Source organism: Symphalangus syndactylus, chromosome 20 (assembly GCF_028878055.3).
Source record: "Symphalangus syndactylus isolate Jambi chromosome 20, NHGRI_mSymSyn1-v2.1_pri, whole genome shotgun sequence".
NCBI lineage: Eukaryota > Metazoa > Chordata > Mammalia > Primates > Hylobatidae > Symphalangus > Symphalangus syndactylus.
The window spans coordinates 59,929,867-59,991,032 of NC_072442.2; the positions used below are offsets into that span (position 1 = coordinate 59,929,867).

Consider the following 61,166-nt stretch of genomic DNA (forward strand, 5'->3'; position numbering starts at 1 on the left):
CCTGTCTCTACTAAAAACACAAAAATTAGCCAGGTGTGGTGGTGCATGCCTATAATCCCAGCTACTCAGGAGGCTAAAGCAGGGAGAATTGCTTGAACCCAGAAGGTGGAGGTTGCAGTGAGCTGAGATGGTGCCACTGCACTCCAGCCTGGGCAACAGAGCGAAAACCTGTTTCAAAAAACAAAAAAGATGTAGAGGAGATGCCAGGAGAGCTGTAGTGAGGTAGAAAGGCATTCCAGCCAGGAAACAACCCCAAAAAAAGCATGCAAAAAAAGATCACAGAGGCCCACAAGCCCAGGGCCTTCAAGGGACCTGAGCTGGAAGCCAGAGCTGTGGCCATGCCGTGTAGCAAAAGATAGCCCAGGGGAGGGGCTGGCTGGAGCCAGTCTCCAGAAAGCAGTGAGGGCTTCATGGGCTCCCTGAGTATGGGCTGTGCCTCAGAGCAATGGGGAGCTGAGGAAGTCTTCAGGGGGAGGGGACAGGATGGGGTGAGACCTGTGGCCACTACATATTGTTGGGCCGGGGAGTTTGGGAACCAAGGCAAGTGAATTGGGAATGAAAATCAGTTCCTATTCTGCCTGCCAAGCCATGTGCCCTGACACAGCCTGAGAAGAAAGAAGGCCTTTTTCCAATTTACTTCCTAGAGGGAGGGGCCTCTCTGTGTTCTGTTCAGAGGTCCAAGGTGTCCCCGGTGCTACCAGCAGCCCTGGGCTATGTAATAATGGGGCAGAGCCCAGGCGGGTGAAACAACAGGGAAGCTTGGGGCAAAGCAAACCCTTCAGCTGGCTGGAGCAAGCCAGGCCAGAGCCGACAGCTGCAAACGGGTGGGCAGACCGTCAGGGCTGCACCAACCCAGGGTTCTTCCCTGGTCTCACTGTGGAAACTGCAGCTTCACCTGGGACACCCCAGCGGCATCCTGTGGGGTCACACAGATCTCGTCCCCTGGCCTCTATGTAGGCTTCCCTAGGGACACAGCCATACTTCACTCCATACTTTTGGGGTCCTTTGCCCTCTCTGGTGAGGCCTTCCCATCTGCCCACAGTCACCAGGTCAAGCAGGATGCTGAGAAGCGGAGGTGCGGTGGGAGGAGGGTCAAGGGTCATGTGCACACACACACTCATGGCTGGGAGGTGCCCCCACCTCTTGCCCTTGTGCATCGCCTCACTGCCTTCATGCTGAGCACACGTGGGGCAGCCAGCTTACCTCGCCCTGCCTCCGTTGCAAGAGCCCACCCTCACCTGGAGCCAGGACTGGAGATGGCCCCACCTGGCCAATCATGTGCACTCAGGTCAACAGGGCTGTCTCCAAACAGCACACAACCTTCAGTGTCCCCTATCCGGGCCCTGGTCGGAAATCTAGGCCTACCCACAACAGCATGGCAAAGATCATTGCCAGGTGTCTTTTCATGGACAGCAGTGATGTAAACAGACCAAGAGTCTCTGCCCTGTCAAAGGTTGGCCTTAACTGTGAACTCGCATTCTCCCTCTCTGCTATCCCCTTCCCCACCTCTCTTCTCTCCACTGCTTCTGGGTCGGGCCTGCAGTTCCTGGCCCCATGTTTGCTCCCCAGCCTCCAACCCCTCTGCCTTAGATATTTGGGGTGACTCACACTTACGGTTCCAAATGGCCTGAGGCAGGGGCAACCCCATCCCATCAGGGTTGCCCCTGCCTGCTGCATCCACCCTGTCCCCACAAGGAGTGTCAGGAAGGTGGTGCAGAGAGCTGTGGAATGCCCCTGCGCCTGGATACCCAGTGTCCCTCCAGGGGAGCAGGAAAGCCAGGAGCTTCAGGGATCCCAATTCCCTGGAGATGCTGTGCAGGGAAAGCTGGGGACAGTGAAGATGGTGGGGACAGAAAGCAGGTTACTCTGGAGGCTCCTGGGGCCCTTTGGGCCTCCATCTGAGCTGAGCCACCTCAGCTTCCAGTCCTTCTCCCCTAACCTGGAGGAAGGAGTACCTCTCCAAGCTACCCAGGACCCCAGTGATCTCTGAAGCCAGAGGTTCCCACACAGGCTGCCCCTTAACGTCACCTGGGGAAGCTGCTAAAAACTCAGATTCAACAACTCAAACTGTGCATGCGCCTAAGGGAGAAAGCTCCAAGCTGTGCTGTCCAGTAAAACGAGGAAGATGCATCAGCGTGCGTGTGGGGAAGGGCCGGGCGCGGTGGTTCACACCTGTAATCCCAGCACTTTGGGAGGCCAAGGCGGGTGGATCACTTGAGGGCAGGAGTTCGAGACCAGCCTGACCAAGCTGGTGAAACCCTGTCTCTACTAAAACTACAAAAATGCGCCAGGCGTGGTGGCAGGCAACTGTAATCCCAACTACTTGGGAATCTGAGGCAGGAGAATTGCTTGAACCTGGGAGACGGAGGTTGCGGTGAGCTGGCACTATGCCACTGCACTCCAGCCTGGGCAACAGAATGAGACTTCATCTCAAAAACAAAACAAAACAAAACAAAAAACACAGGGGGAAGGATGGGCGGCACAGTGACTCATGTCTATAATCCTAGTACTTTGGGAGGCTGAGGCAGGAGGATTGCTTGAGCCTGGGAGTTCAAGACCAGCCTGGGCAACACAACGAGACCTTTCTCTACTGAAAACTAAAAAATTATCCATGTGTGGTGGCGTGCCTGTGGTCCCAGCTATTCAGGAGGCTGAGGTGGGAGGATCACTTGAGAATGGGAAGTCGAGGTTGCAGTGAGCTGCAATTGCAACACTGCACTCCAGCCTGGGTGACAGAGTGAGACCCTATCTCTCAAAAGAAAAAAAAAAGGGAATACGAATCCCTATTTATATTTGTTTATATATATATAAATATAAATAACATGCACAAAACTAACTGCTAATAACAGCAGTTACCTTTTTTATTGTGGTAAAATACATATAACAAAATTTACCATCTTAACCTTTTTTTTTTTTTTTTTTTTTTGAGGCAAGGTCTCACTCTGTCATCCAGACTGGAGTGCAGAGGTGTGATCTCAGCTCACTGCAGCCTCTGCCTCCCAGGTTCAAGCAATTCTCCTGACTCAGCCCCCCAAGTAGCTGGGATTATAGGTGCGCACTGCCACACCCGGCTAATTTTTGTATTTTTAGTAGACACGGGGTTTCACCATGTTGGCCAGGCTGGTCTTGAACTCCTGACCTCAAATGATCCACCCACCTTGGCCTCCCAAAGTGCTGGGATTACAGGCGTGAGCCACCACACCCGGCCCATCTTAACCATTTTAAGTGTACAGTTCCACAGTATTAAGTACACTCATATTGTGAGCAACCATCACCACCATCCATCCAGAGCGCTCGTCTTCCCAAATGGAAACTCTGTCCCTGTTAAACACTCACTCCCCGTTGTCCCCTCATCCCCCAACCGGCCCCTGGAAACCACCATTCCACATTCTGTCTCTATGATTTTGACTGCTCTAGGAACCTCATGTAAGTGAAATCATACAGTATTTGTCCTTTTGTATCTGGCTTATTTCACTTAATGTCCTCAAGTTTCATCCATGTTGTAGCAGGTGGTAAAGTTTCCTTCCTTTTAAGGCTGAATAAATATTCCGTTGTGTGGATGGATCACATTGTGTTTATCCACTTATGTGTTGATGGACATTTGGGTTGCTTCCACCTTTTAGCTATTGTGACTAACACTGCTATGAACATGGGTACACAAAGATCTACTTGAGTCCGTGCTTAAATTATTTGGGGTATATATCCAGAAGTGGAATTGATGGATCATACAGTAATTCTATATTTAAGTTTTTGAACCACCGTACTGTTTTCCAAAGAAGGTACACTATTTTACGTTCTCACCGGCAGGGTACAAGGGTTCCAATTTCTTCATATCCTCACCAACTCCTGTTATTTTCTGGTGGGGTTTTTTTGTTTTGTTTTTTGTTTTTTTGGGGGGGGTCTTGTTTTTGTTTATCCTTTTGAAGGGATGGTTACCTTCTGAAGGGATGCACAGGAAATGGGCAGATGAGGGACAGGGAGGGAGATTAATATTCACTGCAGGTCATTTAACACTTTCTCATTTTTTTTTTTTTTTTGAGACAAATCTTGCTCCGTTGCCCAGCCTGGAGTGCAGTGGTGTCATCTTGGCTCACTGCCACCTCTGCCTCCTGGGTTCAAGTGATTCTCCTGCCTCAGCCTCCCAAGTAGCTGGGATTACAGGCACCCAGCTAATTTTTTGAATTTTTAGTAGAGACGGGGTTTCACCATTTTGGCCAGGGTGGTCTCGAACTCCTGACTTCAGGTGATCCGCCCACCTCGGCCTCCCAAAGTGCTGGGATTACAGGCATCAGCCACCGCGCCCGGCCACTTTCTAACTTTTGAATCATCTGAATATATTACTTATTCAAGAAGGTACTTTGTTTTTCCAACACGTGTTATGAAAATTTCCAAACATACAGCAAAGACGAAAGAATTTTACAAGAATCCATATATCCACCACCTAGATTCCACCATTAGCATGCACTATTCTTACATTATCATATATCTATCCATCCATCTATCCAATTATTAAAAAATAAGTAGAGTGTACTTTCCTGGGCCTCTCCCAAGACCTGCAAGTCATGAGTGAAGCCTGGAAATCAGTTTCTGTAATCTGTTCTCCAGGTGATTCTGGCATTAGGAACTTCTGTCCTGGTCCAGCTACTCATCCCTTGCAGAAACCACACCTGCAGTTTGTCAGTGGTCAGCGAGGGTGAGATTCTTCCCTTGTCTAACAGCCCCTTAGCCTCACAAAAATGTCTCTCTAAGGAAGATCTTATCTCACTGGGCCAAAATGGTCTCCAGACTCATCTCCATCCTGGCCAACCTCTTCCCCAGGATACGCTTCAGTGCCTCATCAACACCACTTCCAATGTGGCCCCAAAACTAGACAAAACTCTACAGCATGACCTGCCCAGGGAAGGGACCCCTGGTCTCATCCCTCCCTGAGCTGGAACTATTCTTCCATGGTTCAGCGTGCATTTGTCCTTTCTGCTGAGAAGCGAAGAACACTCCAAAATGACATGGCAGTATTTGCAACAGACACCTTATTCACTAAATCAGGACGAGATTGGCCAGGCCCCTTGAGTCAGAAAGTGTTTGCGTCTCCTTACCCACCTTTAGCCCTCTCTTCTTGCCATAGTAATAATAAGGATGATTTCGATGATAATCGATAATAGAGAGAGATAAATGAAGAAATATATATATATTAGATAGACAAAGAGATTGGATAAATGATAGATAGATAGATAGATAGATAGATAGATAGATAGATCGATCGATCTATGGAGAGATTGGAGAGAGAGATTAGATGGATGGATGGATAGATTGATAGAGAGATAGATCCATGGAGAGATAGGTAGATACATAGATACACAGAGATGGATCAGTGGAGAGATTAGGTAGAGAAATAGATCAATGGAGAGAATAGATTGATTGAAAGATAGATGATTGATTGATGGAGAGATTACATAGATGGATGGATCAATGGAGAGATAGATAGAGATTAGAGAGATGGATAGATGGACAGATAGAGGGATGGATGGATCAATGGATAGGTTGATTGATGGATAGATGGAGAGGATAGAGAGAAAGAGATTAGATAGATCAATAGATACACAGATCAATTGAGATAGATGGATCAATGGAGAGACTAGATAGACAGATGAATTGATCGATTGATAGATAGACAGACATATAGATAGATAAACACTGACAGAGCCCCTCCTGTGTAGCAGGTGTTGTTCCAGGCACATTACTTGCATTCACTCATTTTATTGTCACAATAACCCTATAGAGTAGGTACTATTATCCCCATTTTCTACAGATGAAGCAACTGAGGTGCAGTTTCTACAGATGAAGCAACTGAGGCACAGAAGGATTAAGTAAGCTACCCAAAGTCACATGGCATTTTCTCTTTAGTCACCAACACACATAAACACACATAGAGCACTCGTGAATGCTCATGCACTGGTCTTTAATTTCCCAGAGCTCCCTACCATCAATCCTATAGCGTAGTTCCTCCTGGCTAGTATACCTGTGCTCTTAACCTTTCCTGATAACTAATTCCTTCCTCCTGCCAAAATCCAACAGTCCACTTTCCCAGAAACTTGCTAGATGGCTAGAGCCAACCTGAAAAATAAATTCAAGTTAGTGTCTCTGGCTGATGCATTTACCTCCTCAAGTAAATGTGTGTGTCCGTGCCAACATATATAAGTATATGCAATTTTTTAAGTGGAATTCTTTTTCTTTTTCTTTTTCTTTTTTTTTTTTTTTTTTTTTGGAGACAGAGTTTTACTCTGTCACCCAGGCTGGAGTGCAGTGGTGCCATCTCAGCTCACCGCAACCTCCGCCTCCCGAGTTCAAGCGATTCTCCTGCCCCAGCCTCCCGAGTAGCTGGGACTACAGGCGCATGCCACCCACCGTGCCCGGCTAATTTTTTGTATTTTTAGTAGAGGCGGGGTTTCACCGTGTTACCCAGGATGGTCTTGATCTCCTCACCTCATTATCCAACCGCCTCAGCCTCCGGAAGTGCTGGGATTACAGGCATGAGCCACTGCGCCAGGCCGGAATTCTTTTTTTAGAACACAAAACCAAGACAGACAATGATAATAAATATTTACATATTAAAGGTAATCTTCATAGACAAGCTTCATGACAGGGCCAGTGGAAAAGATATTGGCACCTTAGGAACTTTATATCACCCCATAAATCACATCACAAAAGTCTAAGGATGGCTGGGCCTGGCTCCATCTCCTCTCTGGGGGACATACAAGGGGTTGATACTGAGGTATTTGGGGCACCTTTCCAGGAATCCCCAGAAAGCCCTAAGCGGAGTTATGAGCCACACTGTTAAAGGGGCTTAGAACTTTGCAATGAGCCCCTTGGAGGTGCCAGTGGAAGGAGAGAAATTTGGAGAGCCCTCTGGGATTAGACTTGCTGGAAGAAAATACAGAATGCCCACTTAAATTTGAGTCTCAGGTAGAAAAGGAATACTCTGTAGTATAAATATGTCCCAGAGGGCCGGGCACAGTGATTCATGCCTGTAATCCCAGCACTTTGGGAGGCCGAGGCAGGTGGATCACTTAAGGTCAGGAATTCAAAACCAGCCTTGCCAACATGGCGAAACCCCATCTCTACTAAAAATACAAAAAATTACCGGGGTGTGGTGGTGCACGCCTATAATCCCAACTACTTGAGAGGCTGAGGCAGGAGAATCGCTCGAACCCAGGAGGTGGAGGTTTCAGTGAGCCGAGATTGCGGCCCCTGCACTCCAGCCTAGGTGACAGATCGAGACTCTGTCTAAAAAAAAAAAAAAAATCCCAGATATTGTACTGTATTATACTGGACATATTTATACTAAAAAGCATTTGTTGTTTGTCTGAAATTCTAATTTACCTGGGCATACTGCATTTTCATTTGCTAATCTAGGACCACCTGGGACTCCCAGGGAAAGAACAAGAGAGACTGTGATGACGGCTTGCACTCACCGATCTCTGTCCACGGTGAAGTGGCCGAGTGCACTGCCCTGACTGTCCTCCCTACCAGCTTCAAGATGTCCACTGAGCCAGGGCCATGATTGATCGGGCAGAAGGGGGTCATCCTGTGTCATCCTACGGGGTCACACACATGCTGGGCTGTGCCTTGGACCCAGTAACTTACTTTTTTCAGAAGAAAACTGGTTTCTTGGGGACTTCCTGAGAGGACTGGGAGGAAATCCTCCAAAATGATTTCCAGTTCCCCGAACTTCATTCCTCCATTATTCTTGATGACTTTTTTCTTTTTCTTTGAGACAGTCTCACTCTGTCGCCCAGGCTGGAGTGCAGTGGTACAATCTTGGCTCACTCACTGCAACCTCCGCCCTCTGGATTCAAGCAATTCTTGTGCCTCAGCCTCCTGAGTAGCTGAGACTACAGGCTCGCACCACCATGCCCAGCTAATTTTTGTATTTTTAGTAGCAACAGGGTTTCACCATGTTGGCAAGGCTGGTCTTGAACTCCTGGCCTCAAGCAGTCTGCCCGCCTCCATCTCCCAAAGTGTTGGGATTACAGGCATGAGCCACCGCACCCAGCAGATGATTTTTTTTCTAATCACAAAAGAAACATACATTCAGGGTGAAAATGCAAACATCACAGAAATATAAAACTTAGAAAATCTCTCCAGAGATAACTGCTATTAACAGTCTGATGTGTTTTCTTCCAGATTTTCCTCTATGAATATGATCAGGTATTATTATCTTCATAAATAGAATTGTATTACACAGGCTGTTCTGAAACTTGCTTCCATTTATCATGATGTCGGGGACTTCTTTCCATATGTGTGTGCATTCGTGCTTCACTGGTCTTACTCCGCCTCATTCTTTATGCCAGTGGTGCTGGGTCTTTGGAGCTCTAAGCCCCTTTGGGTGTTCCATGAATGACAAATGCACACAGGCAGATCCCACAAATATATGACTCTAAGTGTCATAGACTTCCCGAGGCTGATCTACTACCGACCCTACTACTGTGGGGATGGGGGTGTGGGGGGAAGATGGGGATCACAGAAATGGGTCCAGGAGGGTGGGAAGGACAGTGTGGGTGACTTTCCTATTGATAGGGAGACCCATGCCTGGGGAGCCTCAGTCAAACAGGTCCTGGGTCACTGCCTCCACTGTGAGACCCTCTGACTCTCCTGAGCACCCACCCTGGGCTCCTCCTCAGGCTGGGGGTTCCTCTCTGGCATCCTCAGCAAGATCACCTGACTTCAGCAGCTGCCAACCCCCTGGGCAACGCCAAAGCCTCCTGGCCTCAAACGGGTTGGGTGACATTCACTTCCTCGCGCTGTCCTCCCGACCTGCTCTGTCATTAGGAATTGCCTCGGCGGCGGCGGTCACACTAACAGCAACAGAAGGAGATCGTGCTGCTGCTCAGCACCGCAGAGTGGCTCAGATCTGCTGGAGGCCCCAGGAGGGAAGGTGGATGCTGCTCTCTCTGGTCCCAGCCAAAGTGAGTCTAGGGGCCTGGCTGGGCGTGGGGAAGGAGCTTGGCAATGTTGGAAGGTTGCCAACATTGGACGGATGCAGGAGAATGAGGGAGAGAGAAATTGAAAGAGAGAGAGAAGAGATACCTGTGGGTGAGCAACTAGTCACAGCTAAAGCTGTAGGACCTTGCACTGGGGCTCCAAGAGGGAATCCCAGGTGCCTGGAAGTGTCATTCTGTCCCACTGGCTCCTGTGCTGAGGTGGGGATGGGGGGTGTTTTCTCTGGGGTGGGGACACCTGCCCCCCTCACTCTGTCCTGGAGATGGGCTACTGCTTGGGGGAGGCTCAGTACTGGGGCTTCCCAAAGTCAGCTCCCTTGGGCCAGCCATTGCCTTACCCCCACCTCCCAGGTGGCCAGAAAGGCATCCTTGTTGAGGGTCACTCTGAGGAAGGAAGTTTGGGTAGTCACTTTTCTAACAGGGCTATTTCTTCTATTCCTTTGACCAAAGTCTGAAGACAAAGTCTTAAGCTCTGAGCCTCAGTTCCCTTATCTGTGAAATGAAGATAATCCCTACCCCCTAGCCTTGTTGTCAGGATCAGATGAGGAAGGGATGCAAAATGCCAAGCACATAATTAGGATTCAATAAATGGTGGCTGTTGTAATTACTTATTATTAGCTCAATACTGGTCCCACTTCACCTAGGAATACTTTCCAGCCCTCCTCTCCCCTCAATTTCCTAAGGCATCAATAGGGATGCTTTGGCACTTACTGCATTGTTCTTGAACTTGTTTGTGCTCAAACTAGAGTATGTTCCTTGCATTTCTTCTGTTGCCCTCTCCCTCACCCCAGCACCCAAACAGAATCAGGCCATAAGAGGAACTCAAGGATGGAGAATGGAATGGGATTCAGAAAGTGAGACAGGCAAAGAGGGAGGGGTCAGGGAAAGACTGAGAAAGGGAGGCAAGAAGGTGGGGAAGGAAGTAGCATTGTCCAGGTGTTGACGGCGTGGCTCTCCGGAAGCACGGGAAGGGGAAGGATTGCCCAGAGAGGCCATCTTTGGAAGGGGGAAGGATTGCCCAGAGAGGCCATCGTTGGAAGGGAGGATTGCCCAGAGAGGCCATCGTTGGAAGGGGGAAGGATTGCCCAGAGAGGCCATCGTTGGAAGGGAGGATTGCCCAGAGAGGCCATCGTTGGAAGGGGGAAGGATTGCCCAGAGAAGCCATCATTGGAAGGGAGGATTGCCCAGAGAGGCCATCGTTGGAAGGGAGAAGGATTGCCCAGAGAGGCCATCGTTGGAAGGGAGAAGGATTGCCCAGAGAGGCCATCGTTGGAAGGGGGAAGGATTGCCCAGAGACGCCATCGTTGGAAGGGAGAAGGATTGCCCAGAGAGGCCATCACTGGGGCCTGGGATGTCTTCTGCACTCCCTGGGTCCTTTTTACTTTTCCTCTAACTCGGATGAAAAGTAGAGGCTCTCCTTCTCCTTCCCTGCTCGTCTCAAGGAGGACGGTGCTTCCTAACTTGGCTAATACCTACTCACCCAATCTATCAGCTGATTCTAACAATGTTCTACCATCTACGGAATCTTCTCTGTCTCTGTTAACTCCCTCTCCGTCACCTTCACCAGTCACCTCAGGTGACTCACTTCCCTCTCTCTAGACATGGATCTGCTCATCTCTGAAACTAGGAGCTTCAACTAAGTGATCTCTAAAGTCCTTTTTCCCTCTAGTATTCCTTATTTGCTCTTCTTGTCAGCCTTAATCTCTACTTCTCTGTTATCCAAACAACTTAAACCATTGATCATCAATCCTCCTTTCAAAAAAAATATCTTTTTTGAGAGAACTTATAAATGTCCACTAGGCTCTAAAGTTTTATAAGAACTTCCTTGACCGCTACTTATCCCCAATATGTAAGCTCAGTACCTAGCACATAACAGGTGCTCAATAAATATGTGTTGAATAATTAGATGGATGGATGGATAGAAGGATGGAACTCTTGCCATCATACGCTTTGGGGAGTTATGAAATGCAGGGAAACATATTAATAGTTGACTGGCTTAAGAAAATCATGGCCATCCTGATTATAATGGCTGTTTGGTATAAACATTTGCAAATGTGTTATGAAATAACTACTAAGAAATATTGGAATAACCATTTAAATTACTATCCATCGCCCATCACTTATCTTATCCATGGTCATCTTGTTCAGTTATTCTAATTTGAGGTGAGCTGCCCTCTGTCAAGTGGGTGCAATTTTTTAATCATCCACATACTAAGGAACATTTGGGGATGAGAGGGAAGGAAAGGAAGGCAAATGCTGTGGCTGCCTCAAGAGCTGTGACAGGGGTCTCCAAGTCCCCTTTGGGAGAAGAGGGGACAGGACGTGGTCTTTCTTAATAATGACAACTGCCATTTACTGAGCACTTCCTCTGAGCCAGACTCTTCACTCACATTAGCTCACTTAATTCCCCCAACAACTCTCCGAGGAAGATGGTACCATTATTATCAATTTCATCTTATGGGCAGGAAACTGAGACTCAGAGAGGTTAAACAACTTGGCTAAGCTTATACAGACAGTAATGGGTAGATCAAAGATTTGAACCCCCATCCCCCATCCTGGGGGCCACATTGACCACTTCAAAGACCAAAGCTGGAAACTTCCGAAGAGGTCTGGGGGCCGCCTCCAGGATCCCAGATTCCTTATCCCACCTCCAAATATTTTTGCTCTTTGACTGTGAGACATTTTCAACTTAGCAAAATAGATTTGGAGCCAAGCCAAGAGAGGGGGGGGATTCTGAAAGATTTGTGATCTTAACAGTTGTCCTTCCTACACATTGATTTTGTTCCCATTATGTCATCTCTCAGGTCTGGGGGCTGCCATGCAGCTCTATTTTATCAGTGTGTCCAGCGGTCTTTTGTCTCTGTCATGGATGGAAGAAAGCAGCAATAACAAGGAATCATGGTTCTTTTTAAAGAAGCTGTTCTAGATAAGTTTAGGCTACACAGTTGTGACACTGGGAACTTTTCAATGAGGACACTTGGACCTCACCACACACCCCAGTGGATGTTTCCCTTCAAAGCCATCGACTTGGGAAGCCATGTACTTAATCAAACAAATCTGCTCTCAGATTCTGTTTAAAACCCATCTTGTGGCCACCGCGGTGGCTCGCATCTGTAATCCCAACACTTTGGGAGGCCAAGGCGGGCGGATCACCAGAGGTCAGGAGTTCAAGACCAGCCTGGCCAACATGGTAAAACCCTGTCTTTACTAAAATTACAAAAATTAGCCAGGGGTGGTGGCACGCACCTGTAATGTCAGCTATTTGGGAGGCTGGGACAGGAGAATCACTTGAACCCAGGAGGTGGAGGTTGCAGTGAGCTGAGGGCGCGCCACTGCACTCCTGCCTGGGCGACAGAGCAAAACTCCCTCTCAAAAAAAAAAAAAAAAAATCTTGTTACTTTACAGTGACTCCATAGATTTGATTTCAAACAATATCATGCCACTTGATCACTCATTTACTTTCCTATCAGACTTGGCTCCCAGTGACTTCTGGGCATTTCCAAAATATCAGACGTATTCTCAAAGGATGAAATTCTGTCTCCATCACGGTTAATCAGATGCTTCTCTCACTGCCTCAGGCAGCCCCATAGGAAGAATTTGGAGAATGACTGAGCTGTGGCAGGTGAGGGAATGAACCTAAAGCTACCTGACGTGACTATGTGGAGGGCCAGCAGGCATTTGAATGTGTAAGTTCTAAGCTTTGTTTTTTTAAACAGTCATTGCTTTATAGCCACACTTAGCACGGAGGAATGCAATCCAATGGCTGGAGGAAATCCAATGGACCCGCCAACCCCAGGTGAGGGCAGAGGTTGAGACTAGCACGGGCTTTTCTGGAAAATGGCCACTCTGGGTGCAGGCCCAAATTGGAGGCTGGGCTGGGGCTGTGCATGCATTTTCTTAGCCACCTGCTTCCCCTGGTAACAGGGACTTCCTTTCTTCACTTCCGTCACTGAAGGAGGAAGAGATGAGGCAGTGACCTCACCATGTGTGTACATGGTGATTGAGGTGAGACATCAGGAACTCCACACACCTCCTCCTGGGGTCCAGTGTGACTGGGTTCTCTGGTTCTCTGTCTCCCGATTCTCCCTTCCAGAAGCATCTGCTCCTCTCCTCCTAAGGGTCTTGGGCTCTAGGTTTGAGTCAGGTGGGCCATAGAGGAGGAGCAGCAGAAGAGCCAAGAGTAGGAGGAAGAGAGAGGAGGCGGAAGACAGGGAGAGGGGATAAGAGGCAGTGGAGGCAGAGGTGTAGGTGGGAGTTAGGACGGGGGAGGGAAAGAGGAAATGCCCCAATATTCACAACCCTTCCCGCCCACAGCTGAGCGTGCCATCTCCCAGCGGCCATGTCAGAAGGGGAGAGCAAGGACAGCTCGGGCAGCGAGTGCCCCGTGTGCTACGAGAAGTTCCGGGACCTGGAGGGCGCCAGCCGGACGCTGAGCTGTGGCCATGTGTTCTGCCATGACTGCCTGGTCAAGTACCTGCTGTCCACCCGGGTGGATGGGCAGGTCCAGAGGACCCTGGTCTGCCCCATCTGCCGCTACGTCACGTTCCTCAGCAAGAAGAGCTCCCGCTGGCCCTCCATGCTGGACAAGAGCTCCCAGACGCTGGCTGTGCCCGTGGGCCTGCCCTCCGTGCCCCCACTGGACAGCCTGGGCCACACAAACCCCCTGGCCGCCTCCTCGTCCGCCTGGAGGCCACCTCTGGGCCAGGCCAGGCCACCAGGCAGCCCGGGCCAAAGCGCCCAGCTCTCCCTGGACCTGCTGCCCAGCCTGCCCCGGGAGTCGCAGGTCTTCGTCATCAGCCGCCACGGGATGCCCCTGGGGGAGCATGACAGCGTGCTGCCCCGCCGCAGCCTGGCAGAGCTCTCGGAGGCCTCCCCGGCGCCCCGCTCCGCCCGCGCCTTCTGCTGCCGATCACGGGCCCTGCTGCTCATCACGCTCATCGCCGTGGTGGCCGTGGTGGCCGCCATCCTGCCCTGGGTGCTGCTGGTGAGGAAGCAGGCGTGAGCCGCACCGCAGGGAGGCCGCCGGGCTAGCCGTGGCCTGGGGTGGGACAGGAGGCCCCACGGCAGCCCTGGTGCTACCAAGCTCCGAGGGGCACGTGGGCAGGCAGAGGGGAGGACCTGGGCACAGAGAGGGCCTTGGGCTTCCCCGACCCCCGCAGGGGCTTCCGCTCGACAGAGAGGCTGGAGCTGACTCCAGGCGCGCAGCGCATGTTCCCCACGTGAATCCTCAGCAGATGCCTTCCCCTTCCGCTAGGCTGGGAAGATGGGTGGTCACTGCCCTCCTGCAGGCTCACCAGCCCTGAGCGGCAGACCTTACCTGCCAGGTGACCTGCCCAAAGCCAGGTGGGCCCCTTCCCCGGGACAAGGAAACCCTGCCGGCAGACGTACTGCTGGGCTGGCCGATGGCAGGATCCTCCAGGCCAGAATTCCCACCCAGGATTTATGGCTTGCCCTCGGGAACAGACAGAAGGGGGCGCCCAGAATCTCAGCACTCAACCTGGACCTCCACCACAGCACCCACCCCCTAACTCTCCCTGTCCCCAACCTGCCAGCTTAAAAGGGCTTCCCTGAAGAAGCTGATCTCAGAGGCTGCCCCAGAATTTCTGGGAGAATGAACAGAAACTGTTCTTCCTGGAAAGCTGAGGCCAGATCCAGAGACAGGGGTTTGTTGATAGAGGCCACCCCAGCAGAGTGCCCCACGAACGGAGCCAGAGGTCTCCCTGAGCCCTCCAGGCCCAAGGAGGGATCCAAACTTTGAGTCCTGGGTTCTCAAGGGTGGCGGGGAGTGGAGGGGAAGCCTGACAGGCGAGCCTTGAGTCAGCTGAGAACTATGTGGGCAAACGAAACCCTGGGGGCTACCGCCTCCCTCCCAGCTAGTCCTCCTCCTCATGACCCAGCCACTCATTTAGACGCCACACCAGCTGGGCCAGTTTCCCAGGTGGATTGCCAGGCTGGGCTGGGTGAGGAAGGGTGGGGAGGAAAACAGCTGTGCTTGTCAGGGACGCCGCCATCTCAACCGAGGAATGCTGAGGCCCAGGTGCCGTCAGCTGCTCCTCGAGGTCTCTTTCCCTGGGGCCCCCACGTTGGACTGTGAAGAGCGTCAGGTTGGGTCTAGCCTGAGTCATTCGGGGATGGCTATTGGCTGTTTATTGAAGTCCGTAAGTCAACCAACACCTTTCAACGGAAAACAACAAAAACCTCCAGCAATTATCTCAAATAAGTGGTGATCTGCCCACAGCTGAGCCCCAACCTCCCTCAACCTATACCCCTCTGGGCAATTTGCTGTCTGTGGGGGAAGAAATAGCAGTCTACGTTTTATCTAGTTCCTAAATGCCTGCAGTGGTGGTGGTCATTTGGGGACTGCTGGGGAATTGGGCCCCACTACAGGGGATATTTGGGACATAGAGAGGGCTGCTTTAAAAGCACTTGTGGGCTTCTCTGTGCTCATTTCAAGATTACAGAAGTGGCCAGGCGCAGTGGCTCACGCCTGTAATCCCAGCACTTTGGGAGGCCGAGGCGGGTGGATCACAAGGTCAGGAGTTCGAGACCAGCCTGGCCAATATATGGTGAAACCCGTCTCTACTAAAAATACAAAAATTAGCCAGGCGTGGTGGCACATGCCTGTAGTCCCAGCTACTCAGGAGAGGCAGAAGATTCGCTTGAACCCGGGAGGCGGAGGTTGCAGTGAGCCGAGATCGTGCCACCGCACTCCAGCCTGGGTGACAGAGGGAGACTCCGTCTAAAAAAAAAAAAAATTTACAGAAGAGCACAGGTGCTATTGGAGGGAAGGGATATAGATGGATTCCATGGGGAAAATATTCATTATAGGAATAAAAATAATGTTTAATTTGCAAAGACTCCAATGAGTCTCTTTTAACCTCAGCCAGGCTGTTTTAAACAGTGTCATGAATTTCTGGGAACCTGGTTCTAGTCTTTTCAGATTCTGCCATATTTGCCAAAAGTTTCTTTCAAAATACCCTCAGTGTTTTCGTATGTTCAATGGTGACCTGTAGCTGCAAATCCTTTTATTTTCAGAGAATGCCAAAAGCTATTTTAAAAATAAAGGTATATATTTTCTCAAAGATTCCAGAGACTTTGCAATTTATGTGGGAAGCTCCGAGCCTGGACGTGAAGGACAATTCACTTTAGATGAAAAAGTTTGATGCGGTGTCTCACTCCTGTAATCCCAGCACTTTAGGAGGCTGAGGCAGGTGGATCACGAGGTCAGGAGTTCGAGACCAGACTGGCCAGTATGGTGAAACCCCGTCTCTACTAAAAATACAAAAAATTAGGCCGAGTGTGGTGGCACACACCTGTAATCCCAGCTACTCGGGAGGCTGAGGCAGGAGAATCGCTTGAACCTGGGAAGTGCTTGAACCTGGAAGAATTGCTTGAACCTGGGATGTTGCAGTGAGCCGAGATCATGTCACTGCACTCCAGCTGGGTGACACAGTGAGACTCTGTCTCAAAAAAAAAAAAAAAAAAAAAGGAAAGGAAAATAAAAAGTTTGAAATGCAAACACAAATGGCTTTTACACATCTATTCAACCACACTTGCAAAAGAAATTAAAATTAAAATTCTGCTGGCATGCCATTAAATTAAAATTAAAATTCTGCTGCCATGCCATTTTTCACCTATGAGCTTGTCAAAACCTGGAAGCCTCATAACCCACTCTGCTACTGAAGCTGAGGGAGGCAGGGGAATGGTTAGTGGGAATGCATATTATTAAAATCCCTATCAAGGGCAATGTGACATTATCTACCAAAATTTCTGCTTTGCTCCAGCAATTCCTGTTCTAGAAACATCCTACAGATATACTTGCATGTATGGGCAGCAGCATACATATGATGCTATATAATTGCAGCATTGTTTATAAAAACAAAGGATTGGAAAAACCCTACATGCTAATCAATAGGGTACTGGTTATCTATCTTAAGGTCCAGGGAATATCATGCAGCTGTAAAAGAAAAAAAAAAAAGAACAAGAAAGGACTCAATTAACTTATATGGAATGTCTCCAAGGTACAATGGAAAATGAGGAAAAGCAAGGTGTGGAACACTGGATACTGGATACTACAATTTGTATAGAAAGAGCAGGAAATGGGCCAGGCACAATGTCTCACGCCTGTAATCCCAACACTTTGGGAGGCCGAGGCGGGCGGATCACCTGAGGTCAGGAGTTCAAGACCAGCCTGGCCAACATGGTGAAACCCTGTCTCTACTGAAAATACAAAAATTAGCCAGGCGTGGTGGTACATGCCTGTAATCCCAGCTAATAGGGAGGCTGAGGCAGGAGAATTGCTTGAACCCAGGAGGCGGAAGTAGCAGTGAGCTGAGATCGCACCATTGCACTCCAGCCTGAGCGACAGAGCGAGACTCTGTCTTAAAAAAAAGAAAAAGAAAGCGGGGGAATAACAATTTACATTCCTATTTGCTTACTTATGCATCAAAAAAGTGGGAATGCAGGGCGTGGTGGTTCACGCCCAGCACTTTGGGTGGCCAAGGTGGGAGGATTGCTTGAGGCCAGGAGTTCAAGACTAGCCTGGGCAATATAGTGAGACCCTATCTCTATTAAAAAAAAAATTGCAATTACCTGGGTGTGGTGGCGCACCTCTGTAGCCCCAGCTACTCAGGGGGTTGAGGTGGGAGGGTCCCTTGAGCCCAGGAGGCTGCAGTGGGCTATGATTGCACCAATGTACTCCAGCCTGAGCAACAGAGTAAGACCTTGATGACAGAAAGACAAGAAAGACAAGAAGGGCAGAAGGGAGGGAGGGAGGGAGGGAGGGAGGAAGGAAGGAAGGAAGGAAGGAAGGAAGGAAGGAAGGAAGGAAGGAAGGAGGGAAGGAAAGATGTACAAAACACTAAAAATTCTGACTAGCCATGGAAAGGAATGAGAAAATGATGGAGTGGGAAGGGGAGTTTTCACTTTACCTTTTTTTTTTTTTTTTTTTTTTGAGATGGAGTCTTTCTCTATCGCCCAGGCTGGAGTGCAGTGGTGCAATCTCGGCTCACTGCAATCTCCGCCTTCAGGGTTCACGCCATTCTACTGCCTCAGCCTCCCGAGTGGCTGGGACTACAGGCACCCGCCACCAGGCCTAGCTAATTTTTTTGTATTTTTAGTAGAGACAGGATTTCACCGTGTTAGCCAGGATGGTCTCGATCGCCTCACCTTTTGATCCGCCTTGACCTCCCAAAGTGCTGGGATTACAGGTGTGAGCCACTGCACCCAGACTCACTTTACCTTTTATACCTTTTGATGTTTGAACCAAGTAAATGTATCAATCAAAAACTGAATTGAAAAATTATTAGAAGCTAAAGATATCTTCAGTGTACACACCTGTTGCCAGGTAAGACTGCCCCAAGAACAGTCAAGAGCTGCCAAACCACCTGTCCTGTGGTTCAGAGTGTCAGCTACTGGCTCAGTGGGGCTGGTTTGTCTGGTTGGAGGTGTGACATCTTATGCTAACAGGCGCCCAAGGAGTAAGGGTTAAAAGTTTAATGTTCTCAGCGTTCCTGAGGTCCTGAGCATTTCTCTGGCCCTGTCACTGAATGTGCTTATTTTGATTCCCCCTTCTCTTCTTTTCCTCTTTGTTTTCAAATAAAATCTTTTGTTTTAAGCAACCATCATGTGGTCAGGGCACTACAGGACAATACCATTACACAGACAGAGATAGATAGATAGATAGATAGATAGATAGATAGATAGATAGATAGATAGATAGATAGATAGACAGACAGACAGATAGATAGACAGAGGGCCGGGCGCGGTGGCTCACGCTTGTAATCCCAGCACTTTGGGAGGCCGAGGCGGGCGGATCACGAGGTCAGGAGATCGAGACCACGGTGAAACCCCGTCTCTACTAAAAATACAAAAAAATTAGCCGGGCGTGGTGGCGGGCGCCTGTAGTCCCAGCTACTCGGAGAGGCTGAGGCAGGAGAATGGCGTGAACCCGGGAGGCGGAGCTTGCAGCGAGCCGAGATCGCGCCACTGCACTCCAGCCTGGGCGACAGAGCCAGACTCCGTCTCCAAAAAAAAAAAAAAAGATACATAGATAGTAGATAGATATATAGATAGATAGAGGGATGGATGCCTAGGGTTAAACTTATTTGCTCTTCTCTTCCTCCCCTTGTCCAGAGGCACCCCAACCCCTGCCACACACACACACAGCCACTTCCCATCCTCATAATAACCTTTAACTGTAATACACACTTACACAGTCTGAGCCTACCAGTCAAGCTTAAGGATCCATAGCATTGCCAGCAGGGCCCTGATGAGGGTTGCCAGGATCCTGGGCAGGCATATTAGAGACCTCTGTGCCCCTCAGAAACAGTTCCATAACCTCTCCCCTCACTGAACCCTGTGTGACTCACAAGACCACTCAGCTGCTATCTCCTTTTGACCTCCTCGTCAGTATAAATGTCCTTTTTGGGTCCAGGTGCAGTGGCTCATGCCTGTAACCCCAACACTTCAGGAGGCTGAGGCAAGCGGATCATGAGGTCAGGAGTTCGAAACTAGCCTGGCCAACATGGTGAAACCCCGTCTCTACTACAAATACAAAAATTAGCCAGGCGTGGTGGCGTGCACCTGTAATCCCAGCTACTCGGGAGGCAGAGGCAGGAGGATCGCTTGAACCCAGGAGGTAGAGGTTACAATGAGCCGAGATTGTGCCACTACACTTCAACCTGGGTGACAGAGCGAGACCCCATCTCAAAAAAAAAAACTCCTTTTTCAGGGACACACAATAAACAACTTTGCCTCACCCTTACAACTCCTCCTACCGGGATAAATTAACTCCACAGCTCATTCTCAGCACAAACCACTTGCAGTTCCCAATACGCAGTGGGGTGCAGGCCTGGGCCTTTGCTTATGAGCCTCACTCCGCCTGAAACACACTCCCCCCACCCCCAACCCCAACTCCCACTCCATCCCATCTACCCGGAAAACTCCTACCTAGCTTTTCATAAACAGTATAATTCCAGGGTTACCTCTGAAGACTTCCTTGCTCAAGGGAACTGCCGGCTCCTAAGCCGCCCCCCCATCCCCCACAAAGCATCCATCGGTGACACTTGATTATGCTTATGTGGTCACATCTGTCTCCTCCTCAACGAAGTGCTCCTTCAGGGGAGGCTAGATCTTATAGATCTTGGTATCTCCAGTGCCTGACACAGAATTCAGTAAACAGTAAGAGCTGGAGAAATATTTGGAGAATGAGTGAATGAATGAACCTGACAGCTTGGTGTTTAGAAAAAAGTTGAGTCTAATCAACTCGGGGTGTGGAATCTAGCTATAATCCCTGCTTTGCTATGTCTGAAGGCTTCAAAATGATCCTAAAGGGACCTTTTTCAAATCCAGGAAGAGGAATGTGGGCAGCAAGCGAGAGAGAGAGCAGTCAGACTAGGCTGCAGGGTGAAGGCAAGGCACCCAACAGACACGTTAAGACAAAGGGGGCCGGGCACAGTGGCTCACGCCTGTAATCCCAGTACTTTGGGAGGCCGAGGTGGGCAGAACACGAGGTCCAGAGATTGAGACCATCCTGGCTAACACGGTGAAACCCCGTCTCTACTAAAAATACAAAAGGAAATTAGCCGGGCATGGTGGCAGGAGCCTGTAGTCCCAGCTACTCAGGAGGCTGAGGCAGGAGAATGGCATGAACCCGGGAGGCGGAGCTTGCAGTGAGCCGAGATGGCGCCACTGCACTCCAGCCTGGGTGACAGAGCGAGACTCCGTCTCAAAAAAAAAAGAGAGAGAGAAAGGGATGACCAGGCTTGGTGGCTCACACCTGTAATCCCAGCACTTTGGGAGGCCGAGGTGGGCAGATCACTTGAGGTCTGGAGTTCGAGACCATCCTGGCCAACGTGGTGAAACCCCATCTCTACCAAAAATAAAAAAATCAGCCAGCCGGGAGTAATGGCTCATGCCTGTAATCTCAGCTACTCAGAAGGCTGAGGCAGGAGAATTGCTTGAACCCGGGAGGCAGAGGTTGCAGTGAGCCAATATTGTGCCACTGTACTCCAGCTTGGGTGACAGAACGAGACTCTGCGTCAAAAAAAAAACAGATAGGGATGTTTCTAACTAGGCTACTGGCCATTTGCATCTGTATGGACAATTTGTACCCTGCAAATTTTCACACTGTATCAAGTGTTATGCTGTATGGAGAGTGGGCTGAAGGTTTAATTTTTTTTTTTTTTTTTGAGACAGAGTCTTGCTCTGTCTCCCAGGCTGAAGTGCAGTGGCACGATCTCCGCTCACTGCAAGCTCCGCCTCCCAGGTTCATGCGATTCTCCTGCCTCAGCCTCCCAAGTAGCTGGGATTACAGGTGCACACCACCACGCCCGGCTAATTTTTGTTTTCTTAGTAGAGTTGGGGTTTCGCCATGCTGGCCAGGCTGGTCTTAAACTTCTGGCCTTAACTTCTGACCTCAAGTCTGCCTGCCTCGGCCTCCCAAAGTGCTAGGATTACAGGCGTGAGCCACCACGCCCAGCCTGAAAGTTTCATTTTGAGACTAGATATTGAACAGAGGGAGAAAGGAAGGAAGGCCTGGGAGGGTAGGGTGTCAGCAGAGGATTCGAGGGCTGAGGAAACAGAGAGGGCCTTGGTGGGAAGAGAGGAAGACGATGGGGACACCCGAACAGGAAGGGAGTTGGGAAACTAGTAAGGACAGTAGGAAGAAAGAGGAGTGACAATGTGAAGGCCAGAAAGGCAGGCAAGGTAGGAAGGCAGGCACCTTCGGCAGCTCCCTAGGACTTCCAGACCCGAATCACATTCAGCTCAGCCCTAGAGCCCCTGGGCTCCCCTCTGAATGCCTCTCTTCAGCAGCAAGGACCTGGTTCCTGGAAAACGCCAGTCACGCTGCTTCACACCTCCAAGCCTTCCTTCAAGCAATTCCCACTGCCTTGTGGAGCCAATGTTAACATTCTTCCAATTCCAGTCAATGCTGACCTCACCCCAGAAGTCTTCCCTGACCCCAGAGCTCCCTTCTGCTCCTGAATCACAGAGGCAGCAAGGGCAGCTGGCTCAGCCAGCACTTTTCCTGTGGTCTCGCGGCTGTTGATTTCCTTGTCTATCTCTCCTTGTAGACAGTAAACTTCCTGCAGGCACAAACTTTGACCTATTTTGCATCGCCAGTGTCTAGTTTCAGGGCCGGCCCAGGAAAGATGCCTCGTAAATATTTGTTGAAAAGAGTCGCAGCAGAGGAATTCTTGCTGAATTTTTCAGTTATGAGGGCTACTTCCTTCACAGCATATTTAAGAACACAACTATTTTTAAATCATATAAACGTATGTTCCTTGCTGACCATCCTCTGGGCAGTCCTGACTATGAGGTTCCCACAAATTGGGGCCATATACAGTTCCCAGAAGAGGCCGGGGAGCAGCTTGCACGGGTTCTGCTGTGACTTATGGGTCTTGTATAACCTTGCACCAAGTTCCTCTCATTTCTCTGTGGCTGAGTTGCCCAATCTGTAAAATGGGGACAATAATACCAGCAACAACAGGGCCATTTTGTGGATTAAAAGAATTCATGATGTAAAGTGTAGAGAAGAGCGTCCCCACATTCAGAAGGCTCACTACGTCTTCGGTATTCTTGTGAAACGCATGTCCTCTGTCACTGTGACACCCGTGTCATTCATTCAGCAGAAGCCGTTCAGCGCCGGTGCCTGCTGCACTGCCGCTGCCTCAGAAACCATTTGCAGGGGCCACGCGCGGTGGCTCACGCCTGTAATCCCAGCACTTTGGGAGGCTGAGGCGGGAGGATTGCCTGAGGTCGAGAGTTCGAGACCAGCCTGGCCAACATGGTGAAACCTCGTCTCTACTAAAAATGCAAAAATTAGCCGGGCGTGGTGGCGGGCGCCTGTAATCCCAGCTACTCAGCAGGCTGAGGCAGAATCGTTTGAACCCGGAAGGCGGAGGTTGCAGTGAGTGGAGATCGTGCCAGTGCGCTGCAGCCTGAGCAACAAGAGCGAAACTGTCTCAAAAAGAAGAAAAAGGCACAAAAAAAGAAGAAGAAGAAGAAGAAAAGAAAGAAACCATTTGCAGGGAGCGCACGGCTTCCGTCTGGTCCTGAACTGGACGCAAACAGGCCGAGCATTTAGAAACCCGCGCAGCTCCCCGTACGGAGAGGCTTCCTCTCGCCCGGCTCCTTCGAAGCGTGGTCTGGACCAGCACCTCCCACAGCACTGGGGGCGCCTTAGAAACGCGGCCTTGGACCTATTTCCGCGGGGATAGGGGGTGATCGGTGGCCTCCGTCCTCGCAAGAAATCTCTGGCGGGCCCCGCGGTGCGGTCAGCAGACGCCGAGGTGCAGGGGCGGTGGCCGGCGTCGCAATGGAGCTTGTTAAAGGACCGGCACTCTGGCCGCGCCCACGCCACGGGCGGGCGGGGACGGTGAGTGCAGGGACCCAGGCGACCGGCCGGCCGGCGTCCCCGCGCCTCCTGGCGGCCAGAAGCAGGGCCTGCCCTTCCCCGGCTAAGGGGTGCCGGCCCCCGCCCCGGCACCTGGGAGTGAAGGTACCAGGGGGGGTCTCCTGGGCGGTCTCCTGGGGCCGCTCGTTCCTTCATCACCCCCAGGGGCAGTTGGACCCTGAGCAGCCGTAGCCAATCGCCCGGGGACTACCCTACCCAGAGGATTCAGCGGCAGCACCCGGGTCTCGGAAGGGAGACACTAGGACCTGGAAGAGGGGAGTTTTGCAATCCCTCGCAGTTCCCCTCCTAGCCAGTAGGTGACACTAGCCATAAATTTATTTCCCAGTTTACTCCTCTCGCTCAAACTCCGCGCCCCTCTCGCTCCGAGGGACATAGGTCTCGCGAGATCTTTCGTAAACTTACAGAACCGGAAGCAGCCTGTAGTTCTCTTCCCTTTTGCGGCCATCACCGAAGCCGGAGCGGGTAAGGATTCGGCGGGTAAGCGGGTGTAATCCGCAGCCATCCGTTCTTGGGCATGGTGGCTTCCGACCGCGGGGACCCCGAGAGTCTCTTGTCGACCGAGTAGCAGCCAGGAAGGAGAGGCTGGGTGGTTTTTTACCTGTTGCTCCCTTAAATCAAGGGCCGCCGGGCCGGAGAGGGACGGAGGGACCGGGGATTTGGGGACTCGAAAACGAGCTGAGGGAAGGGAGCCTGTGGAAATAGACTGGAGTCTGGGTAGTGTCGTTTCCTAGAGAATGGTCTCGAAGTAACCTCTCGGTAAAGCCTTCACGGAACTTCCAGACTACAGTTGCCCACTGGGAGGCTTTTAGGACCTGAGACGTGTGCAGGCTTTCCCAGGTTCGGGATGGTGGGCCTTATTCATTTTGGAGGGGCTATATGTATTCACTCTTAAGCCCGTAGAAGATGAACGTTGATTGTACCTTCTAAAACGTGAGGTTATAGTTAATTGCGTTGTCGGTCTGCTCAGCAGAGATGTGAGTCCAGTCTTGATTCCCTCAGGCACTACTTGAGGAGTTGGGAGAGTGTAACTAAAAGGTCTTGTAACTAGGACAAGTGTTTTTGATGCAAAAGTCTTTAGTCCGTAAACATATACGGAAAACACCCGAATAAAGCAAAAAATAAAAAGTTTCGAGCTTCGATTGATAGGCCCTTCTGATCAAGCAGTTTTTGTTGAAGTTGCACAACACGACAGTACCTATGATCATTCTGGACTATCAAGATAAAATCATTGCGGTTATTTGTTTCGAAGCTGGATGAGATTTTGGTCATCTAAGTCTTTTTAACTTTTTATTTAGCCAAAATGAAGTTTAATCCCTTTGTGACTTCCGACCGAAGCAAGAATCGCAAAAGGCATTTCAATGCACCTTCCCACATTCGAAGGAAGATTATGTCTTCCCCTCTTTCCAAGGAGCTGAGACAGAAGTACAACGTGCGATCCATGCCCATCCGAAAGGATGATGAAGTTCAGGTGTGTATCCCTACTTGTTTTCATTGTCTTGATGGATATTTTACGCACTTAGCTTAGAAGAGGGATTGCATTCCTGAGAAAGATGCTTCTGAGACTCTTGCTCCCAAAGAGTGGCAAGATGAGTTGAGCCAGGGACCAAAAAACAATAAGTAAGCTGCTTTTCAGTTTTTAATTGTATTATTTGGTGAAAATCAATTTTTTTTTTTGAGAGAGAAAGTCTCGCTCTTGTCCCCCAGGCTGGAGTGCAATGGTGCGATCTCAGCTCACTGCAACCTTCACCTCCTGGGTTTAAGTGATTCTCCTGCCTCAGCCTCCCAAGTAGCTGGGATTACAGGCACCCGCCACCATGCTTGGCTAATTTTTGTGTTTTTAGTAGAGACGGGGTTTCACCATGTTGGGCAGGCTGGTCTCGAACTCCTGACATCAGGTGATCCACCCGCCTCAGCCTCCCAAAGTGTTGGGATTACGGGCGTGAGCCACCGCGCCCAGCTGAGACAGGGTCTCACTCTTACCCAGACTGGAGTGCAGTTGCGTGGTCGTGGCTCTTCTGGGCTCAAGTGATGCTCCTATGTGGGACCTTTTTTTGTTTTTGTACAGAGGGGTCTCCAACTCCTGGGGATCCTGCTGGAAAATCAGTTTTCTCAAACGTCAGATGATGTGACCATAATGAGGTGACATAATCAGAACATTGCTTTGGGATTATCCTTTTATCAATATATTGTGACTACCCAACAGGCTCATTTTGCCTGCTGTCCAGATAGAGCCGATTTATCTAGACAGGAATTGTAATAGAGAAAGAGTTTAATTCATGCAGAGCCAGAATGGGAGACCAGAGTTTATTACTCAAATCAGTCTCCCAGAAAATTTAGGGACTGGAGTTTTTTTAAGGATAATTTGGCGGGTAGGGGGCCAGGGAGTGGGGCGTGTTGATAGGTCGCATCAGAGGTGAAGGCATAAGGAGTTGAAGCTGTCTTCTTGCTCTGAGTTGGTTCCTGGATGGGGGCCACAAGATCAGATGAGCCAGTTTATTGATCTGGATGGCACCAGCGGATCCATCAGTGCAGGGTCTGAAAAAAAAAATCAGGCAAATCTTAGGCTTTACAGTGTGTTATCCCTAGGAGCAATTGGGGAAGCCTCTAGCTGCCTAAACTGTAATTTCTAGTCTTGCGCTAATTTGTTAGTCCTACAAAGGCAGTCTGGTACCCAGGCTAGAAGGGGGTTTGTTTCAGGAAAGGACTGTTAGCGTCTTTGTTTCAAAGTTAAACTGTAGACTGTGTTCTTCCCAAAGTTAGTTTGGTCTGCACCCAGGAATGAACAAGGACATATTTGGTCATTGAAGAGGCAGTTGAGGACCAGTAAACAGAATTGCTCCAAATCTAGATTCAGGAACTGTAACTGAAGCATAGTCATATTATCGTTTGCGCTTACAGGTAAATAATTTGTTGGATCTATTTAGGTGAAGGTTTCTATAAATGACCCTTAGGTGTAATCTGTAGTGCAGCTAGTGATTAAAGAATTCAGGCAGTCTCTAAAGCCATTTACATACACATCATCAATATTTTTTCATGCCTATTTCAAAAAGATGAAATGGGTTCCCAGATAAGCAGTGTGGGTTGAGAACAGCCGTTGGTCCCTGCTGCAGTAGTGCTAAACTTGCCAGTAGACCTTGAAAACAGTCATCTCTGTTTTCAATACATATCAATGCAAGAAAGTCACAAACTGGGAAGAAGAATCTTCTGTTCAGAAACACTTGTCCTCACAAACTGAGAACCACTAGGATTCCTGTCCGTTAACCTTTGGGAAAGAATTGGTTTGTTCCCTTAAGCATTTGTTGCTGCCCTCTGACTAGCACTAGGTTGGACACATTAATGGGTTCAGATTTAAATACTCTTGGTCTGTTGCTGCTTTTGAGATGGAGTAACAAATTCCTTGTTGTCAACTTCTTACAGGTGGCTGAAGTGGGCTCTTTTTTTTAACCTTTTAATATAATGATAGGGTGAATGGTGTATGCGTGAGTTTGTTTACTTGATTTACAAGGTTAATCTTTTATTCAAATATTTGTTACTTTTGAATTTGCACTTAGGTTGTACGAGGACACTATAAAGGTCAGCAAATTGGCAAAGTAGTCCAGGTTTACAGGAAGAAATATGTTATCTACATCGAACGGGTGCAGCGGGAAAAGGCTAATGGCACAACTGTCCACGTTGGCATTCACCCCAGCAAGGTAGGTGTTTTTGAGAATACTTGAGAGAAGAGGATTATGGCAATCATTGTTGACATGCGATTATTTACAGAACAAGCCCATAGAAATAGTCCTTGATTTTACATGGGCTAGAAAAGAAACATTTTAAAGTAAATACTACTGCATTTGTATTGAAAATTCTAATACCATTTAAAATGTTTCTGACATCAGAGTGTCTTTAACGGTCATTGTGTTTAGTTTGTTTGTTTTTGAGACTTGCTCTGTCACCCAGGCCACAGTGCAGTGGCACAATCTCGGCTCACCACAGCCTCCGCCTCCTGAGTGTAGCTGTGACTACAGTCGTGCACCACTACACCCGGCTAATTTTTGTACTTTTTAGTACAAAATTTCACCATGTTGACCAAAAGGTTTCACCATGTTGGCCAGGCTGGTCTTGAACTCCTGACCTCAGGTGATCTGCCTGACTCAGCCTCCCAAAGTGCTGGGATTAGAGGCATGAGCCACTATGCCCGTCCCATTATGTATATTAAAAAATGTGCTTTTTCTTCAAAAGCTATCAGTAAGCTGATTAACAATCAATAATTCATAGCTCTTAAAATTTGGGAAGTAGGTTTTTGTAAGATGAAACGGCACTTTGGCCCTGGTTTTTCTTTTCTTTTTTTTTGTGACGGGGTCTTGCTCTGTTGCCCAGGCTGGAGTGCAGTGGCGCAATCTCGGCTCACTGCAAGCTCCGCCTCCCAGGTTCACGCCACTCTCCTGCCTCAGCCTCACCAGTAGCTGGGACTACAGGCACCTGCCACCACGCCTGGCTAATTTTTTGTATTTGTTAGTAGAGACGGGGTTTCACCATGTTGGCCAGGATGATCTCGATCTCCTGATCTCGTGATCTGTCCGCCTTGGCCTCCCAAAGTGCTGGGCACCCGGCCAACAAATGTAATGTTTAAACCTCAGAAAAGTCAAAAGGCTGGTATAGTAAAACACCTGTATATTTCTGACCTAGAATTCGCTATTAAAATTTTGTCACGTGTTCTTTATCCATTTTCTTCACCCCCAGTGAATTTACTAAAAAAAGATCATGACACTTCACCTGTAATTACTTCAGTGTATATCTCTTAAGAGTAAGGACTTTCCCATTCCTTAACCTACTCCAGTCATACTTTTCGCTTCTCATCACCAGATAAGTTGTTTTAAAGGTCACCAATTTGGTAGCAGATTCTTAAGTCTTTTTGTACTGTACATGTTAGTGCAGCATGTGACAGTTGATCTTTGAGTAACTCAGTAATCATTTTCATGTCTCATTCCAGTCTTAGGACTCTCTTCTTCCCCTAAACTCTGTACTCAATATCCAATTGGCAATTGCGCAGTTCAACTTAGATATCTAATTAGTATCCCAAACTTGGCATGTTCAAACCGTCATAGTGTATGGCAGCTCTCTATCTTCCTAATTGCTCAGGCCAAAATGTCATTTAGAAATTTTTTTAATACGGGCTCTTGCAGTGTTACCCAGGCTCTGGTCTCAAACTGCTAGCCAGAAGCTATCTTCCCACCTAGGCCTCCCAAAGTGTTGGGATTATAGTTGTGAGCTGCCTTGTCCAACCAAAAATGTCATTTTGACTGGTTTATTATATACCCCACATCAGTTTATAAGATCTGTGGACTGCTGTCTCATTATAATACCTAGAATTCTGTCTGCTCTTTGCCATCACATTGGCCTGTAAGACCTTAACTGATGTGGCCAGGCATAGTGGCTGACGCCTGTAATCCCAACACTTTGGGAGGCCGAGGCAGGCAGATCACTTGAGGTCAAGAGTTCAAGACCAGCCTGGCCAACTGGTGAACCCCATCTCTACTAAAAATACAAAAAAAAAAAAAAAAAGCCAGGCGTGGTGGCACGCGCCTGTAATCCCAGCTACTTAGGAGGCTAAGGCAGGAGAATTGCTTGCACCCGGGAGGCAGAGGTTGCAGTGAGCCAAGATCGCGCCATTGCACTCCAGCCTGGGCAACGAGTGAAAACGCCATCTCAAAAAAAAAAAAATGACCTTAACTGATCTTCCCTTCTGACATCTTTTTCCATTCTATATGTTCTAGTCTGCTTGCCTCCTAGCAGACTAGATTCTAAGAGCCCAGGCCTACTGAGGCAAAATTAGGGCTTGTGACCCAGGTGTATGTTCTAAGCCCTCCGGTTGATTCTTATTCAAGTTTGAGAAACACACCTGTGAAACCTGATAATCTCCTGCCTTTGAACCTTTCGACTTGCTGTTCTCTTCCAGATACTTGTGCATAGATTGCTCACCACTTTAGGTCTCTGTTTGAATGCAGCTTTATCAGTAGGGCTTTGCTTGATCACTCTAGAAAGCCCCTCGGCCTCCTCACACTTGCCTTCTTTCTCTATCAAAGTGATGTAGATTCACTTGTAAATGTTTTCGGGCTCCCTATACTAGAATATGAGTTCAGTGACTGTGGAGATTTATGTTTGGCCTGCATGCTGTATTTCCAGCACCTCTTTTCACCCTTTCCTCGCATTCATAAGACTAAAGTTGGCCGGGTGCGGTGGCTCACGCTTGTAATCCCAGCACTTTGGGAGGCCGAGGCAGGCAGATCACGAGGTCAGGAGATCGAGACCATCCTGGCTAACACGGTGAAACCCCGTCTCTACTAAAAATACAAAAAATTAGCCAGGCGTGGTGGCGGGCGCCTGTGGTCCCAGCTGCTCGGGAGGCTGAGGCAGGAGAATGGCGCAAAACCCGGGAGGCGGAGCTTGCAGTGAGCCGAGAGCGAGCCACTGCACTCCAGCCTGGGCGACAGAGCGAGACTATCTCAAAAAAAAGAAAAATTAAAGTTTATCATAATTTGAATGTCTTTTAGGATTGGAACTGTTGGAGTAAGATCTGTATTGTCATCTTCTCACTAAAGATTTTGCAGGTGGAATTATGTGTGGATGCTACCTTTAATTTCTAGCATTAAAATTCTGAAGATACGGGCCGGGCGCGGTGGCTCACGCTTGTAATCCCAGCACTTTGGGAGGCCGAGGCGGGCGGATCACGAGGTCAGGAGATCGAGACCACGGTGAAACCCCGTCTCTACTAAAAATACAAAAAAATTAGCCGGGCGTGGTGGCGGGCGCCTGTAGTCCCAGCTACTCAGAGAGGCTGAGGCAGGAGAATGGCGTGAACCTGGGAGGCGGAGCTTGCAGTGAGCCAAGATCGCGCCACTGCACTCCAGCCTGGGTGACAGAGCGAGACTCCGTCTCAAAAAAAAAAAAAATTCTGAAGATACTTTATTATTTTTCTGTTTGGGGGTGGGTTTTTTTGTTTGTTTGGTTTTGTTTTGGACAGAGTTTTGCTCTTGTCGCCCACCTGGAAGTGCAATGGTGCGATCTCAGCTCACTGCAACCTCTGCTTCTCGGGTTCAAGCGATTCTCCTGAAGTAGCCTCCTGAGTAGGCATTCACCACCACACCCTGCTATTTTGTTGTTTTTTGAGATGGAGTCTCGCTCGATCGCCCAGGCTAGCGTGCAGTGGCACGATCTCAGCTCACTGCAGCCTCCGCCCCTCAGGGTGCCAGAGATTCTCCTGCCGCAGCCTCCCAGGTAGTTGGGGTTATAGGCATGTGTCACCATGCCCAGATAATTTATTGTATTTTTAGTTGAGAAGGGGTTTCACCGTGTTGGCCAGGCTGGTCTCAAACTCCTGACCTCAGGTGATCCACCTACCTCTGCCTCCCAAAGTGATTGGCACATGAACCACTGCACCCAGCCTGAAGTTACTTTGGAAACAAATATATTTGTATATGACAGCTTGTAAAACTGTAGTGAGAAGAGCAGAATCATATATTTCTCAGTGAAAAAGAAACAAAATTTATAATGAAGCACAGAAGAGGCTTTAAGAATTACTGATACCATCTTGCCTTTTCTCCTTTGTTGGTAGGAAATTAGTAAATAAGCCAGGTTTGATGGCTAAAGAGTGATTTCTGGAGTTTTTTAAAAGTTAAATAATTTTTCTTATTAGGCATCCACCTACCCCAGGTTTGGGAAATGGTATTGAATGTTGGGCTTTCCCTTGTGTTTTAGTGATTATTTAAAGCCTGGGAGTGTTTTTTCTTCTTTTTCTGCAGGTGGTTATCACTAGGCTAAAACTGGACAAAGACCGCAAAAAGATCCTTGAACGGAAAGCCAAATCTCGCCAAGTAGGAAAGGAAAAGGGCAAATACAAGGAAGAAACAATTGAGAAGATGCAGGAATAAAGTAATCCTATATACAAGCTTTGATTAAAACTTGAAACAAAGAGCCTGTGTTTTGTGTGTGGTGATTTAGGACACTCCCTAGTTTTCAGTGGATCAGTCTCTTACCTCTGATTTGTTGGTCTAAAATTTTTCTGAAATCAGGACTGATGAGATTTTTTTTTTTATAGTGGGCAGCAGCATTTGAGGATATATCAGAAGCTGGAGTGGTGTCATTGAGAAGAAGGCGGCCTATAAGAAAAGCTAGTTGGAAACACTTCCTCTTGAACCTTTTTTTTTTTTTTTTTTTTGAGACGGAGTCTCGCTATGTCGCCCAGGCTGGAGTGCAGTGGCTCAATCTTGGCTCACTGCAAGCTCCACCTCCTGGGTTCATGCCATTCTCATGCCTCAGCCTCTCCCTAGTAGCTGGGACTACAGGCGCCCGCCACCACGCCCAGCTAATTTTTTTTTTTTGTATTTTTAGTAGAGACGGGGTTTCACCGTGGTCTCGATCTCCTGACCTCGTGATCCGCCCACCTCGGACTCCCAAAGTGCTGGGATTACAGGCGTGAGCCACCGCGCCCGGCTTGAACCTTTTCACTTTCTTACTATGGATAGGTTACTGTATGGACAGGCTATATTTTTTAACTTACTGTGTAAACGTTTGTATTGCCATTGGATAGGATGTCTTGCTTTCAATAGGGATAAGAAGCTTCCGTGACTTTACAGCTTCTAGATCACTTTTTCAAGCTGTTTGTTCCTCTAGATTGATAGGTCTCAGGTTCAGGTTATCTGATAGACCCATGGGCCCCCTTTACCTTGTTTTCTGCACAAGTGCTGTGTGAGTGCCATCAAACCAAAACCTAATACGTCTTTGAGTTGAAATATGAACAAAACTGCAGCTTCGTCAGGATGAAGTGAAAAGGGGTGAGGTGGCAGCAGTGTGCTCCTGCCGTTCCTCATTTTAAGGATCTAAACAGGATACCTGAAGCCAGTTTACTTTCCAGGCTGAAGACTTGGCAACAACGTGGGAACGGGGAACGGGCCTGAGTTAAGTCACTGGCTTAGCCAAGGTCACAGCTGGCTTCTGGGTGAACAGCGCTGCACGGTGTCCGCAGTGCGGTCCGCTGAGCGAAGAGCGGGAGCTCCTCCTATCCGCGGTGTCTCTAGGGGGCGGGGCTTCCGGCTGGCTCTGACCGGCTTCCGGCGGGGCGAGCGGGAGGTGGGGCGGAGGTGCTGCTGCTCGGGGGCCTGTGGGTGGAGGGGAATTAAGACGCCGCGTCTGGTGTGTCCCTTTCTCCTTCCCGACCTTCCTCAGTCTGCGGCTCTTTTCTCCACCGCGCGCCAACCTCAGCCGTTCAGCCCTGAGCGGGCGGGCGGGCGGACGGGCATGGATCCAGGCGGTGGGAGCAGTCTGCGAAGTCAGGGTAGGAAGGCTACACAAAGGAGGCGACGTCCCAGCCCGGTCCTCAGGAATAAGCGGGCGTGCCCGTGTGGTGTGGACGGTGAGGGGACACTGTATTAAGTGCCTTATCTGCATTATCATTGAATCTTAATAGCAATCGATTGTGATGGGTACTGGCCATCTCCCCGGGTTGCAGATGAGGAAACTGAGGCCCCAGTAACTTTGCTTTAGTCAGTAAATGATAAGTCAGCAAATGAATTCCCAAGCGTAGACTCGGCCATACCGCTGCACTACCTTGCTAAAATAACGACCTACCTGTAAGCGACATTTTTGACTAAATGTCCTTTAAACATCTTTTGTGCTCAGCTCTGTATTCGTGGGCCCTCCAAAGGGGGTACAGGCAGGTAGAAGCCTCCGTCCCTACCTTATAGGTTGTATACATCTGAACTGGTCGACTAAAGATGCAAAGCCAAGTGCTCCAGTGAGTGTGGTACAGGTTGTTGAGATGAAGGAGAGATGGCAATCAGCTGAAGTTACCGAATACGTCAGGAAGGAGGCTGATTTCAGCTGGCTGTGATTGGGAAGATCAATGCAAGGACATTCCGAGTCGGAAACAGCCAAGGCAAAGACTCACAGGTGGGTGAAGGGAGTAAACATGGCTTTGGAAATATTTCCAGTTTTCTCTGACCAACTCGTTTATCACTTAGCCGTCAGCACATATCACACCAAGAAGCTGATTGATTTACGGTCACATTTCTTTCATGTTGCTTTGGAAAAGATACTGAAACCTCGGGCAACATAATGAGACCCCGTCTCTACAGAAAAAAAAAAAAAAAGAGAAAAAATTAGTCGGGCCTGGTGCTGCATGCCTGTAGTCCCAGCTACGAGGGAGGCTGCGGTAGGAGGATGCCTTGACCCTGGGAGCCGTGATCATGCCACTGCACTCCAGCCTGGGTGACAAAGTGAGACCCTACCCTCTCAAAAAAAAAAAAAAAAAAAAAAGATATTGAAAGCTTAGAAATCTGCAGGAGTGGGCAAGTAAGATGAATAGGTTAGTAGGTCCCGACGTCCTGGGCTGCATGCGGCCCACAGGCCACAGGTTGGACAAGCTTGATCTAAATGAAGATGCCACAGCCAGCTATTGCCAGGTAGCAATGCCGCCAGTGCGGCCAGAACGTTGCCTTTTCAAGAAAGCCAGAAATCAAGGCCGGGCACGGTGGCTCACATCAGTAATCCCGGCACTCTGGGAGGCCGAGGCGGGTGGATCACGGGGTCAGGAGATCGAGACGAGACTATCCTGGCTAACACGGTGAAACCCCGTCTCTACTAAAAATACAAAAAATTAGCTGGGCGCGGTGGCGGGTGCCTGTAGTCCCAGCTACTTGGGAGGCTGAGGCAGGAGAATGGCGTGAACCCGGGAGGCGGAGCTTGCAGTGAGCCGAGATCGCGCCACTGCACTCTAGCCTGGGCGACAGAGCAAAACTCTCTCAAAAAAACAAAAAGCCAGAAATCGAGATTTTTATGTGAAATCTCCCAATCTGTAAATATAGGTGAAATATTCTTTTTTTTTTTTTTTTTTTGAGACGGAGTCTGGCTCTGTCTCCCAGGCTAGAGTGCAGTGGCGCGATCTCGGCTCACTGCAAGCTCCGCCTCCCGGGTTCACGTCATTCTGCCTCAGCCTCCTGGGACTACAGGCGCTCGCCACCACGCCCAGCTAATTTTTTTGTATTTTTAGTAGAGACGGGGTTTCACCCCGTTAGCCAGGATGGTCTCGATCTCCTGACCTCGTGATCCACCCACCTCGGCCTCCCAAAGTGCTGGGATTACAGGTGTGAGCCACCACGCCTGGCTGAATCATTCAAATTTTTTAAAATCACTAGATGGACCAACCAAAATGGATCTATTAGACAATTGTGGACCTTGGACTCTACTGTAGAATTTCATGGTATAGTAAGGACTGTATCTCGTACTAACGACTGAGATTCTACATCTTTTGATTATAAATTGTTTCTAGCCTGTTGCCTTCACTCTTTTTTCTTTATTTTTTTATTTTTAGAGACAAGGTCTCACTATGTTGACTAGGTTGGTCTTGAACTCCTGGCCTCAAGCAGTCCTCTTACTTTGGCCTCCCAAAGTGTTAGGATTACAGGCATGAGCCACTGTGCCCAGTTGCCTTCATTATTTTATAGAATGAAGATGAGGCTTTTCCTTCCTTTGCAGTCTCCTGAAGGGACTCAAATAGCAACCAACACAGCATTCAAGTTCTGAGAGATGCTGGTTTCAGAAAGGAATCTGGAAGGTGCTCTTTCTGGATTCCATTGAATACCTTGTGGTTTTAAGTCTGTTAGAACTAGTAGGACCGGCCGGGTGCGCTGGCTCACGCCTGTAATTCCAATACTTTGGGAGGCCAAAACGAGCAGATCACTTGAGGCCAGAAGTTCGAGGACCAGCCTGGCCAACATGGCAAAACCTCATCTCTACTAAAAATGCAAAACAGGGCGTGGTGGTGTACCCTGGTAAAAACAAACAAACAAACAAACAAAAAAAACTAGTAAGATGGTAGTAGATATTCCTTGGGAAACAAAGTCCCATGTCAGTGATTGAATGGTACTGGTCGATGAAACAAAGTGAAGCTGGTTTCTTTACTGCAGTACTTCTCAGAGCCTTTTTTTTTTTTTTTTTTTTGAGACGGACTCTCACTCTGTCACCCAGGCTGGAGTGTGGTGGCGTGATCTCGGGTTACTGTAACCTCTGCCTCCTGGGTTCAAACAATTCTCCTGCCTCAGCTTCCTGAGTAGCTGGGACTACACCACCATGCCCGACTAATTTTTGTATTTTTAGTAGCGATGGGGTTTCACCATGTTGGCCAGGCTAGTCTCAAACTCCTGACCTCAGGTGATTTGCCCGCCTTGGCCTCCCAAAGTGCTGAGATTACAGGTGTGAGCCACTGTGCCCGGCCTCAGAGCCTTTAAAATGTCAGTTTGCAGAACATCTTGAACATAGGCTTAGAGTAAAGAACATTTTGCAAATGTGCAATTTCTTCATTTCTTTAAGGCATAGTTTTGGCCAGGCACACTGCCTCAGGCCTGTAATCCTAGCACTTTGGGAGGCTGAGGCAGGTGGATCACTTGAGTCCAGGAGTTCGAGACCGGCCTGGGTTTTTTGCAACATGGCAAAACCCCATCTCTATAAAAAAAATACAAAAAAAGAAAAAGAATGAAAATGCATATTTTTCACATTTTAAATTTTGGATGTGTCTTATCAATATATTCATTTAATACACACTGTTTTTCCTCTCAAAGTTGTTACTAAGTCAGTGGTTTTACAATCAGTAATGTCAGAATCAGGAATATTCATGATTAACCAGCAATGCTGAGGAAGGGAGTTTGAAGCCCTTTTAGTGGAGGACCTTCAGGACCTGGAAGCAGGCCCTGCTTAACTAAGACTCTTGCTCAGAGCCTTTAAAAGTTTCAATCTTTCTCTGCTTCTCAGGATTCTGCCCTGCCCCTCTGCTCTGCATCTGACAGCTGGGATCTTGGGATCCTGTTTTCCTAAGCTTGCTGGAATTCCTGCAGTCCTCATGTGAACTCCCCTGGCCTCATCACCATCCTGTCTTAGGGCTGTTCTAACTAAGGAATCCCAGTTTAGACAACTGAGGATCAAGTTCTCTCCCTAAGGAATTAGCTGATCACAGTGGCACATAAGCTCCATTTGGGGTAACTCTTTTCTGCAGGATAATCTCCTGACATATCTCTATGTACACAGACATAATATTTCCATGGAAACAGATCCTGCCACCCGTTAGGAGTCATCAAGCCTGCGCCCAAGTTCACTTGGACTCTGCTTTGTTCTGGAAAGATTAATACATGGGCTACAGCTCTGGCAGCGTCAAAACTGGCCAGACCAACAGACTTCCCAGGAAGGAAAAACTCCTTTCTCTCACCCATGAAGCTGTACTCATCTTGTTGGATAGGAGACCTATTTCTTATTTCTTCCATTTATTCACCTGACTTTCAGAGTCCTTTATGCTGCACGCCTTCATTCCTGGTGCCCTCTCTTGTCTCTTCCCCAGTCCTGCTGAAGCTGCTCTATAGCCCAGGCCCCAAGACTGTATGGTCCCTGTGGCAGCAGCCAGTGTTGTTTCAGGAAGCAACAGCATTTGAAGATATGACCAAAGATTGGAATTATTTAGAAGGCTCTCAAAAGGATTGCTACAGAGACACAATGCTGGACAGTTATGAGAACATGGTCCCACAGGGTAAGAACTCAGAATCTTCCTCTATTAATCTTGTGGACAATTGTCAAGGGGAAACTGTCATTTAAAAATATCCCCACAGCTGGCCAGGCGCAGTGGCTCACGCTTGTAATCCCAGCACTTTGGGAGGCCGCGGCGGGCGGATCACGAGGTCAGGAGATCGAGACCACGGTGAAACCCCGTCTCTACTAAAAATACAAAAAAATTAGCCGGACGTGGTGGCGGGTGCCTGTAGTCCCAGCTACTCGGAGAGGCTGAGGCAGGAGAATGGCGTGAACCCAGGAGGCGGACCTTGCAGTGAGCCGAGATCGCGCCACTGCACTCCAGCCTGGGCAACAGAGTGAGACTCCGTCTCAAAAAAATAAATAAATAAATAAAATAAAAATATCCCCATAGCTTTCTTCTCCATTCCCCCAAGATAAGGACTCTTCAGCCATAAGAAATTTTTTTTTTTTTTTTAAACAGTCTCACTTTGTCGCCCAGGCTGGAGTGCAGTGGTGTAATCTCGGCTCACTGCAACCTCCGCCTTCCGGGTTCAGGCAGTTCTCCCTGCCTCAGTCTCTCGAGTAGCTGGGATTACAGACTCCTGCCACTACACCTGGCTAAATTTTGTATTTTTAGTAGAGATGGGGTTTCACCACATTGGCCAGGCTGGTCTCGAACTCCTGACCTCAAGTGATCCGCCCACCTCGGCCTCCCAAAGTGCTGGGATTACAGGCGTGAGCCACTGTGCTCGGCCAAGAAATTGTTTCTGTTGATCATGGGAAGGCTCAGAAGCAATCCCTGGTACAAATTTCAGTTTAAGAGTTTGCTGTTATTATGTGGTACCTTTTAGCAACGTTCTCCCATTTATATTATTTTAAAGGGTACTGAGGGTAAGATTTTAGCCTACTGCCTTAGGAGTTTCTGTTTATCCTCTGTCCTATTCAATTAATAAAAACCAGTTGATTAGGTTTCTTGCTATAAGCTAATGGCTTCATTGTTTTTTCTGTTTGCCTGAAGTCTAAAACCTCTATATATTTGTGATCTTACTGATATCAAATTCTGTTGCTATGCTCTGGTTTTGGATGGTGCTAGTTGGCTTTCTAGTTGCTTTTTAACTATTATTCTATTATCATTCTTCCACATAATCATCTTCAAAAATTAGATGAAGGAATTGATGAGGAACTTTAGAGGGAAAGTCTTCAGGTGGGAGTGTCAGTGAATTTAACTTTGTTCTCTTTTCTTCCTTTCTTAGGATCCTTCTTACAGTTCTCTATGATGCCTCAGAGAGCTGGAAATGATCCACCTGGGGTTTCAAATGCAAGTGAAATGGAAATGGAGATAAGTACCATGAGAGAAAAGTTTCTTATGAGTGTAACAAAATTAGTAGAAAGCAAAAGTTACAACAGCAAGGTATTTTCCAAAGAAAAGTACTTTCAAACAATAAAGGAAGTTAAAGAAGCTAAAGAAAAAGGGAAGAAGTCATCACGTGATTATCGCCGTGCAGCAAAATATGATGTGATCTCTGTACAGGGCACAGAGAAACTGATAGAGGCTACTCATGGAGAACGTGATCGAATACGGTATTATGTACATAAAGAAGAGTTGTTTGATATTCTTCATGATACACATCTTAGTATTGGACATGGTGGGCGGACACGCATGCTCAAGGAGCTGCAAGGAAAATATGGGAACGTCACCAAAGAAGTTATTGTCTTATATCTGACTCTGTGTAAACAGTGCCACCAGAAGAACCCAGTACCCAAGAGAGGCCTTGCACCAAAGCCCATGACTTTTAAGGACATAGATTCCACATGCCAAGTTGAAATACTTGACATGCAGTCAAGTGCCGATGGTGAGTTCAAGTTCATTTTATACTACCAGGACCACTTAACCAAGTTTATTATTTTACGGCCATTAAGAACCAAACAGGCCCGTGAGGTGGTCAGTGTCTTGTTAGATATTTTCACAATTCTTGGTACACCCAGTGTGTTAGACTCTGACAGTGGTGTTGAGTTCACAAACCAGGTTGTTCATGAGCTCAATGAGTTGTGGCCAGACCTAAAGATTGTGTCTGGTAAGTACCACCCTGGCCAAAGCCAGGGCTCCCTGGAAGGAGCAAGCCGTGATGTAAAGAACATGATAAGTACCTGGATGCAGAGTAACCACTCACGTCACTGGGCCAAAGGCCTCCGATTCATGCAGATGGTGAGGAATCAGGCTTTCGACGTTTCCTTGCAGCAAAGTCCATTTGAGGCAATGTTTGGTTGTAAAGCCAAATTTGGGCTATATTCCTCAAACTTGCCCCGGGAAACTGTGGCTACTTTACAAACGGAAGAAGAACTAGAAACTGCCGAAGAACAGCTAGAAAATAGCCTTTGGATCAGGCAGGAAGAAAGGGCTGAGATTGGAGCAGACAGATCTGATATGGACGATGACATGGATCCCACTCCTGAAGCTGCAGAACCCAGCACCTCACAAGGGACTTCCAGTCTCCTCTGCTGGTGAAGAGATGGCTGCTGGGTGGACATTCACAGGTGGCTCTCTGAGCAGTCATCTGAGAACTGTTGCCAGAGGTCCCGGGGGAAAGGATTGAAGGCTGCACTCAGGTCAAGTTGTACATGGTAGTCCTTGCTCAAAAAGGGAAAAGTTTGAGTCTGTGTATTTATTCTTAGGGCTGCCATAAAAAGTTACCAACCTGGCCGGGTGCAGGGCTCATGCCTGTAATCCCAGCACTTTGGGAGGCCGAGGTGGGTGGGTCACTTGAGGTCAGGAGTTCAAGACTGGCCTGGCCAACATGATGAAACCCTGTCTCTACTGAAAATACAGAAATTAGCTAGGCTTGGAGCCGTGTGCCTGTAATCCCAACTAACTGGGAGGCTGAGGCAGGAGAATCACCTGAACCCAGGAGGCAGAGGTTACAGTGAGCCGAGACCATGCCACTGCACTCCAGCCTGGGTAACAAAGCAAGATTCTGTCTCAAAAAAAAAAAAAAAAAATTATCACAACCTGGGTGACTTAACAGAAATTGAGTCTCACAGTCTGGAGGTCCAAAGTCTGAAATTAAAGTGTTAGTAAGGTAGGTTCTTTCTGGAGGCTCTGGGGTAGAATCCATTCCATGCCTTTCTCCTTTCTCTAGTGTCCATTGGCAATCCTTGGCATTCCTTGGCTTGTGACAGCGTAAGTCCAGTCTATGCTTCTATCTTCATGTGGCCTTCTCCCCTGAGAAGGCCATAATTTTTTATGGCAGCCCTAAGAATAAATACACAGACCCGAACTTTTCCCTTATTGAGCAAGGACTACCACGTACAACTTGACCTGAGATACACAAGAATACCTTGTGTGTATTCTTTCCTGTCTCTTGTAAAGACATTATTGGACACCAAATCCATGTCACTGGATTTAGGGCCCACTCTAATGAGGAAGATCTCATCTCGAGATCCTTACCTTAATTAGATCAGCGAATACTCTTTCCAAGTAAGGTGACATTCACAGGTACTAAGGACCTAAACTTGGACTTCTCTTTTTTTTTTTAATTTATTTTATTTTTTTAGAGACAGGGTTCCTTATATTGCCCAGGCTGGTCTCAAACTCCTGGGCCCAAGGGACTGGCCTCCGAAAGTGCTAGGATTACAGGCGCACGCCACCACACCCAACCAGGACTTTTTTTTTTTTGAGACGGGGTCTTGCTCTGTCGCCCAGGCTGGAGTGCAGTGGCACAATCTGGGCTCACTGCAGCCTCCGCCTCCCTGGTTCAAGCAATTCTCCTGCCTCAGCCTCCCCAGTAGCTGGGACTACAGGTGTGCACTGCCACACCCAGCTAATTTTTTTTTTTTTTTTTTTTTTTTGTGAGACAGAGTCTTGCTCTGTTGCCCAGGCTGGAGTGCAGTGGCATGATCTGGGCTCACTGCAGCCTCCGTCTCCCAGGTTCAAGCGATTCTCCTGCCTCAGCCTCCCGAGTAGCTGGGACTACAGGCAGGCACCCCCATGAACCCAGCTAATTTTTGTATTTTTAGTAGAGACAGGGTTTCACCATGTTAGCCAGGATGGTCCCGATCTCCTGACCTCGTGATCCACCTGCCTCTGCCTCCCAAAGTGCTGGGATTACAGGTGTGAGCCACCACGTGCAGCCGGACTTACATGTTTAAGAGACACAGTTCTCATTATAGTCAATAGAAGAATATGTCTGCAAAACAAGAACTGATGGATGAGGTCTCAAGAATGTAAAGCTGGTGGGACTGCCCTAGATAAATCTAATACATATTCCTGCCCCTCAGACACATACCTTAAAACATGGAGGCATCACAGGAAAATAAGTAGATGAAGGAAGGCTGGGCACGGTGGCTCATGCCTGTAATCCCAGCACTTTGGAGGCTTAGGTGGCCGATCACTTGAGGTCAGGAGTTTGAGACCCGCCTGGCCAACATGGTGAAACCCCGTCTCTACAAAAATACAAAATATTAGCCGGGCACAGTGGCATGCACCTGTAATCCTGGCTACTCAGGAGCCTGAGATGGGAAGATCCCTTGAACCTAGGAGGCAGAGGTTGCAGTGAGCCGAGATCTCACCACCGCACTCCACAGCCTGGGCGACAGAGCAAGGCTATATCTCAGAAAAAAAGTAGATGAAGGAAAAGTAATAGGAAGAAAAGAGGTTCATCTAAGATGCCCTAGAGACTGGCCACCTTACCAACTGCGCTCTGTTTCCCGCTTCAGGAGAAACTGTATGTGTCATCCCTTTTCTCAGAGCATTATGCACAGATAATTGTGTAACTGCATGAAACATGTATTAAAATTAGGTCAGAAGTAAGGTATGGTTGGAATTTGGGTATGCGTCTGCACTTGTCTGTGTCTCAAGCACTTAAAAACATATCCTATTCCTGGCATAGTTCAGTGCATTTCGGGAAGTGACCAATAGTCAGGGAAATAATCAAGGTTTCTGGAACAAAATGCAAGAGTTGGCCTGAGATCACTGCTCTACCTAGAGAGGAGCAGGGCAAGGCCAGTCTGGGTCATGATTCAGAGTAAGGATGACTGACCCAGCCACAGGGGAAGACAGTGCCCAGGACCTGTGTACTCCTACGTTCCCAACGCCTAAGAGTGCCCAGTCCATGGAAGGTGTTCAGTGAATTTAATGAATAAATGATTCTACAGAAATGGGCACGGGGAAGGAGAAAGGGCCTGCAGTCTTTTATTTTATTATTATTATTATTTTGAGATGGGAGTCTCGCACTGTCACCCGGGCTGGAGTGCAGTGGCACGATCTTGGCTCACTGCAACCTCCACCTTCCAGGTTAAAACGATTCTCCTGCCTCAGCCTCCCAAGTAGCTGGGATTACAGGCGCCCGCCAACCATGCCCGGCTAATTTTTTGTATTTTTAGTAGAGACGGGGTTTCACTATGTTGGCCAGGCTGGTCTCGAACGCCTGACCTCATGATCCGCCTGTCTCGGTCTCCCAAAGTGCTAGGATTACAGGCGTGAGCCACTGTGCCTGGCCAGTCTTTTATTCTTTATACAAGTGTCCTTCCTGCACATCCCAGAGCCATCTAAGACCCATTCTGATCATCACTAATGCCAGTTCCCTCTTCTGTAAGGGGCAGTAACACCACTGGTGCTGCCTACTTCACAGGATTGTCCTGAGAGACCAGCGAGATTCTGCATGTGAAGGGGCTTTCTCTGTGGATAGTGAAGTTCTACAGTGTGACTCATCTTTGCAGACCCTGTCCTCCATGTGACAGTGGGAGACCTCTGCTCATTGCCATTTCTTTTCAGATTCTGCAGTGTTAAGTTGGAAGGTTTCCACAGAAGCTGCATTATTATTACATAGGAAGTGACATCACTCTCCAGCTTGTTTTGGGGGACCAAAATCTTGCTATGTTCTTGGCCAGCACCTCACTTTCCATCCTCCTTCCAACCCATTGTCTTTCTTTGTAACTCCGCCTAACAGGTCTGGGAGGTCCAACTTTGAGGATGTTGGACCTTCCCCCTCCCCAGTGCTGACCTCCTCCCTCCTAGTTACTTGGCATACCGGGAACCACAGCATCAACTCCTGTGGGTAAAAGGTGACACATGAGCCATAACACTGCTTGCTTTCCCAGAGATGCCTGGGTTTCCAGGAGCTGCCACATCACTCTTCCTCTTTTGCATCTTAATGTTGGCAGTGGGAAAGAGTTAGAGGTGGATTACTGGACCCAGTCTCGCCTGCATTATTTGGGCATCTGGAATAGAGGTCACTAACCGGTGTGCCACAGGCTAGTCTCAGCTTGCAAATATATTTTGGCCACATAATGTTTTTAATTTTTTTTTTTTTTTAAACAGAGTTTCGTTCTTGTCGCCTAGGCTGGAGTGCAATGGCGTAATCTCGGCTCACTACAACCTCCACCTCCCGGATTCCAGTGATTCTTCTGCCTCAGCCTCCTGAGTAGCTGAGATTACAGGCACCCGCCACCACACCTGGCTAATTTTTGCATTTTCAGTAGAGACGGGGTTTTGCCATTTTGGCCAGGTTGGTCTCAAACTCCTGACTTCAGGTGATCCACCCACCTTGGCCTCCCAAAGTGCTGAGATTACAGACGTGAGCCATGGTGCCCGGCCTTTTAAATTTTTTTTTTAATTAATTGCCAACACTTTAAACACTGGAGAGTTCATATAAAAATCTGGATGTCTAGCACCTCTTGAGAACTCGGCATATGTGGCCACAGTGGTTCCACAATTTCTGCACGGCAGCAAATGAGACGCAGTGCATGTGGCACTCTCCAGGTGGCCACCCTCAGCCACTCACATGCATATGGATTTCTGTGGCCCACTGCTGAAGAAAGGCAAGTGTGGGGCGTGGTGCCATGCACCTGTAATCCCAGCTACTTGGGAGGCTGAAGTGGGAGGATCACTTGAACCTGGGAGGCCAAAGTTCAAGTGAGCCATGATCGTTACCACTGCACTGCAGCCTGGGTGACAGAGACCCTGTTTCCAAAAAAACAAAAAGGCCAGCAACAGACCTGTGTATCTCTAGGAATGATATGATAGAAGTGGCATTGCAATCAGTGGGAAGGGTTGTATTATTCAGTTAATGGTGCTGGATCAATAGGCTGTCCATTTGACAAAAATGAAGTCTGACCCCCTAAACATTAAACATTTAATGAGAGGCCCACATCAAGAGGAGCCAAAGCCCTGGGCCCTCAGCCCTGGCTGAGCTCTTAGCCAACAGACAGAACCAACCTACCAACCATGTGAGTGAGCCATCTTAAAAGGAGACTCCCCAGCCCCCAGTTCATCATCCATTCAATACTGTACAGAACAGAGACAAGCCCTGGCCAAATTGCAGAGTCATGTGCAAAATAAATGAATGTTGTTTCAAGCCACCGAGTTTAGAGGTGGTTTGTTATGCAACAATACATAACTGATAGGCTAACTCTGAAATGTCTTAAATCTGTTACCATCTCTCCATTCCCCCAGGACAGGCCCTTGTTACCTTGGTTGATTGGAGACAACCCACCTAGTGAATCTTCCAGAAGTAAAGCTCTGCTTGGAATACTAGTTAACACTACTGAATACTGACTTACCTACAGTATTAGTATTGAGCTTTAAATTCATTTTCTTTTTTTTTTTTTTTTTTTTGAGACGGAATCTTGCTCTGTTGCCCAGGCTGGAGTGCAGTGGCGTGATCTCGGCTCACTGCCAGCTCCGACTCCCGGGTTCACGCCATTCTCCAGCCTCAGCCTCTCAAGTAGCTGGGACTATAGGCACCCGCCACCACGCCTGGCTATTTTGTATTTTTAGTAGAGACAGAGTTTCACCGTGTTAGCCAGGACAGTCAGTCTTAATCCCCTGACCTCGTGATCCACCCACCTCAGCCTCCCAAAGTGCTGGGATTACAGGCGTGAGCCACCGCGCCCGGCCTTAAATTCATACAGCCCTACAAAGTCAGTTGAAGCTGAAGAAATAAGTTTAAATAGGTGTATTAAGGACTTAATTTTCCTGTCTTAGAAAGAAAGAAAGCTCAGAAAGTAATAACTAGCCCAGGGTTCAAACCTAAGTGTCAAGTCCAAGGTCAGTGCTTATAACCATCTCCCCTGCTCAAGAATCTCCATTGGGCCAGGCACAGTGGCTCATGCCTGTAATCCAAGCACTTTGGGAGGCTGAGGCAGGAGGATTGCTTGAGCCATAGGGTTTGATACCAGCCTGGGCAACATAGGCATGGTATTAGTCAGGTTTGGTGGCTCACACTGTAGGCCCAGCTACTTGGGTGGCTGAGGTAGAAGGATCTCTTGAGCCCAGGAGGTCAAGGCTGCGGTGAGCTATGATTGCACCACAGCACTTCAGGGGAAAAAAAAAAAATCTGCAGTAGTTCCCCATTAATCACAGGATAACAACTTAAACCTGGCATCCAAGTTGGACTATCATATGGTCCCAACTACCTTTGCAGCTTTGGAATTAAGGCATCAGGTCTAGGCACATGAATTTCCTGGTTGCACTTGTTTTGTGTAGGGTGGCAGGAAGAAACTCAGGCCGTCGGCTACTCTAGGCACTGCCAGAGTCACTTATTCTTTCCAGAACTTGGCTTCCTCATCTAAGGTGAGAGACAGTTGAACCAACTCGTTTTAAAGTTCTCTTCCAGTTCTGCTCTGTGTAGTGTGAAGACTGTGCTCTTGTACCTTTGTACTTCCTACCTCTTCTAGAACCCCAGCCTGAGCTTCCTGCCAGGGCACGTGTCCCCACTTCCGAGATGGAGAGAAGATGGGAGACTTAGAGATGGATGCTTTTGTGAATGTTCTCTATTTACCCACTTTTTCAGAACTAGCTTTGGCCTTATATTGTGGAATAGAATCTGCTTGTCTGCAGCTCTAGGGGTAGAAGGAACAAATACTTCTGAGATCCCTATTACCAATGGTTTTTTTGAGAGTAAGCACTGGAATGTCATTAGCACTGAGAAGGAAGGGCAGCAGGGGAGGCAACCGAGAAGCTCAGACTTACATTCTTGCTTCCAAATTATTTTGCATGCTTTCTGGACGTTAGTACAACAGACCATTGAAGTATGGTTTGCCAAGGTTAGGTTCAATGACTGCATGAGCCCATTACCTCTGTAATTACTTTACTATTCTTCAATTTGGTGACTTTGGGTTGTTGAATTGTAAGGGGGAAAGGTTTTTTGTTTTGTTTTGTTTTTTTTAGTTTGTGATTTACAGTTCTTCCTTCCGTTTGTTTTGTGGAAGCTTTATAGAAATTGATTTGAAACCTGAGATACTTTGAAATATAAAAGAGCAAGAATTATCCCAGGACTCTCATTCAAAAAGTTGACTGATGGCAAAACAAGCTTGTCCCTGGAATCTTCAGAATTTTCTTCAGAATTCTATCCCTTTGAACTTACTGAATTTGGTTTCTTTTTTAGTTCCTGGTTCTTCCTTATTTTTATCATGGTGCTAATCTTTGTTTACCCAGGTTCTGACATTTTTACCCTAGAATTAATTACCCCAGATGGTCGACTCCACTGTGTTTTCCAAGCAAACAAAGAAGGCAGGAAATGTGAGCTTCCTGAGCAAATTGCCTTTCCGTTTTAATATGAGACTTGGCCTTTTAGAATCATATTTTTCTTATGTTTACTTTTCTTAGTTGTTATTATTATTATCACTATTATTATCATTTTGGTTTGGATCTAGTTAGAGTTTCCCTTTTCCATTTAAAATTTGGTCCTGATATTTTGCTTTTTGCTTCCCCATGTCTCAATTTGTTAAATCTTATTGTTCTATTTAATTTGAATTGCTTCATCCTTTCTGTTGACTAGCTGCTTGCTCAGAATAACTTTTCCACACCTGGAACTTTGGCGTAGGAGTTCTTTTCACTTTTATGCATTTCCCGCGACATGACAGGGTGAGTACGTAGCAGACGAGTGGTTGCGAGCCTTTCCTCTGGGTTTCACACAGATGGCTCACTCCTAATTTTGGTGAGTCATTCAGTGGCCAGATGTTTGCCTCCTTCCTCCTCCCCACTCTACCCCCACAATTTAGTGTACTGTTCTTTGAATGACATCCCCTCTGTTTTTGCCTCTCTTTCTCCTGTGCAATGGCCAGAATGCTGGAAATGGCTGCCTTAAATGTAGAGACCATTAGGATCTTGCTCAACACAGAACCCAGGTCACCTGTAATAACACAGCTGCCTCCCAGTCCTGAAACCCCGCCTTTCTGCCCGGAATGGGGTGCAGAGAACCAGTCCAGACACCTGAAACTGCCACCCTTCTTCATCTGTAGGTGCAGGGGCCCTCTGTATCAGGAAGAGAGCCTCTCTGAAATCCACTGTCATTCTGGGCTTTTCCTTGACCAGCTCTCCTTACCTACCCCCTTCCCTAGCCTGTCAGTTTTACTCATTCATTGGACATTTATAAGCACTAAGTATGTACCAGAGATCAGGCTGGCCTTTGGTGGTACCAACAAAGAAAGAGACTGCTAAATGCAGAAAAATGGGCACAGAGGAAAGACTTGTAAGTCTGTAAAGGAGTGCTCAGTGAGAAGTCACACAAGCTAAGTTTCGAAGGACCATTTGCAGATCACTGCTGAACATTCTCCATCCTGCCTACTTTGTATTAGAGGACTTCTTGCAGGGGAAGTATAATCAGCAGGATCCTCACTCAGAGACCTGGCAGACACCACCTTAACCCAGTGATCAAAGTTAACCTCCCCAGTACATGTACAACTACTGCTGCCCTGATAGGATGCACTGAGAACATTTCTGTGTCATTCTACCACAGATGCGCTACTTGAATCTAATTATGAAGAGACAAGAGACAAACCCAGATTGAGGGGCATTCAGCAAAATAATTGCCCTGTACTCTTTAAAAAATGGCAATGTTGAGAAAGACAAAGAAAGACTGAGGAGCTATTCCAGTTAAAGTAGGCTAGAGACGTGGGAACCAAATGCGATGCATGATCCAGGATATTCTTTTATTACAATGAGCATCACTGGGACAGTTGGTAAAATGTGAATATTGTCTGAAGAGTATAATATTGTATCAAAGTTAATTTCCTGATCTTGAGGATTGTACTGTGGTTATGTAAGAGAATGTCCTTGTTTTTAGGAAATAGATGTTGAAATATCTTGAGATAAAGAGCATTATGTCGGCGACTTATCAAATAGTACAGGAAAATGAGTGTGTGTGTGTGTGTGTGTGTGTGTGTGTGTGTGTGTAGAGAGAGAGAGAAGGGAGGGACAGAGAGATACAAAACAAATGCAGCTGGGTGCGGTGGCTCACGCCTGTAATCCCAGCACTTTGGGAGGCCAAGGTGGGCAGATCATGAGGTCAGAAGTTTGAGACCAGCCTAACCAACATGGTGAAACCCTGTCTCTACTAAAAATACAAAAATTAGCTGGGCATGGTGGCACGTGCCTGTAATCCCAGCTACTCAGGAGGCTGAGGCAGGAGAATTGCTTGAACCCAGGAGGCGGAGGTTGCGGTGAGCCAAGATCATGCCACTGCACTCCATCCAGCCTGGTGACAGAGCAAGACTCCGTCTCAAAAAAAAAAAAAAAAATGCTGTAAAATGTTGACATTTGGGGAATCTGGGTGAAGAGTGGGAATTCTTTGTACTATTCTTGCAACTTTTCTTTAAGTCTACAATTACATCCAAAAAAAGATAGAAGAATTGACAAGGTCCCACCAAAGAGGAGAGACAGCTTTGAACATGGAAATACAGGGCAGTAACTTGGCAGTTTGCTCTTTGGCCTGCGAAGGCAGTATTCATGTGAGTGAGAGTCACTTGTCTTCAAGTCCTGGCATTTTATGTAGCAGATCCCAAAAGCTGCCTGAAAGCCCCCAGGCCTTGTGTCGTTTCCTCTTCTGTTCACAGGTATCTTCCAGGCACTCACTAGAATATGGTGTCTGACAAGTTTCTCAGCTAACCAGGCATGGAACCAGAATTCTCAGAAATACCAAGGACAGTTTCTATCGCACTGACCAGGATTCACCCTAGAGAGTGGTCCCCTACTGAGAACAATTCTTCCTTTCCCCTGGCTACAAAATCGGGATTCCTGGCCTATTTCTGCCAAATGCTTTGTGGAAGCAGAAAATCATAAGCCTTGTGTTTTCTCCATTATAGAAAATTAGGCCAGGTGCGGTGGCTCATGCCTGTAATCCCAGCACTTTGGGAGGCCAAGGCGAGTGGATCACTTGAGGTCAGGAGTTCGAGACCAGCCTGGCCAACATGGTGAAACCCTGTCTCTACTAAAAATACAAAAATTAGCCAGGCGAGGTGGCGGGTATCTATAACCCCAGCTACTCAGGAGGCTGAGGCACGAGAATCACTTCAACCTGGGAGGCAGAGGTTGCAAAGATTGCACCACTGTACTCCAGCCTGGGCAACACAGCGAGACTCTGTCTCCATAAAAAAAAAAAAAAGAAAAGAAAAGAAAAATAATATTCCCTCTTTCTTGGCCCTTGGTTTTTGGGGTGCTTTTTTATTGTTTAATAATGGACTTTATTTTTATTTTATTTTTATTTTTGAGACGGAGTGTCGCTCTTGTTGCCCAGGCTGGAGTGGAATGGTGCGATTTCGGCTCACTGCAACCTCCACCTCCCGGGTTCAGGCGATTCTCCTGCCTCTGCAAGTCTGTAGTTTACATTAGGGTTCACTCTTTGTGCTATGCATTCTATTGTGTTTGTTTGTTTGTTTGTTTAGAGACAGGGTCTCACTCTATTGCCCAGGCTGGAGTGCAGTGGCGCAGTCGTGGTCCACTTCAGCCTCAAGCTCCTGAGCCAAAGCGATCCTTCCACCTCAGCCTGCCAAGTAACTGGGACTACAGCATGTGCCACCATGCCTGGCTCATTCTATGGGTTTTGATAAATGTAAAATTACATGTAGCTACCATTAAAGTATTATACAGAATAGTTGCACTACCCTAAAAATCCCCTGTACTTTAGCTAGCTATTCATCCCTCCCTTCCTACTCCCCAAACTCCTGGAAACCACTGATCTTTTTACTGTCTAGTTTTGCCTTTTCCAAAATGTTATATAGTTGGAATGATATAATATGTTCCTTTTTCAGACTGCCTTCTTATACTTCACAATGTGAATTTAAGGTTCCTCCACGTCTTTTGTGGCTTGAATAGTTCGTTTCTTTTTTGCACTAAGTAATATTCCATTGTATGGATATAACACAGTTTATGCATTCACCTACTGAAGGATATCTTGCTTGCTCCTAATTTTTGGCAATTATGAATAAAGCTGCTATAAAGATTTGTGTGTGGTTTTTGTGTGGGCATCAGATTTTGGTTCATTTGAGTAAATAGGAGCAGAACAATCACAAGATTGCATTTTAAGAGTATGTTTAGTTTTGGCCGGGCACAGCGGCTCACGCCTGCAATCCCAGCACTTTGGGAGGCCGAGGCAGGTGGATCACGAGGTCAGGAGATGGAGACCATTCTGGCTAACACAGTGAAACCCTGTCTCTACTAAATATACAAAAAAATTAGCCGGGTGTGGTGGTGGGTGTCAGGCCTCTGAGCCTAAGCCAAGCCATCACATCCTGTGACTTGCATGTATACATCCAGATGGCCCGAAGTAACTGAAGATCCACAAAAGAAGTAAAAATAGCCTTAACTGATGACATTCCACCATTGTGATTTGTTTCTGCCCCACCCTAACTGATCAATGTACTTTGTAATCTCCCCCACCCTTAAGAAGATTCTTTGTAATTCTCCCCACCCTTGAGAAGGTACTTTGTGAGATCCACCCCTGCCCGCAAAACATTGCTCTTAACTTCACTGCCTATCCCAAAACCTTTAAGAACTAATGATAATCCACCACCCTTTGCTGACTCTCTTTTTGGACTCAGCCCACCTGCACCCAGGTGAAATAAACAGCTTTATTGCTCACACAAAGCCTGTTTGGTGGTCTCTCACATGGACGCGCATGAAAGTAGGTGCCTGTAGTCCCAGCTACTCTGGGGGCTGAGACAGGAGAATGGCATGAACCTGGGAGGTGGAGCTTACAGTGAGCCGAGATCGCGCCACTGCACTCCAGCCTGGGCGACAGAGCGAGACTCCGTCTCAAAAAAAAAAAAAAAAAAGTATGTTTAGTTTTTTAAGAAATTGCCAAACCAGGCCGGGCACGGTGGCTCATGCCTGTTATCCCAACGCTTTGGGAGGCCGAGGTCAGAAGTTCAAGACCAGCCAGGTCAACGTGGTGAAACCCCGTCACTACTAAAAATGCACAAAAAAAAATTAGCCGGGCATGGTGGCACACCCTTGTAATCCCAGCTACCCGGTGGCCGAGGTGGGAGAATTACTTGAACGCGGGAGATGGATACTGCAGTGAGCCAAGACTGCGCCACTGCACTCCAGCCTGGGCAACAGAGGGAGACACTGTCCCAGAAAAAAAAAGAATTGCCAAACTGTCTTCCAATGTCGCTGGCCATTTTGCCTTCCCACCAACAATGAATGAGGGTTCCTGTTATTCCACATCATCACTTGCTTTTGGTGTTGTCAGTATTTTGGATTTTAACTATTCTAATAAGTGCAGCAGTATCTCATTGTTTTAATTTGCAATTCCCTTGAGAACATATGATGTTGAACACCTTTTCATATGCTTATCTGCCATATGTATATCATCTTTGGTGAGATGTCTGAAGATCTTTGGCATATTTTTAAATATTTTGCACATTTTTTAATTGGTTAGTTGAGTTTTAAGAATTCTTTGCCTGCTGTGGAATACAGTCTTTTATCAGATATGGCTTTTGCAAATATTTTGTCCCAGTGAGTGCTTTGTCTTTTCATACTCTTGAGACACTTGAGTGTCTCACTGTGTTGTCCAGGCTGATCTTGAACTACTGGCCACAAGCAATCCTCCTGCCTCAGCCTCCCCCATGGCTGGGCTCAGCCCAACACTTGGTTTTTATTTACCCTATTTCTGTTTCTCTGTTTCAGAGCTGGCTGGCTAATCTTGGCTAGAGCCAGAGACTACAAACTATTGAACTAACAATAGAGATTTTTAAAAGAAAAAAAAAAAGCTGTTTTCAAGATAAAAGTGTACTTACTCCAGTGCTGTGAAAATCAAAATCAATATGCTTAGCACTTGGTCACTTTAGGAAACTAATAAAACCTAAGAGTGTTGTTTGTTTTTGTTTTTTTGTTTTTTTGTGAGACAGAGTCTTGCTCTGTCGCCAGGCTGGAGTGCAGTGGTGCGATCTCGGCTCACTGCAACCTCCGCCTCCCCAGTTCAAGTGATTCTCCTGCCTCAGCCTCCTGAGTAGCTGGGACTACAGGCACAAGCCACCACACCCAGCTAATTTTTGTATTTTTAGTAGAAACGGGGTTTCACCATGTTGGCCAGGCTGATCTTGAACTCCTGACCTCAAGTGATCCACCCACCTGGGCCTCCCAAAGTGCTAGGATTATAGGCGTGAGCCACTGCGCCTGGCCATGCTTCATAATTTTGGACCCTAGTTGACCACGGGTAACTGACACCATGGAAAGCGAAGCAAAACCACCAGATACCTTGATCTTGGATTTCTTGATAATGAGAGAACTACTGATAATAAGGAACTACCAGATAGTGAGGGAACTACTATAAATTCTAATCTATATTGAGGAAGGAAGACATGATCATCAAAAGCATAACTGTGCTGTATCTTAAAATCTTTACATTCTTTTTCTTTTTTTGTTTGTTTGTTTTCAGACAGGGTCTTACTCTGACACCCAGGCTGGAGTGCAGTGGTGCGATTTCGGCTCACTGCAGCTTTGACCTCCTGGGCTCAGGCGCTCCTCCCACCTCAGTCTCCCTTGTAGGTGGGACTACAGGCCTGTGCAACCATGCCTGGCTAATTTTTGTATTTTTTGTAGAGTCGGGGTTTCGCCATGTTTCCCAGGCTGATCTCGAATTCCTTGGCTCAACCAATCTGCCTGTCTTGGATTCCCAAAGTGCTGGGCTTCCAGGCGTGAGCCACCACCCTGCCTCCCTTCTTCTTCTGTCAAGTTTATTTGTAAATGTTTCCTTCATTATTCAGACTTCATACATTTATTGTTCTCTCTGATGGAATATTACCAGCCTCTTCAAGCCTTGCTGTCTGATTGTAATTCAAATTAAGGTCCGCAGATTGGGAGTTGTCTTTGTAAAGCTGAACAATTCTAGTTTCTATCTATGTTTATCCTCCCTTTAGCCAAAGAAGCTGTGTCCATCAGCACAGTCTCAGTTATGCTAAGGTAATAAACAACCCTAAAATCCTAGATGCTTACAACAACCAGGTTAAATTCTCACTCACACCGTGTGTCTTGGTCTGCTCAGGCTGCCATTGCAAAAGTCCGTAGACTGGGCGCCTTAAATAACAGAATTATTTTTCTCACAATTCTTCAAGATCCAGGTTCTGGCTGATTCCGTTTCTGGGGAGGGCTTCCTTCCTAGCTCAAAGACAGCTGCCATCTAGCTATGTCCTCACACGGCCTTTCTTCAGTGCATGTTTGCAGAGAGAAAGAAACAGCTCTGGTGTCTCTTATAAAGAACCACTAATCCTTTCGGATAGGGCTCCCACCCTTATGACGTGATTTAACCCTAATTACCTCCTAAAAAGCCCTATCTCCAAATACAGCCACATTGGGAGTAAAGGCTTCAACACATGAATTTCAGGGAGAAACGGTTTAGTCCATAGCACCACCTATCCATCAAGTATCTGCTGTGGGTTCCTCTCCATGTCTCCTCATTCCAGCACCCAGGGTGACAGATCAGCCACCACCTTGAATGTCCTTACTGTGGCAGAGGGAATTAACACTAGTAATTAAATGCTCCACATCCACTTCCAAATGTCCTACAAAATGTCTCTGTGGCTCAGGCTAACCTGAAAAAACACTGCAGGAAAGAGACTTCTGGAAAATAGTTGCAGTTTAGCTAAGCTGACACAATACACCAAATAGGTAAGGAAGAAAGAATACCCAATCCTAGGCTGGGCGCGGTGGCTCCTGCCTGTAATCCCAGCACTTTGGGAGGCCAAGGCGGGCAGATCACTTGAGGTCAGGAGTTCGAGACCAGCCTGACCAACATGGAGAAACCCTGTCTCTACTAAAAACACAAAATTAGCTGGGTGTGGTGGCCCATGCCTGTAATCCCAGCTACTCAGGAGGCTGAGGCAGGAGAATCACTTGAACCCAGGGGGCGGAGGTTGCGGTGAGTCAAGATCGTGCCATTGCACTCCAGCCTGGGTTGGAGTAGAGACGGGGTTTCCCATGTTGGCCAGGCTGGTCTCGAACTCCTGACATCAGGTGATCTGCCTGCCTCAGCCTCCCAAAGTGCTGGGATTACAGGCGTGAGCCCCCAGCCTGGCCCTAATTTTTTAAAATAAGGCTTCAGAGACTTGCTTGGCCCTTCCGTCTCTTCCGCCATGTGAAAACACAACGAGAAGGCACCATCTTGGAAACAGAGAGCAAGCCCTCACTAGACACTGAGTCTGCTGGTGACCTGATCTTAAAGTTCCCGGATTCTAGAACTATGAAAAATAAATTTCTGTTTTTTATAAATTATCCAATCTCAGGTACTTTGTTATAGAGCACAAATGCACCAAGACATTCAATTAAAATAAAATTTAGGCTGGGTACAGTGGTTCATGCCTGTAATCCCAGTGCTTGGGGAGGCTGAGGCAGGAGGATCTCTTGATGCTGGGAGTTCGAGACCAGCCTGGGCAACATGATGAGATCCCCCCCACCATCTCCAAAAACACCTTTTTTTTTTTTTTTTTTTTTTTGAGACAGAGGCTTGCTCTGTTGCCCAGGCTGGAGTGCAGTAGTACAGTATCAGTTCACTGCAACCTCCACCTCCTGGGTTCAAGTGATTCTTGTGCCTCAGCCTCCCGAGTAGCTGAAATTACAAGCACCCGCCACCATGCCCAGCTAATTTTTTTTGTTTTGTTTTGTTTTCAGATGGAGTTTTGCTCTTGTTGCCCAGGCTGGAGTGCAATGGCGCGATCTCGGCTCACTGCAAACTCCACCTCCCAGGTTCAAGTGATTCTCCTGCCTCAGCCTCCCTAGTAGCTGGGATTACAGGCATGTGCCACCATGCCTGGCTAATTTTGTATTTTTAGTAGAGATGGGGTTTCTCCATGTTGGTCAGGCTGGTCTCGAACTCCAGACCTCAGGTGATCTGCCCACCTTGGCCTCCCAAAGTGCTGGGATTACAGGCATGAGCCACCGCGCCTGGCCTCATGCCCAGCTAATTTTTGTATTTTTATTAGCAACAGGGTATTGCCATGTTAGGCAGGCTGTTCTCGAACTCCTGACCTCAAGTGATCCACCCACCTCGGCTCCCAAAGTGCTGGGATTACAGGCATGAGCCACTGCACCTGGCCCAAAAAACGTTTTGTAAATAAAAATTAGCCGGGCATGGTGGCGAATCCCTGTAGTCCTAGCTACTCAGGAGGCTGAGGCAGGAGGATTGCTTGAGCCAAGGAGTTTGAGGCTGCAATGAGCCATGATCATGCCACTGCCCTCCAGCCTGGGTGACAGGGCAAGAGTCTCTCTCTAAAAAAGAATTATAGTAATAAATTTTTTTTTTTTTTTTTTTTGAGACGGAGTCTCGCTCTGTCGCCCAGGCTGGAGTACAGTGGCGCAATCTCGGCTCACTGCAAGCTCCGCCTCCCGGGTTCACGCCATTCTCCTGCCTCAGCCTCTCCGAGTAGCTGGGACTACCGGCGCCCACCACCACGCCCGGCTAATTTTTATTTTTTTTTGTATTTTTAGTAGAGACGGGGTTTCACCATGGTCTCGATCTCCTGACCTCGTGATCCGCCCGCCTCGGCCTCCCAAAGTGCTGGGATTACAAGCGTGAGCCACCACGCCCGGCCATAGTAATAAAATTTAAAGATCAGAATTTACAAAAACATCTGGATTGGGGGCATCTTTTGAAAAAATCAGAAGCTCTAGCAAATATTCTATTTAAGGTTTTCGGTTGTGTACAACAGAAATCAACCCTGTTTAACTTAAGCAGAAAAGGAAGGATATGAAATAACTTACAGAAAGCTGAAGAACAGGCTTAGAGGAGTAAGAAGCAAGGGAGGCTAAGCAGTCAGAGCTACAACCCTAGTCATGCCACATGAGTTTTCTGGGAGGACAACCCTGTGCTGTCCCCTAGACCATGGCCCTGTCACCTCTGCTGCAGGATGCAGGATCCTGCATGGACTAGAGTGATTCCAATATTCCCTAAATTCTTTGCACTTAATGAAAAGGATACAAAGTCGCAGGTGAACAATCTTTTTTTTTTTTTGAGATGGAGTTTTGCTCTTGTTGCCCATGCTGGAGTGCAACAGCACAATCTCGGCTCACTGCAACCTCCCCCTCCCAGATTCAAGCGATTCTCCTGCCTCAGCCTCCCGAGTAGCTGGGATTACAGGCATGCATGACCACCCCCGGCTAATTTTGTATTTTCAGTAGAGACAGGGTTTCTCCATGTTGGTAGGCTGGTCTCGAGCTTCCAACCTCAAGTGATCCGCCCACCTCAGCCTCCCAAAGTGTTGGGATTACAGGCATGAGCCACCGTGCCCTGCCTCAGGTGAACAATCTTAGTCATATGTTGGCACTCTGGCTGCCTGAAAGCGGTCCCAGGTGTGTCTTCCCTCCTGCACCTTCTATAATTGGAAGCAACTCCACTTCCCACTTACATTGACATTCTCCCCAAATAGGAGAACCATATGAATGCTGAGCAGCTCCAAATGACAAATGTTCCTCACAGCAATAACCCATGGAGCTGAGGTGCATCTTCCCCTATTACATAAGGCAGTTTTCTGGGATGTCCCAATCCCACTTGTCTCCCAAAATTAAAATGAAATTCCAGTTGCCATTTCTAATTATGCCCTCTTGTTGTAAGATATTTTTTATACCAAAATGTAATGGTAATAAAATATGTCCACAGGCCGGGCGCGGTGGCTCATGCTTGTAATCTCAGCACTTTAGGAGGCCAAGGCGGGTGGATCACTTGAGGTTGGGAGTTCAAGACCAACCTGGCCAACATGGTGAAACCCCGTCTCTACCAAAAATACAAAAATTAACCAGGCATGGCGGTGGGCGCTTGTAGTCCCAGCTACTTGGGAGGCTGAAGCAGAAAAATTGCTGGAACCCATGAGGTAGAGGTTGCAGTGAGCCAAGATCACGCCATCGCACTCCAGCCTGGGCAACAAGAGCGAAACTCCGTCTCAACAGAAAAAAAAAAAGAAAGAAGAAGAAGGAAATCCTATCATTTACAAGATGGATTAACCTGGATGGCATTATGTTAAGTGAAATAAGCCAGGCACAGAAAGACAAATACTGCATGATCTCACTTATATGTAGAATCTAAATTAATCAAACACATAGAAGCAAAGAGTATTATAGTGTTTGCCAGGGCCCGGGGGAGGATGTGACTGAGGAGATATTGGTCAAAGACTATAAGATTGCCAGGTGTGGTGGCTCATGCCTGTAATCCCAACACTTTGGGAGGCCGAGGCAGGTGGATCACCTGAGGTCAGGAGTTCAAGACCAGCCTGACCAAGATGGTGAAACCCCGTCTCTACAAAAAATACAAAAAATTAGCCGGGCATGGTGGCATACACCTGTAATCCCAGCTACTCAGGAGGCTGAGGCAGAAGAATCGCTTGAACCCGGGAGGCAGAGGTTGCAGTGAGCTAAGAGCTCGCCATTGCACTCCAGCCTGGGCAATGAGAGCGAAACTCAGTCTCAAAAAAAAAAAAAAAAAAAAAAGGCTGGGTGCAGTGGCTCACGCCTGTAATCCCAGCACTTTGGGAGGCGGAGGCGGGCGGATCACGAGGTCAGGAGATCGAGACCATCCTGGCGAACACGGTGAAACCCCGTCTCTACTAAAAATATAAAAAAATTAGCCAGGCGTGGTGGCGGGCGCCTGTAGTCCCAGCTACTTGGGAGGCTGAGGCAGGAGAATGGCATGAACCCGGGAGGTGGAGGTTACAGTGAGCCGAAATCGTGCCACTGCACTCCAGCCTGGGAGACAGCGAGACTCCATCTCAAAAAAAAAAAAAAAAAACAGACTATAAGATTTTAATTAGGAGGAGTAAGTTCAAGAGACCTATTGTACAACATGGTGACTATAGTCAATAACAATGTATTGCATTTTGAAAAACGTTGAGAGAGTAGGTTTTAAGTGTTCTCACCACAAAAAATAGTATGTGAGGGAATGCATACATTAATTAGTTCAACTCAGCCATTCCACAATGTAAACCTATTTCAAAACATGTTGTATATGATAAAATAATTTTTAAAAGTTTTTAAAAATTTTTTAAATAATTTTGACAAATTATTCAGCTAAGCTGCTTTCACATTCCTGGCCTTCAGATATGATGTGAGATAATAAGTATTTATTATTTTAAGCCACTAAATGTGGGGTAATTTGTTATCCAGCAATAAATAGCTAATACACCAGATCTTTATCAAAAGGGAAAAATTATATACAGACTGTGAGAGTGGCCCCCTTTATTTATGTTACCCGCCTAGCCCCTGTATGCATTTGAGTTTGTGACCCCCACAAAATCACAAAATTAGTTTCTCTAATTACATTATATATACGTGTGTTTGTACCTAAGGCAGAGACCATGACATTCCTTTATTTGGTGTCCCTTCCTCCAAGATGACTAGTTCATAAGTCCCCCAGTAAATCCTTGTTAGCTACTGGGGAGAGGATTAAAGTGGGATAGAGTAGAGATTTGTGGAATGTCTGTTGTGCCTAATTTTCAAGCCCTTGTATTATGTTCTTTGCTCAGAATCTTTGCTTTGTTAGGAATCTTTCCCGGGTTAGGAATTCCACAATTGCTGATCAGGTGTAGTAAGAACAAGAATCTCAAAAGGGGCTCATATTAAATAGAAGTCAGCACTTTGGAGGCTGAGGCGGGCAGATCACCTTAAGTCAGGGGTTCAAGACTAGCCAGACCAACATGGAGAAACCCCGTCTCTGCTAAAAATACAAAATTAGTCGGCATGGTGGTGCATGCCTGTAATCCTAGCTACTAGGGAGGCTGAGGCAGGAGAATCGCTTGAACCCAGGAGGCAGAGGTTGCGGTGAGCCGAGATGGTACCATTGCACTCTAGCCTGGGCAACAAGAGCATAACTCCATCTCAATAAATAAATAAATAAATAAATAAAGTCGGTCATATACATTAGGTTGAATCATATAAAATTGCCACATTTAACTACTAACAAAACATACATGGTTCAACCTAATACATATATACATGTATTAGGTTATTATAACCAAATATTATATAATTATGTTAGCATATATATAATAATATATGCTTTTTTTTTTTTGAGACAGAGTCTCGCTCTGTCACCCAGGCTGGAGTGCAATGAAACAATCTCGGCTCACTGCAACCTCTGCCTCCCAGGTTCAAATTATTCTCCTGTCTCAGCCTCCCGAGTAGCTAGGATTACAGGCACATGCCACCATGCCCAGCTAATTTTTTGTATTTTAGTAGAGATGGGGTTTTACTGTGTTGCCCAGGCTGGTCTCGAACTCCTAAACTCAGGCAATCCACTCCCTCAGCCTCCCAAAGTGCTAGGATTACAGGCGTGAGCCACTGCACCTGGCGGTTTTTTTTTTTTTTTTTTTTTTTTTGAGACAGAGTCTCGCTCTGTCACCCAGGCTGGAGTGCAGTGGCATGATCACAGCTCACTGCAACCTCCATCTTCCAGGTTCAAGCGATTCTCATGCCTCAGCACCACCACACCCAGCTAATTTTTGTATCTTTAGTAGAGACAGAGTTTCACCATGCTGGCCAGGTTGGTCTCGAACTCCTGACCTCAAGTGATCCGCCCACCTCATTTTCCCAAAGTGCTGGGATTACAGGCATGAGCCACCTCACGCGGCCCAACCTAATACATGTATTTTTAACACACCTGATCTACTCACAATTTGTCCCTGTGAGAGGTGACAGCATGCTGGCAGTCCTCACAGACCTCGCTCGCTCTCGGTGCCTCCTCTGCCCGGGCTCCCACTTTGGCGGCACTTGAGGAGCCCTTCAGCCCACCGCTGCACTGTGGGAGCCCCTTTCTGGGCTGACCATGGCCGGAGGCCGCTCCCTCAGCTTGCAGGGAGGTGTGGAGGGAGGCGCGAGCGGGAACCGGGGCTGCGCGCGGCGCTTGCGGGCCAGCTGGAGTTCCGGGTGGGCCTGGGCTTCCGGGTGGGCGTGGGCTTCCGGGTGGGCGTGGGCTTCTGGGTGGGCGTGGGCTTCCGGGTGGGCGTGGGCTTGGCGGGCCCCGCACTCGGAGCAGGCGGCCGGCCTTGCCGGCCCTGGGCAATGAGGGACTTAGCACCCGGGCCAGCGGCTGCAGAGGGTGTACTGAGTGCCCCAGCAGTGCCAGCCCACCGGCGCCGAGCTCGATTTCTCGCCGGGCCTTAGCTGCCTTCCCGCGGGGCAGGGCTCGGGACCTGCAGCCCGCCATGCCTGAGCCTCGCACCCCTTCCGTGGGCTCCTGTGCGGCCCGAGCCTCCCTGACGAGCGCCGCCCCCTGCTCCACGGCGCCCGGTCCCATCAACCACCCAAGGGCTGAGGAGTACGGGCGCACGGCGCGGGACAGGGAGGCAGCTCCACTTGCAGCCCCGGTGCAGAATCCACTGGGTGAAGCCAGCTCGGCTCCTGAGTCTGGTGGGGAGTTGGAGAACCTTTATGTCTAGCTAAGGGATTGTAAATACACCAATTGGCACTCTGTATCTAGCTCAAGGTTTGTAAACACGCCAATCAGCACCCTGTGTCTAGCTCAGGGTTTGTGAATGCACCAATCCACACTCTGTATCTAGCTAATCTGGTGGGGACGTGGAGAACCTTTGTGTCTAGCTCAGGGATTGTAAACGCACCAATCAGTGCCCTGTCAAAACAGACCGCTCGGCTCTACCAATCAGCAGGATGTATTGCGGTTTCATCTGGAGGGATAGACATGACCAAGATCAGCTATGGATGCTCTCCTAGGAGGCTGGCCTCTCTGGGCAACGTGTCCAAAGCCTGATGGGCATTGCCAGCACTCCCCAAGCTGGCTTTAAAACCCAAATATGCAACTTACCTTTTGGTCTTAGGACCTAACCCTAATGCTTTCCTTTGTTGCCATGTTTTATTCCTGCTGTTACATGGTGGAGGGTGTGGGAGGCTTGGGTGGAAAGCTATAGCAGCCCGGGGGACGGTGGTAGTGGTGGTTTCCAGGGCACAGGCTCTATGCGGTCTGTCATCGGAGCTGGACACAGAAGGTGGGACTGCTGCCCAGGAC

General features: G+C 47.9%; 3 protein-coding genes and 2 long non-coding RNA genes across 9 annotated transcripts; 3 read left to right on the forward strand and 2 right to left on the reverse strand.

Moving 5' to 3' along the window:
• Window positions 1-8,818: 8,818 nt before the first annotated feature.
• Window positions 8,819-15,858, forward strand: RNF222 (ring finger protein 222). The gene is made up of 3 exons (XM_055257524.2): window positions 8,819-8,951; window positions 12,467-12,618; window positions 13,311-15,858. The coding sequence occupies exon 3, from the start codon at window positions 13,336-13,338 to the stop codon at window positions 13,996-13,998; it is 663 nt and encodes a 220-aa protein (XP_055113499.1). The 5' UTR covers window positions 8,819-8,951; window positions 12,467-12,618; window positions 13,311-13,335; the 3' UTR covers window positions 13,999-15,858.
• Window positions 15,859-16,045: 187 nt separating this feature from the next.
• Window positions 16,046-23,365, reverse strand: LOC134735264 (uncharacterized). 2 transcript variants are annotated; one of them, XR_010118253.1, is made up of 2 exons: window positions 21,721-23,365; window positions 16,046-16,456 (listed from the first exon to the last, which is right to left on the reverse strand). It is a non-coding gene; the product is annotated as an uncharacterized lncRNA (long non-coding RNA). The 2 variants fall into 2 exon arrangements; XR_010118254.1 differs by having other exon boundaries at window positions 16,046-17,719; window positions 21,721-22,249.
• RPL26 (ribosomal protein L26) lies at window positions 22,899-31,369 on the forward strand. 2 transcript variants are annotated; one of them, XM_055256598.2, is made up of 5 exons: window positions 22,899-23,376; window positions 23,741-23,877; window positions 24,711-24,883; window positions 26,967-27,107; window positions 31,200-31,369. In XM_055256598.2, the coding sequence occupies exons 3-5, from the start codon at window positions 24,716-24,718 to the stop codon at window positions 31,326-31,328; spliced, it is 438 nt and encodes a 145-aa protein (XP_055112573.1). In that variant the 5' UTR covers window positions 22,899-23,376; window positions 23,741-23,877; window positions 24,711-24,715; the 3' UTR covers window positions 31,329-31,369. The 2 variants fall into 2 exon arrangements, with proteins under 2 accessions (XP_055112573.1, XP_063485556.1); XM_063629486.1 differs by lacking the exon at window positions 22,899-23,376 and having other exon boundaries at window positions 23,415-23,892.
• On the reverse strand, window positions 25,701-33,127 carry LOC134735265 (uncharacterized). Of its 3 annotated transcripts, none has more exons than XR_010118256.1 (3): window positions 32,290-33,127; window positions 31,434-31,556; window positions 25,701-25,950 (listed from the first exon to the last, which is right to left on the reverse strand). It is a non-coding gene; the product is annotated as an uncharacterized lncRNA (long non-coding RNA). The 3 variants fall into 3 exon arrangements; XR_010118257.1 differs by lacking the exon at window positions 32,290-33,127 and adding an exon at window positions 32,123-32,282; XR_010118255.1 differs by lacking the exon at window positions 32,290-33,127 and adding an exon at window positions 31,958-32,106.
• A 91-nt stretch (window positions 33,128-33,218) lies between these two features.
• Window positions 33,219-50,165, forward strand: KRBA2 (KRAB-A domain containing 2; the record flags this gene model as incomplete). Its single annotated transcript, XM_055256458.2, has 3 exons — window positions 33,219-33,345; window positions 36,782-36,967; window positions 38,202-50,165. Coding segments are annotated over 3 exons (1,566 nt in total), but the record flags the coding sequence as incomplete, so codon positions are not given.
• Between the last annotated feature and the right edge of the window lie 11,001 nt (window positions 50,166-61,166).

Coding starts and splice junctions, on each gene's coding strand:
- RNF222 (XM_055257524.2), top strand. CDS start 13,336: ATGTCAGAAGGGGAGAGCAAGGACAGCTCGGGCAGCGAGTGCCCCGTG.
- RPL26 (XM_055256598.2), top strand. CDS start 24,716: ATGAAGTTTAATCCCTTTGTGACTTCCGACCGAAGCAAGAATCGCAAA. Junction 24,884..26,966: donor GAAAGGATGATGAAGTTCAG/GTGTGTATCCCT, acceptor ATTTGCACTTAG/GTTGTACGAGGACACTATAA. Junction 27,108..31,199: donor TTGGCATTCACCCCAGCAAG/GTAGGTGTTTTT, acceptor CTTTTTCTGCAG/GTGGTTATCACTAGGCTAAA.